Genomic DNA, 71,598 nt, shown 5'->3' with positions numbered 1-71,598 from the left:
GGTCTGCTAAAGCCTTGCTGTTACCTGTTATATGCATACACGGTCAAGAGGAAATCAGAATCTCCTTTTCAATGATAACATCGACCGTATCGCAAGAGAACAGACAGCAACAGACACAATGGCTGACATTGTAGATGACCAAGACCAACCCAACAACATTGGTGCTGGTGACTTCCCACACAATCACAACCAGCGTCATGGAATTGTTCCTCCACCAGTCCAGAACAACAACTTTGAGATCAAGAGCGGTCTCATTGCAATGGTTCAGGGGAACAAGTTTCACGGCTTGCCAATGGAGGATCCGCTTGATCATCTTGACGAGTTTGAAAGGCTCTGTGGCCTTACTAAAATCAATGGAGTAAGTGAAGATGGTTTCAAGCTTCGCTTGTTTCCATTCTCACTTGGAGACAAAGCCCATCTGTGGGAAAAGACGCTACCCCAGGTTTCAATCACGACCTGGGATGACTGCAAAAAAGCCTTCTTGGCTAAATTCTTCTCCAACTCCAGAACAGTAAGACTCCAGAATGAGATATCCGGATTCACTCAGAAGAATGCTGAAACCTTCTGTGAAGCATGGGAGCGCTTCAAAGGTTATCAGACCAAATGCCCTCATCACGGCTTTGGAAAAGCTTCTCTTCTCAGCATACTCTACAGAGGAGTCCTTCCCAAGATAAGGATGCTGCTTGATACCACTTCCAATGGGAACTTCCTCAACAAAGACGTTGGTGAAGGATGGGAGCTCGTTGAAAACTTAGCTCAGTCGGATGGCAACTACAACGAAGATTATGACAGAAGCATCTGCACCAGTCCTGACACTGATGATAAGCACCGCAAAGAGATGAAAGCTCTCAATGAGAAACTAGACAAGCTCCTGCAAGTACAACAGATGCATGTTCACTTCGTCTCTGAAGATGACCTACTCCAAGTCCAAGAGGGGGAGAATGATCAGTCTGCTGAAATCAGTTACATTCAGAACCAAGGTGGCTACAACAAGGGTTACAACAACTACAGACCAAACCCGAATCTGTCATACAGAAGCACCAACGTTGCCAACCCTCAAGACCAAGTTTATCCTTCTCAGCAGCAGCAGCAACAACAACCCAAACCGTTTGTTCCATACAACCATTGTCAAGGGTTCGTTCCAAAGCAGCAGTTCCAGGGAGGATATCAACAACAGCAACCACCACCTGGTTTCCCATCACAGCAACATCAAACAGCTTCGCCTCCGGATACTGATATGAAGAACTTGGTCCAACAGATACTTCAAGGGCAAGCCACATGAGCGATGGAAATTGCAAAGAAGTTGGCTGAATTAAACAACAAAGTCAACCGCAATTTCAATGACCTTAACAGCAAGTTTGAATCATTGAGTACTAGACTACGCTATCTGGAAGGCAATCCTATTTCAAACATCCATTTCCAACAACCCAGGCCAACTTCCAAGGAAAGCAATCCAGAACCCAAAGGAGTATGCCACTGCTCATGCTATCACTATCTACCATGATCGAGAGCTGCCAACTCGACATGCCCTTAACTCAATCACTGAGGGCAGTGTGGTTCAAGAGGGGGAGGATTTCTTTCAAGATGACGTTATGGCTGACCAAACACTAGAGGAGCCCATACTCGACAAGCAGTCTACTCGCCCACCAGCTTCACCAGTCGCTCCCACTGTTGAAAAACCAGCTGCTGCAAAGACCAAGGATACAGTTTTGGTGCCACCACCTTACAAACCCCCGTTTCCATTCCCTGGTCAATTCAAGAAAGTGCTTATTAAGAAGTATCAAGCCCTCCTGGAAAAACAACTGAAAGACCTCGAAGTAACGATGCCTCTAGTGGACTGTCTTGCACTAATACCAGATTCCCACAAGTATGTGAAGGATATGATCACGAAGAGAATCAGAGAAGTTCAAGGAAAGGTGGTGTTGAGTCATGAGTGCAGTGCAATCATCCAAACGAAGATTATTCCCAAGAAATAGGGAGATCCTGGTTCGTTTACCTTACCTTGCTCTCTAGGTCCTTTAGCCTTCAGTAACTGCCTCTGTGATCTAGGTGCTTCTATAAGTCTCATGCCTCTCTCTGTGGCCAAGAGACTAGGTTTCAGCAAGTATAAATCTTGCAATATCTCCTTGATTCTGGCTGATAGGTATGTTAGACTACCTCATGGGTTATTAGAAGATTTGCCTATTAAGATTGGAAATTTTGAAGTCCCCCCAGACTTCATAGTGCTAGAAATGGATGAAGAACCAAAAGATCCTTTAATCTTAGGAAGGCCTTCTTAGCTACAGCGGGAGCAGTCATAGATGTTAAGAAAGGGAAGATTGATCTTAATCTTGGAAAAGATTTCAAGATGAAGTTTGACATCAATGATACTATGAAGAAACCAACAATAGAAGGACATACCTTCTTGGTTGAGGAAATGGATAGGCTAGCTGATGAACTGCTAGAAGAGCTTGCTGATGAAGATCACCTTCAAACTGCTTTAAACAAGAGTGGTGAAGCTGGGTATCTCCCTAGTGAGACCTTGAGCTCTGAGAACTTATTAGACTCACTCAAGGCAACAACTGGGTCAAATTTTATTAAGGGTTTGATTGCGTCAGAAATAAATGGTATGGCAGCAAATGAGGCAAGCTCGACCCATACTCGACCTGCTGACTTGACCATCTACTCGAGTAATCCTTTAAATCGCCCACAGAGCTCATGCTCGACAAAACTGCTTGATCAGAAGCTAGAGTCTCACAATTTTGCATCAAACGATTGGTTAAAACTCATGGAGAGGTCTAAATCGCAGGACAAAGCCATAAGGGAGTTAACAGACACTGTGAGAAATCTAAAGGATCAAATCAAAGAGCTCCATGGGAAAGCCAACCAAGGACCACTCAATATCAAGGACGTACCAAATGATGAAGCCATTGCTCAGGTTAGCAAAGAAAAAAATGAATTCACACTAGAATGGTCTATAAAAGAAGACTATCCGGCTGATCAGAAAGAAACTTACTTTGAAGAAACGGCCATTGAGTACTCAGATGCAGAATTGTCAAGAGAGCATGCTGAGTTTGATGATCTATCTACTGAGGAAGTAGATGAGACCTCATTTCATCTCCAAAAACCTCCCTAAGCCTAATAAGTGTGAGGAGTCAAGCTAGAGACTTAAAACAAGCTCACTTGGGAGGGAGTCCTGTGGAAGTCGAAACTAACACAATCGAGATTTGTCTAGGGTTTTAATTTAGGGATACGATAAATGTGAATTCTCAAAGAACAACAGAAACAATTGTAACCAAAGATGGTGTTCTTGATCTTATTGATGAAAAGAGTAGTTTTGATCGTACAAGAGTTTGATCGTAAAAGAAAAAGATGTTTGTGCTGTGAGAGCTTTGCGTAGTGTAAATCCTAGAGCGATATTGCTTGCTTTCTACGAGAGCCTTGAGTCTCTTTTTATAGGGGTGATAAACCGCCTCTCCAGCGATATTCTCGGAAGATTTCCATTTATCTTGAAGTCGGTGTAGAATATCGCGGATCAGGATAATTTCCTTATTCTTCGGAGTTTTTGGAAGATTTCCTGATTTAAGTTGATCCTTCGTGATTCTTCTTTATCATTTCCGGGTTTATCGGAAATGATCCTTCTTGTTCGGAAATGATGCCTTGCTTGGAAATGGTACTTTGAAAGCGAATACTAAGTCTTTGCCTCGGGACACTCTATGAATTTCTGCTCGGTGAACGAAGTCCTTTTTGCCTCGGGTGACTTGGTTCTTTGCCTCGGGTGATTTTGCCAAATCGGCTCGGGACAAAGGGAGAATTCAGCTCGGGTGAGGATATTCTGGTTCTCGTTTCCGAGCTGAAGCAGGATGACCCGAACCGGTTTAATCATGTCCTAACCCGAGCCGATTCGGTGATTGATCCCAAGCCGATTTGATCGTCGTTTACCGAGCCAGTTCAGCGAGTGATCCCGAGCTGGCCTAGTCATAGTTCCCCGAGCCGTTCTGGTGGTAGATCCCGAGGTGTCATGTTTTGGCTCGATCTTAACGCGGGTGGAATCCGACCCCAACAGTTAGCCCCCCAGCTTGTTAGTTTGGAGAACCAAGCGTGACAAGCTTTATGATAATTGGGCCGAGCCGTTTACTTCGGACAGTTCGGTCCCTTTAAAGTTTTTAGCGATTCGAATTCCTCTGTCGTTTCATCTTCTCTTGGCGTGTGACGGTTGGGATTCCTTCTCGAGAAGTGGAAAGGTCCTTTCGCTGATTCCCGAGATTTGTGCGGATGTGAAGAATCCTATTTAATTCGTGCGTGCCCGACGCGCCTTAGACGCGGACACGACGTGTTTTATTTGGCTCAGGTCCACCACTGCCTGCTCCCGAGGCCTTGTGGGAGGCTCAAAACTACCGCGAAACCGCTGCGGGATTCCTCAAGGTATTGGTTCATTTCCGAGGCATCCTCGGTCTTTTAAAATTTAGAATTCTTGGTACTAACTTAAGTTTTTGCGTCCCAGGCTTTTCATTCGATGAACAGCATGGTTCGAGCCTACGACTCTTCGAACCGGAAATACGAGACTTCTCGAGCCGAGGCGGAGGTCAGGATTGCTGAGGCCGATGCCAGGATAGTCGAGGCGGATGCCAAGAGTGCCGAGGCTGAGGCCAAGATTGCCGAGGCGGCGACCAAGATTGCCGAGGCAGATGAGGCCAGGCGGAAAGCCGAAGCGTTGGCCAAGGCAGAGAAGGTCGAGCGATTGAAGACGGCCGAGGATGGTCTTCGCCTTCGTCGAAAGTTGGAGGCTGAAGTCGAACGCTTGAACCGACTATTCACCGAGGAGAAGTCTCTTCGGGAGAAGGAAGTAGGTCGGGAGAGGAAAGCGGCTAAGAAGGAGTTCGCCAAGAAGATTGAGGCGATAGAGGCGAAGATGGACCTGTACGGGAAGGCGTCCGAGCGCTACATGTTCCTGGTCCAGGCTAGGGCAAATGCCGAATTGATTGCCGATCTTGAAGGCGGCAAAAACGCCGAAGATGAGAAGGAGGAAGTGCTCCAGTGGAAAGCGGAGTACGGAGATGCCGAGGAAGAGTTCGTGCAGATTGGAACCAAGCTGCGAGAGGATCTGAGGCTTCCTCCGGCTTCTCCAGATTCTGTTGAAGATAATTTCGGAAACAGATCAATCGAGGGAGTTACCGCGGGGATTGGTATTACGGATCAGGCGGGTACATTTCTACAGCCCGTGGCAGCGCATGTCGAGGAGCGAGACGAATAAGTCCGAGGTGTTTCTTCCTTTTGTTTCATGTTTCGAGTTTCTTTTGTAAAGACTTATGCCTGGATGGCTTTATCCACAGAATATATGTTCTTTCTCAAGTACTTGAATAGTCTTATTTATCTTGAAATATTTCTGAACTAAATTCGATACCAGTGCTAAGTAACTGGGTTTAATAATCGTTCATCGATAAATTAATCATTTCCGAGTCGTTTTAACTTCCGAACCGAATTATACACCAATGTCAATGTTATTGGGTTTTGGTAAAAAAGAGTTTCGGTTCAGTAGAAGTTAACTTTCGGAATAGCGAACCAGTGTTAAGATAACTGGGTTTTTGTAAGTGTGACGTGAAAAAGTTAAATTCTCCCGAACCGTTTCAACTTCCGAACTGAAAGTGAAATGGATCGTTTACCAGTGTTAAGGTAACTGGGTTTTGGTCATATGGGACTACTCTTTATCGGTTGCGACTCGAGCTGATATAGTCGATGTCAGTGCTTAGAAGCGAACTGGGGTACCAGTGTTGAAGTTAACTGGGTTTTCTGAAGACAATTTATTTGGCAAGATATCTCCGACCGAATTGTCTTGAATGCTTATATAGCGCGCTGTAACCGAAGCGGTGAAATGAGCTCTCTGTTCGTTGACGTGGCCATCGTCCGAACGAACTGTTGGCTTTGTGGGTCGATAAGGAGACCGTAAAGGTTCCCGAGATGAATTTGGGATAGGTGTCGAGGTGGATAAAAATGAAAATCCGAAGGGTAAAAACTTAGAAAATTTGAAAATTTAGTGGGAGTATATGTATACGGACCCACTCCCCCCTTTTTTAACTAGGGGGGGTAGCTGAACTCGTCCGAGGACGAGCTGCCTACGTACCCTTTTCAGGGATCAAGCCACCCCGTAGTTCGAGTACATGCGTACCTTAGGTTTTTAGCGGTAATATTTCCTTAGACGCATTGCGTTCCAGGATCTAGGTACCGCTTTGCCGTTCATGTTGATGAGTTCGTAGACGCCGGGACGGATTACCTTTGCGATCGTGTAAGGTCCCTTCCAATTCGCTCCGAGCTTACCTGCGTTCTGCTCGGCGGTATTCTGGAAAACTTTGCGCAGTACGAGATCTCCTTCGTGGAAACGGCGATGCTTAACGTGAGAATTGTAGTACCGAGCCGTTGCATTCTGATAGTTCTGCATACGGATTAAAGCCGAATCTCTTCTTTGGTCAATTAAGTCCAGCTCGTCCAGCATCATCTGAGTGTTGGAATTTTCCTGCTCGGGGAGAAAACGTCTTCTTAGTCCTGGGATCTCGGCTTCGGTGGGAATCACACATTCCGCGCCGTACACAAGGGCGAAAGGCGTTTCTCCCGTGGCCCGCTGCGGCGTGGTTCTGTGCGACCATAGTACTCCTTCCAATTCGTCGGCCCAGCGGCCTTTCTTCGCGTCGAGGCGCTTTTTTATTCTGTCGAGAATCGTCTTGTTTGCCGCTTCGGCTTGACCATTTCCCTGAGGGTACCGAGGCGTAGACTTGCTGAGGCAAATTCCCCATTTCTCGCAGAATCCTTCGAACCGAGCCGAAATAAACTGTGATCCGTTGTCTGTAACGATCTCGTAAGGTATCCCGTGGCGGCATATGATGTTTTCCCAGACGAAGCTCTCGACCTGCGCGTCTTTGATGCTGGCGTAGGAGTCCGCCTCGATCCATTTGGAGAAGTAGTCTGTCAGTACAAGGACGAGTTTCTTCTGCTTGGAGTTGTGTAGAGGTCCAATGATGTCCATGGACCATCGCATGAACGGATAAGGCGAAGTGATGGAAGAGAGGAGCTCGGCGGGTTGATGAATGGTTGGTGCGTGCCTCTGGCATTTGTCACACCGTTGAGAAAACTTCTCGCAGTCTTTGACCATTGTCGGCCAAAAATATCCGTGGCGTTTGATCTTTATAGCTAGGGCTTTCCCGCCAGAATGGTTTCCGCAAGATCCGCCGTGTACTTCTTCCATGACTCTCCGAGCTTCATTTCCTTCGACACAGATGAGGAGGGGACCGGAAAATCGCCATTTAAAGAGTTCTCCGTCGATCAGAGTATACCGAGCCGCTTTTGCCTTAAGCTTCCGAGCTGCCCATTTTTCAGTAGGAACTTCTCCATCGGCAATGTAGCTTCGGATGGCTCCGATCCATTTGGCGTCGCTTCCGTATTCGGGCTCGGTTGCGTCCGTAGTTTGCAGGTTTAGCAGTTCGATGTCCATTTCTTCCGGTTCTTCTGTCTCCCGAGCTGTTAGAACTTGGTCCTTGCTATTATCTTCAATGCTCGGCTTTTCGATGAACTCAACCGGTATGATTCTCTTCTGATTTGGGTCGGAGGTTGAAGCTAGAGCTGCTAAGGCATCGGCCGATGTGTTCTCACGTCGTGGGCTTCTGGTTAACTCGAACTCCTCGAACTGTTTCGCCAAGTCTTGCGTGAGAGCAAGATACGCTTCCATTCGTTCGTCGCGAGCCGCGTATTCTCCATTAAATTGATTAGCCACGAGCTGGGAGTCACAAAAGGCTCGCAGCTTGTTGATCTTAAGTCCCCGAGCCAGCTTAAGTCCTGCTATCAGCGCTTCATACTCAGCCACGTTGTTAGTCGCGTCGAAATTTAGCCGAAAGGATTGTTCGAGGATTTCACCCTCTCGTGATGCTAGGCAGATTCCGACGCCAGAACCTTGTTTTGAGGATGAGCCGTCGACGTGGAGGATCCAAACAGCGTTGGGTGACTCTTCTCGGGCGTTCTCTGTTGGCAGCTCGATGATAAAATCGGCCAGGACTTGAGATTTCGCGCATGTTTTGTTCCTGTATTCGATGTCATACTCGCTGAGTTCTACTGCCCACTTGGCCAGGCGTCCCGATTGGCTCGGACTGTACAGGATGGTTCGGAGTGATACGGGCGCCATGACGACAATTGAGTGAGACTGGAAATATGGCCGTAGCTTCCGAGCTGACATTACTACGGCGAGGGCGAGCTTTTCAGTTTGCGGGTAGCGTGTTTCCGCGTCGGTGAAAGTTTGCGAGACATAAAATATCGGCTTCTGCTCCCCTCTGTCTTCCCTGACTATGACCCCACTTATCGCCATATCAGAGACTGCGATGTACAGGAATAATGGCTCGCCCGGGACTGGTTTCGCCAACACCGGTGGATTAGCCAAATACTTCTTCAGTTCCTGGAAAGCTTCTTCGCAGCGATCGGTCCATTCGAATTTCTTGTTCCCGCGCAGAGTATCGTAGAAAGCCAGGCATTTGTCAGTGGACCGCGAGATGAATCGGTTCAAGGCTGCGACTCTCCCGGTGAGACGTTGGACTTCGCGTTTGTTCTGTGGTGAGGGCATTTTCAGTAGAGCATCGATTTGCTTCGGGGTTGCCTCGATGCCTCGGTGAGTTACGAGATATCCCAAGAATTCTCCCGACTTTACCGCGAAACGACATTTTGCCGGGTTGAACTTCATGTTGTGCTTGTTGAGCTGGCGAAAACAGTCGCGTAGATGGGCTATGTGATCGCTTTCTTCAAGGGATTTCACTAACATGTCGTCGATATAAACTTCCATCGTCTTCCCGAGCTGCTCGGAGAACATCCTGTTGACGAGAGCCGTTGATACGTTGCGCCAGCATTCTTGAGTCCGAAGGGCATGACTTTGTAACAGTAGATACCTCGGTCTGTGATGAATGCAGTCTTCTCGCGATCGTCGGGGTGCATGAGAATCTGATTGTATCCTGCGAAAGCATCCATGAATGATAGCAACTTATTTCCCGCGGTTGCTTCCACTAAGCGATCGATATGTGGGAGTGGAAAACTGTCTTTAGGGCAAGCTTTGTTCAGATCGGTGAAATCGACGCAGACTCTCCACTTGCCGTTCTTCTTTTTAACCACGACAGGATTTGCTAACCAGTCCGGATATCTTGCTTCGGAGATCGAGCCGATCTTCAGGAGCTTTTCTACTTCGGCGTTCACGGCATCTGCGCGATCCTGACCCAATTTTCTTCGCTTCTGCTTGATGGGCTTGAAAGATGGGTCAACATTCAGCTCGTGGCAGATTACGTCGATGCTTACCCCAGGTAGATCTTCAGCCGACCAGGCGAAGGTGTTGATGTTCTCTTTGAGGAATGAGATGAGCTCGGTCTTGATTTCCTCGGTTAAGTCGCTGCCAATTTCCACGCATCGTTCAGGCCGTTCGTCGTCGAGGCTAATGGAGATTACAGGATCCGAGGTAGGCTTCTTCTCCTCGCGCGCCTCCTCGATCTGTAATTGCTATAACTGTTTAGATATAGCCTTCTCTTCACTCCGGCCAAGTTTTGATTTCTTGTGATCGGTTTCAGCCTTCGCTTCAGTGACAGGGTTTCGGAGTTTTTGTGCTGCCATGAAACACATCCGAGAATTTTTCTGACTGCCCCAGATCGTTTTCACGCCATTGGGGGTCGGGAATTTGACACACAGATGATATGTTGATGCGACAGCTCGCATTAGATTTAACCACGGAGTTCCCATTATGACGTTGTAGATGGTAGGTTGATCGGTGACTGAGAAGTTGACTATCTTTGTTACCCCGCCGGCTCGGACTGGTAGTTGGATGGTTCCAAGCGTCATCAAAGTTTCCCCTGAAAATCCGAGGACAGGCCTCGGGGTCGGAATCACCTGTGACATGTCGATGTTCATTTGTCGGAGCGTTTCGCGAAAGATTACGTCGATGGTGCTGCCGGTGTCAATTAATACTCGGTAGATATCATGGTCTCCTATCGCTAATGTGACGACGATTGGATCGTTATGAGGCATGTCGAGCCCGTTTGTCTCGCTTTCTTCAAATGTGATCACGTCGTTAGGTCGATCGAAGCGTCTTGTCCAGTTGCTAGGCGTCTCGGCTCGGCGTTGATAAACTTTGATTGCCGCTACGGTGTCAGGACAGTATGGCGATCCACCCATTATGGTAAGAACCTTCTACCGCGTACCATCTCGGTCTTCATCTTCCGACCCCCGGGTTCTTTTCTAAGACTCCTGGTTCCTTGGTTCGGTATCTCTTCCCGGGTTGGTCTGCTCGGGCTCTGGCTCTGGCTCGAGATCCTTAAGAGTGACGTTCGTCCCGAGCTCTCCAGCTAGGAATTTGGTTGCTAACTTGGCTCCGAGGCTTCGGCATCTCGAGGTATGGTGGCAGGAAATTTTGTGGTGTTCGCAATATTCTTGATCATTGCTCGGTGGCTGATCCCTTGTCCAGGTGAAGGACTCTCTTCCTCGCCCACGGCCTCGGCCTCTACCGTGGCCACGGCCTCGGGGCGTGTCAATCTGGTAGTTATGGTATCCTGAGAAATTGCGCCCTTCGTGATGCGTATACGTACCGCTCTCACGCGTCTTCTTCTGGACCGGAGGTGTCGCTTGGGCTTTCTCGGTTTTCTCGGCTCGGGGCGCCTGTTTCGTTGGCTCATGCCTCTTTGCTAGCAGCGCCATCTCTTCTTTGTGGGCGACGAAATCCGAGGCTCGATGCAGCGCGTCGCGAATTGTTGTCGGTTTAGACAGGTTCAACTCTTTCCTGAATTCTGACTTGTACCAGAGAGCTTTCTTCAAAGCCGAAAGAGCGGCTACATCTGTAATTCCTTCGACCTTGGCTAGCGTCGATTTGAAGGTTGTGAGGAAATCTCTCAACGGTTCGGTGGGCTGTTGAGATAGGGACCACAGATCGGCGTCGGAGGTTCCAGGGTCGATGAGGACGGAGTATTGTTTGAGGAATAGTGTCGACAGCTCGTCGAAACTGTCAATCGAGTTTCGTTCCAATCTAGAAAACCACTCTAATGCGGGTCCTTTGAGGTGTTCCACGAACAGCAAGCATAGACCTGCATCCTTCTCCTCGGGCTTGAAACTGGCTCGGGCTACGGATTTAATGTGACACTTCGGGTCGGTTGATCCGTTGTAGGAGTCGATTTTGAACTTCCCCAGATTGGACATCGTCGTTTCGGAAATTCTTTTGGTGAAGGGCGTATTCCGAGATTCTTCTAAAATTCGGTCGATGTTTGGTGCAGAGGATGAAACGCTATGTATCTGGGTTTTGACGAGCTTCATATCTGCTTCCGCCTTGGCTAGGGAGGCTCGGATCTTGCTGAGCTCGTCCTCCCTTTCGGATTCTTTGGCCCATCTTATGTTCTCCTCAGTTTCTTCATCGTCAGTGAGATCTGTTCGCTCGGCGGAGTTAGCTCCGGCTCGGGTACGCTCATCTTGCAGATCATCTGGCTCGTCCGTCAAGTCCACTGCGTCTGGCTCGGTGGGATCATCTTGGTTCTCGCGTCTGGCAGGGTCGGCTCGGGTTGCGACTCTGGTGTTGTCGGTTGGCGTCGCGAACGTGAGTCTTGTTGGGTTGATGCCAGGCAAGTCCCTCCGAGCTCGTGGCGTGGTTTTTTGTTGCCCACGTGTTGCGATTTCGTTGACTCGCTGCGCCAAGGTTTTGTTAGCTTTCTCTTGGTCGTCAGCTTTCTTCTGGAATTTAACCATCAGATCTTTCAGTTCGGCTAGAGTCGCTATGATCGTCGGATTGGCTTGAGGATTCCGAGGGTTCGGAGGGTTAGGGTTCCCTCCTCCGGCTGGTGGTGTCTGACGACCGTCTTCGTTCATCATCCTTTTCGGTAATCGAGTTCTGCGTCTTAGGGTAAGAGAATTCTAAAGTATCCCCACAGACGGCGCCAAACTGTGGAAGTCGAAACTAACACAATCGAGATTTGTCTAGGGTTTTAATTTAGGGATACGATAAATGTTAATTCTCAAAGAACAACAGAAACAATTGTAACCAAAGATGGTGTTCTTGATCTTATTGATGAAAAGAGTAGTTTTGATCGTACAAGAGTTTGATCGTAAAAGAAAAAGATGTTTGTGCTGTGAGAGCTTTGCGTAGTGTAAATCCTAGAGCGATATTGCTTGCTTTCTGCGAGAGCCTTGAGTCTCTTTTTATAGGGGTGATAAACCGCCTCTCCAGCGATATTCTCGGAAGATTTCCATTTATCTTGAAGTCGGTGTAGAATATCGCGGATCAGGATAATTTCCTTATTCTTTGGAGTTTTTGGAAGATTTCCTTATTTAAGTTGATCCTTCGTGATTCTTCTTTATCATTTCTGGGTTTATCGGAAATGATCCTTCTTGTTCGGAAATGATGCCTTGCTTGGAAATGGTACTTTGAAAGCGAATACTAAGTCTTTGCCTCGGGACACTCTATGAATTTCTGCTCGGTGAACGAAGTCCTTTTTGCCTCGGGTGACTTGGTTCTTTGCCTCGGGTGATTTTGCCAAATCGGCTCGGGACGAAGGGAGAATTCAGCTCGGGTGAGGATATTCTGGGTCTCGTTTCCGAGCTGAAGCAGGATGACCCGAACCGGTTTAATCATGTCCTAACCCGAGCCGATTCGGTGATTGATCTCGAGCCGATTTGATCGTCGTTTACCGAGCCAGTTCAGCGAGTGATCCCGAGCTGGCCTAGTCATAGTTCCCCGAGCCGTTCTGGTGGTAGATCCCGAGGTGTCATGTTTTGGCTCGATCTTAACGCGGGTGGAATCCGACCCCAACAAGTCCCATGACTATCTTTGTATATAAATTTTACTTTCTTGTTATTTTTGATTTGTTTTGGTTGTGTCTTTGGTTGTCAGGAAATGAATAGCATCTGGAGTAATAAGCAAGTGTGCAATCGAATGTTGAAATAAATTTTTTCCAATTTTAACTAAACCACTCGATCACAACATAGGAGTGGAGAGCTCGGGCATGTGATCTAGCTGTTTTGGATCACATCCTTTTCAACAATATTTTCAAACCACTCGATCGCAACACGGACTTGGTGGGATCGAGTGGTCATTTATTTGGCTAACCCATTTCATTCGACAACATGTCTTCACTTACTTCACCGATGCTCCACAACCTGCTGGGGTTGCAATCAAGCACGATTATGAGGAGATGGCAGAACCACACCTAGGACATGTCATGCCCATGGATTATACTCAAGAGGAGATGAATGACTACATCCCTAGGCAATTCTACTGAGGTAACACACCAAAACATAATTGTAAATACCGTTTTTGTTTTTGTTTCTTGTGTTTATCTTGAATTCTTTCACAAATTTTTATTACACAAGGGACTGTGTAATTTAAGTTTGGAGGAGGGTTCAAGACGTATTTGACTTGTTTTTTGTGAATATCATTTAAGTCTGCATCTCATCTAAGACATAGAAAAAAACAAAATTTTTTTGAAAATTTCTGAAAATATATTCCACAAAAACAGAGTGTTCATGTAGTTGCATTGCATTTAGGATCGAGTCTAGAGTGTTTCATTTAGGATTATTGCATATGCATAGGGGATAATGAGGAAATAACCTTGTAAGCATGTTGATTTACTGAATAAACTCAATGCCCTCGTTACTAGTTGTCTGATGCATTTGAATGACTTTGAAGTAAAATCACACCATGTTCTATAGAAACCACTCGATCGCATGTCATGACACCTTTCCCTGTCAATTTGAACTTGAATCTGACTTATAATTATCATGTTTGCATCTGTTTTGAACTCGTGGATAGAATACATATTTGGATTTTCTTTCACTTATTCACCACTCTTGTTAATCCAAGTAGTTGCTTCTGTTATTGGAGTAGTTTCCCCACCCTTAACCAACCCTTCTTTCAAGCCATGTTATTTGTGAGAGCCTGTGAGGCCTATTTCAGGATTGAGCTTGGTAGAACGTGTAAGGTTTGAGCCGACAAGAGTAGTATCTCATGTAGTTCCAATCCGCGTTTTCGGACTTGGTAGGACTAGGTGGGAACTTATTTGGGGATTGAGATTGAGTGTGAAAAGAAAAAAAAAAAGAAAAAAAAAAGGGTTAGAGTCTATAAGAGAAGGAAGCTGGAAATCGTATTCAAGTCTAGTGAATGTTTGGGAAACATAGAATTGTTAAGATATGCTCTATAAAAAATGATGGCAACAAAAACAAAAAAGATTATAAGGGCCATAAGAGTTTCAAAAAAATCCAATTCACTAGACTAGACTCATAGAGTATAAGAAAGTTTCTCCTTAAGAACAAGAGCCAAAGAAAAGAAAAGACAGATTGATCCAAGAAAAAATCGAAATATGCCTTTAGTGCAAAAGGGTAGACTTAGGATCATCAATGGGTTTAGAAATAGGACTATCTACTTGTTATTCACGGTTATTGTCATTGGGTAGATGGGGTGCTATTCTTGTATGCATAGGTTGGCACTTACCTTTAGCATTCTTCTAAAGCTCAGTCTATTCTTATTGAGAGTCCCCTGTTATTAAAATCTGAACCACCTTAAAGGGACCATCTTTGTCTCATAACCTGTCCTTAGCCAAACGAGTTCACTAACGATGCATAGCTTGATTCATGTTTTTGAACTTAATGAATGTTAAAGGGATTGGTTGATTTTGACGCATTATGCAATCGAGTGTGGGTTTGGATCATAACAGAGCATGGCTAAAGTTTTTAAGTAGAAGTCGTTCACCTCGCATCTTAGAACTATTAACTTGGACATTGAGCTTAATTACTTCATCACATGTTTTGGTTCTGAGTCCCCAACTTCAAACCTCTCCTCTTGCTTATGTTTTCTTGTTTGCTTGAGGGCAAGCAAAGACTAAGTTTGGGGGAGTTGATATGTCTACAATTTGCATGATTTAAGCATTCATTCTTCATCACTTTGTCATTGTTTCAATCACATTTCATCTCATCAGTAGTCGTTTTAGTATGTTTTGCATACTTAGGACGGTTTTGCATTAGAATTGCATGTGCATTGCATATTGGGTTGTTTTCAGGTACTTTGGATGCTTTTGGAGTTCAAACAGAGGAGAAACAGAACAGAAATTCAGAACGCTCAATCACTCCTTCAGCCAAAGCACTCGATCGCAACCTCGGAGCCCTGACAGAGCAAAGCACTCGATCGCAACCCCAGAAACTGTCATGAAGGGCAAAACCACTCGATCACAACCCGGAGCAATTTCAGAAGAAACCACTCGATCGCAAGATCGAGCAGAAGCTGTCATGAAGGACATATCACTCGATCACAACCCCGGAGTAGCCATCAGCTTAGTTCCACTCGATCACCACCTTGTCATCAGAAGCCCATCTACTCATTCTTCACTCAACCAGACAAGCTGAGCATACGAAAGAGAAGAGAAGCTGAAGAAACCACTCGATCACCACCTCACGTCATCTACTCGATCGCACCACTCGATCGCAGGGTCACTGGACCATTCCATCTCATCTTCACTACAGACCACTCGATCGCAAGACGGAGTTCCCGAAGCCCAGTTTGATCAGTTTCACTCGATCACAGGGAGGCCCATTTTAGCCCATCAGATGCTCGATCGCAGGGTCTCGATGTGAAGACCACTATCTCGAACTTTCCTTATTTAACTTTTCTCGCTTATATAAGCAGCCTCTAAGGGTTTTCCCGAGGGCATCCAGTCTTTATTTTCAGTTTTTACCTAGACTTGTTTTCATAGCCGCAGTGTGTTCTTCCTACGACTTTGTATTCGCTTTCAAGTATTTTATAATTCAGTTTTCGTTTTAGTCTTTATCATTTTCTGTTATCATGTTTTCAATCGTTTCATTGCTATGTTTTTTTATTATGTCTGAGTAGTGAATTGTATTTCTGAGGATGGGATAGAGTAGTCGTGGTTGCCTTAGTCGCTTTAGATGGTTGAGTTTAGATTGTTTGAATCCCTTCTGGATTAGTTGCGATTATTGCTTGTTCCTTTCTGATCAACTGGAAAATGAATCCAGACATTCCCGCACCCAAAAGGTGTTTGATGGAATGTCTGATCCACTAATTCCAGAGATACTCGTCTCTATCCCAAGGTATTGGCCGTTTAGAGCGGGTATTGACTTTAACAAGTTGATTCGATATTGCCTGCTTAGTTAGAGATCGCTAATGGTGATTAGGTCTGTGTCTAACTCTGCTTGAGAATTTCTATCACGGTGGTGAATTGATTTGCTTTTGAACTTGTTGTCAAGGGATAGCTTCTGTGAAGTTTTTTCAACCATCTAAATAGATTAAGGAGACCACGCTATTCGATTACCCTGTCCTTAGGAATCTCTCATCCATTTGATTGCTTGTTATCTTACCTGCTTTGTTATTCTACTGTCTGCTATTGCTAGTTTGCATTCCAGTTTCATTTCATTTCTGTTATTTCGCATTAGGACTGTTAGAAAACCACAACTCTCTGCTTGGCTTGACTTAATAAATTATGATCATATCTCATCTGTTTGCATCACACTAGATTGGATTGACAACCTAAAATACTACAACGACACAATAGTGTTTTAGGATTAATTGATCTTAAAATCCTATTATGACAAAGTTTTATAAATTGAATATGAAATTATGATAACAAATCTATTTGGCTTAATATCAAGTTTTGATTTTATAAATTAAAAATAGTTATTTGACAAAAAAAAATCGAAATAGTTATCTCACAAAAGACTTGAAATCAGTGTGTCTGTGTGATAATAAAATATCTTTTAAACCAAGTGCCAAGATTGTTGGGAGGTGAGGAGATGGAGCAAGTGTCAAGAAATCCTCCATGGGTACAATGTTGCATGTTCTCATTCTGCAAACACAAAATGGATCAATGTGGAACCAGAAAATTCCGGAGTTTTGATACATGGATCAATGCTTCATGAGACAAAAAATAATGCTAATTTGAAGTGAGAGATTAGGAAAGTAACTGAAGTAATGGGTTACTATTTCCAGTTTTGATCTTAGGTATATGTAATGATTTAGCCAGATTTAGCCAGTTTTAGTAGTAGAAAATCTGTATTTTCTGCAATGTGCTGTTCAAAATTGAGTTTCTTCTGTACACTTTAGCGACCGTATTTGAGAATGTATTTGGTTTTAATAAATTAAAATCAGAGGAAAAAAATACATTTTCGATTTAAATAGTGATTAGAAGTACGAGATAGCTTTGGAACCCCTACATTTGCTATTTACATGATTGAGATCTAGAAACTCATCTTATTCAGTGTAATAGTGTAATAGTGTAATCACTACGTTTAACAAAATCGAAAAACATTGATAGAGAGTTGATCCTTAGATCTTTTTGATTTGATACCCACTATAATGTGAGAATTTAGGTTTGAGAAAATTAATATTTATGTATAAGTTAATACACATAAGATTCCAATAATAATAAATTGCTTGATGTGAGAATTTATTAATTTATGTATAAATTAATATTTATAATCTGAGATATTAGGATTGAGAGAATTAATATTTGCGTTGCAACATTTAGGAATGGTCATTGAAAGCATGACAACCAGTGTTCTAAAAAGCGGTCTAAGCAGTTATGATGCATAAATTTTTTTCAGTATATTAATATCTAGTGGCAATTATAAAATAATTCTTTTTGTTGCACGTTCTAATAATCTTTTTACGAAATTAGTAACTAGTTGTATAATTTCTTTGGTTATAGAAATATTATATATATATATATATATATATATATATATATATTGTCTAAAATAATCCTTTTTTAGAATTAGTAATCTATTAAATGATTTTCTTATAATATGTTTACACATGAGTCATTACAAAATCTATAATCAATATTGTATGATTTCTTTACACTGTTTTTGCACATGGCAAAAGCTCACCGTCTCCGACGACTGCCTGATCAAGCTCATTGTCTTCGGTGACTACCTTATCAAGCTCACCGCCACCGCCTCCGCGCGACTAACTCATCGCCTATGACGACTAACTCCTGTCGGTTCAGGAGATTGATGGCATTCTCTTTCCTCAAGAGAAGGACGATGGCTTACCAAGGGACGGCCATGGTATAAAGATAAAGATAACAATTGCGATCAAAATTAGCGGTGTGGCGATTATTCTTGAATTAGTAATTTGGATTTTACATAAGAAATTGAAGTCCCGTGGTTGTTGGAATGACCTAGTTTCTTCTTCGGTTACAATTTAGGTTTAGTTCTCTGATCTCTGTATAACTTAATAATGATTCGTGGTTTATTTATTTCATCTTTGTCGTTTCTATATGTAAGGTTCTGGCCACTTTCTGAAAACTTAATAAAAAACAAATAAGTATCTTCTTCAACCTTTTTATTCTATCGATCATCATCATGGATCCTTCACATTTTGGGCTTTGATTTGCCCTTATCTCGTGCTCTCGGTGAGTATCAAAGCCATCAGACCAAAATCTCTCACACACAAACATGATTCCTCTTAAGTATTAAGGTCGTGAGATTTTGTTTGGGAAGTTGGTGATTGATGTTTCTTACAAAAAATATATTAATTTAAATAATGTTCCATTATCAAAGTGTTTGATATAAAAATTAAAATTTTTAGAAACAAATAAATTTATATGTCAATTAAGTAATGAGAATCTAATTAATTATATAAAATATATAGATTTAATATGTAATTCTTATCTAATAATATATATAAAATAAAGTTTTTGCTTATGTTTTGCATATTTTTACTTGATTTTTATGTCATTGTAGGTTTTTTTGTTTTTGTTTATTTTTTTAATAATTATAATAGCTGTAGTTAATTTAGCAATCTTTTTAATTAATTTTGATGTTTTTGAAAACATATAATGAGATAGTGAAACTTTTCTTATAAATATATGATTTAATTATCTCTTTCAACCAAAAAAAAACATTCAATTCACTCTTTATCAAAAAAAAATTAAATTCTCATTTTGGATTAGTGTAGGATTAGTAATAATTCAAACCTATCTTGCCTGGTAGATTGATCTTTCCTTAAGGATTATGTTTTGGTTTTATCATTCATGTTTATTTGTATTTATGGAACTGGAAGTGTCTTAGAGTAGAGATTATGGTCTGCTATGTCTTTGACATTGTTTATCATTCTTTGTTTCCTCTGAAGAACATTTCCAAGGTTTATAAAGGTAGGTGCAGAGCCGTACCTGACCACATTACCATGAAACATTGAAATGGGACCCCCATTTTTGAGGGATTCCACATAACTTTATATATATATATGTATACGAATTATTGTATATAGATCCTAAAATATTGTGTGTTGCCAAAAAAATTATAATTATTATATATATTTGAATGATAAAAAAAGGAAATTTAGCCAAATCTACTACTTTTAGAGATGTGGCATTCCAAATCTACCACAATCGGCAAAAAATTTCTGAATCTACCATATTTCATTGACAAATGCGAATTTGTGGACGAAATTGCCCTTGATGGTGACAGATTTCTGTGTCAGATAAAGGGACAAATTGGCGCTGACTGGAGAAGAGGGAGCATGCTACAATAAATGCTGCACATTTACAATTGCTTATAATTGTATTTAAATAATATATTAATATATTAATTGCTCTCTTAATATATTAGATAAAATTAATTTAAAATCGGGAACAAGTTCAGAGAATGAATAATAGAATTAGATCGGAGACAAGTTCAGATCGAATGGATAATAGAATTAGATCGGGGACAAATTCATATCGAATGGGTAATAGAATTAGATCGAAGACAAGTTCAGATCGAATGGGTAATAGAATTAGATCGGAAATTGAGCGTGATGATTTTTATCATATAATTCTCTTGATTGTCCATATGGAATGAGTAATAGAATTAGATCGGGGAAAAGTTCATATGGAATGAGTAATAGAATTAGATCGGGGACAAGTTCATATCGAATGAGTAATGGAATTAGATCAAGGACAAGTTCATATCGAATGAATAATAGAAGTAGATCAGGGACAAGTTCAAATTGAATGAGTAATAAAATTTTATCGGGGACAATTTCATATGGAATGAATAATATAATTAGATTGGAGACAAGTTCATATCGAATGAGTACCATAATTATATCGAGGACAACTTCAGATCAAATGAGTAATAGAATTAGATCGGAGACAAGTTCATATGAGAAAAAACCCAGATCTAGACGTGTAGTCGATTTAACGTCTTGGACCTTGTAAGTTTTTTGACTAACGGAAATTCAAGTTAATTAAAAACAAAAACCATGCTTTCATATACATCAAGAAGGATAATATATTTTGATTTTGCACCTATTAACACCATTTTTTTTTTTTATAAAATCCTAAATTTATGAAACCCAAACAAATGCTAAATGAAATTATCCTCATACGTCATAGACTCATAGTAGACCATTAGTTAATTTCTGCTTTTAATTTATTTTTGTTAAAGTCAGGTTTTATACAAATAAAAACATGAAAATTTTCATAATGATGTTTCCCCAAAAATAATAAAATGTCAACTAAAAACTATATTTTTTGGATTTTTATAAGCTAGCGTAAACTTATGGGATCATGTGTTACCAAAACTACATAAATAATGTGGTCATTTCAGAGATTATAAAATAAAATTTTGATATGATAAATCATTCATTTGACACATCTAGTTTATGTGGTTAAGAATTCGGAAAATGTGATTTGACAATTTATAAAAAATTTGAACTTGTTTTCCAATATTTTAGTAATTACCATGAATTTCATTAACATTAATTTTGTATTGTCTTTCAGTTTTGCACAAAAAAAGGAATATTCTAAATCAGTTTGGCACTTATTTTTTTTGGCTAAATCAATTTAGTATTTATCTTGCATATTAAAATATTGATATTGATCATTTGTCATTCATCAACTATAACATATGAAAATAAATGATGAATTATTTTTTAGAAGTTATGTAACCCAAGAATGAAAAGTAAACACGTCCATAAATCCAATTCAAGTAACGAATAAACCTTGTTTTCTTTTTTACATTCCCAAAAAACACGTAAGTGGTCTCATGTTCATTTTACTAAATAGCAATTCTAATTAATCTGAATCCGATAAATCCGATTGACCGAAAACTTTTTAATGGTTAAGTGAAAAATGTTAAAATAGCAGATTCTAATCTGAATTTGATGGACGAGAAACAATACCACAAGAATTATTTATTTTCAATAAAAATTTGAAATATATATTTTTAAATGTGAAAAAACTTTACCAAAACATTCAAGATGTTTTTTGCTCTTTTAGTTTGATTGGCTACCGCTCTACCTCTTAAAGTAATTTACCACGTAATCGTAAAATATTTACAAAATAATAAATTTTGATTATTTGAAGTAAGAGTGCGTGCCATAAACGTTTTTTAACAATTGAGGAGAGACCTCTCTTTGAGTAAAGGTTAGGCGATTCAACACCTTCTTAGGATCCATCAATTCCACCCAAAAATTTCCAACACCTGCTTAAACAAAAAGTCATCTGTAGGATGATGATATATACAATGAAATGGACCGATAACAAAACTGTTAAACTAATTCAGAGAAATTTGTATTTCGCTTACTATTAAACCTCATTATGTGATATTGGGTAGAAATACGAACTGTAGTGAAGCTTCTCTCGCTGCAAAAAGTTTAGGTTTCTATACTCGCCTTTTTGAATAAACACTAAAATAGCACCAACGATTGATCTTTAGTTGTATGCATGTCTCTCTCCTCTTCACAATTTCTTACATAAAGGGCAAAAAAAGAGAGAAATTGAGACACCATTAGTTGAACTTTTAAATTAGTTTTACATAGTTTATAAATTATGTGAGACTTGAAATATGATGGTTAGTGTAAACTCTAAAATGTATCCTACTACTTTACACACTTTGCATACAGTATAGTGTACCCTACTTAAACAAAAAAAAAGTGTACCCTACTATTTATAGGAATTTATAAATTAATTTTGGCCCTACTATATAATAAAAGTTGATTTATTACATTCACAACATGCCATTTATGAATAAATATTTATTGTATTAATATCATAAGAGTGACATTTTTTTATAAATTTTTTATTGTTATTAGTCTTAGTCTAAAGACATGTAATTTAATGTGGAATTTTAGTAACCACACGTTACAAAATTGTTACTTTTTGAGGCTAATTTTTGTTTATAGTTTTCTTACATTCATATACAGTTTTGTTTATGATTTCTATTGGTCTAGATTCTGGCCAATAATAAACAGGTTCAGATTTTCTTACTATCTATTATGGGCAATTTATTTCGATCGGAACTTTGTAATGTAGCAATTTTCTTTGTAATGAATGATGTAACATGTAATGTGGTTTTGCAAAGAATCAATAACAAATTTGGTAAATCCATAAAACTTTTTAAAATCTCTCTACTTTTAAAATCAATCAATTCTACACAGATTCATCTCCCAACAATCCCCCATATTTGATTGTCTCTATGACACATTGAATTATTGAAAGATGTATAAGAAGTGAGTAATTGTTTTTTTGTAACCCAAACTTAATTTGATGCATTTATTTCCTATAAACAAATATATGACTGAATCATCTTGTAACATGTAACGTGGTTTTGACTAATTGAATAGTCCACTAAAAGATAAACAGCCGAGTATTTGTTTTTTTCTAATTCGTGGATTAAAACCATTATTTATTTGCATGCTTCCTTTTCTGGGTTTTTTTTATTCATGCATGTGAGTATATTATTTTAATTTATTTAGTGATTTATATTTGTTAATTTGGTAAGTTTTTCACTGAAATTATATTCTTAATTTTTCCGACGTAATGTTTCCAAAGATTTAATAAGTGAAATTGTTTGAAGTGTAAATTAATTAAAAATATAAAGATGTTATGATATTAAAAATTTTATAAATATTAAACATTATTAGAAGACAATCCAGAGTAATGTAATTATTAAAATAATTTAGTAAAAGCATGTGTATATATTATACTATAAAATGAAAGGAAATAGAAACATCTTACATACTTTTAAATTAGTTTATTATATAATAATTTGATGTTCTCTTTCACTTTATATGAGAAGAAAAAAGTAATCGGAAAATCTTATATAATTAAATACAATAAAAATGAATAATGGTGTATTTAAGTATAAAAGAGAAATTAAATACATTTTTTGTCATTGATTTATACATTAATTAAATAATTAATTGGATTTATTAGAATTTAAAGAGAATGACACATATAAAATTCTGGATGTCACGTGTCGACTTCTTAGAGCTTGAGTTTTATGGTAACCTTATTTTATTATATAACATTTGGTACTATAAAAGTTGTTTTTAGTCAAATTAACCATTTTGATATTTTAGTCAAATCATTTTAAATTTATTCATACTAATTAACAACTATGAAAGACAATTTACAGTAAAATATAAAAATAAAGTCCGAAAATTGAGATTTTTCAAGATAAAAAATCATATAAATAAAGTTCTTGGTAAAGATCTAGAAATTTATCAAAAACATATTTTCTCAATAGAATTGATAGTGGAATATAATGGATATCATAAAGAGCATCATGACTTTTTTTCTTGTAGTAATGTTTTCAATTTCGTTTTATAACAACAATGTTTTGGCATTTCCGGGTAAGTTGTTAATGTTCAATTATCTTTGATCATCTTAAGTTGTGGTAGTAACTATTTATATGTATGTATGTTTGTACACATCTCTTTTTATGATAAAATGTATTATATATTAACTTGGGTTGTTTATGAGCAGCGGGCGACCAATCGATATATGCTCGTTGCATTGGTCCATGTCCGAGGTATGCCGTATCTCATTGGTGTGAATATCAATGTTTAGATAGGAAGTACATGGCAGGAGGAGAATGTGCTTTTATTGAAGGAGAAGGACCAGCACCACGATGTTGTTGCATTAACTTATGAGAATTGATCCTCCTAGTAATTGGCAATTTGAGCATTATCTTTCTCTCTTCACTACATTTTAAAAGATGCATTTTCTATCATTTTTTGCTTTTCAAATTCTTGATAACAAATGCAATAAAATTAAGTTCATTTTTTTTATATTATTTGTCTGTGTTAACAATCTGGGTTCACCAAAGTCTTCTTTGAGGGTGACTGCAAGATATTGATCGACAATGTCAATGGTGGTCTAACCGATACATCGATTGCAGGCTTTTATCGAGACGTCCAAGTTTTGGGCATCTAAATTCAAAGAGATTTTTTTTTTTCATGTAAACCGTGGTTGTAACCAAGTTGCTCATAATCTTGCCCAATTTGGGTGTAGTTCTGCTAACAATGATCACCCTCCTTGGTTGGTGAACATTTTGTATGATGATATTTCAAGTTAATACAATTTGCTTTGACGAAAAAAAAAATCAATCTAATTACTAATTCGCCAACATTTTAAACATTATTTACGTAATTATACTAAATTCCATAACTAAAACTAAAACGTAAAGCTATATAAGATTTATATTATAAAATACATATTCTTACCCTAACAGTCGTACAAAAAATTGATTTTTATATGTTCCTTGTTTCAATTTCACATTGATACAAAGATTTATTCTTTACAACAAATATAAAAATCAGACTTCGGTTGCTAAAAGAAATTTTGGTCAAAAAAAAGAAACGTGGATGTTTATCATTGCATACGGGGTTGATAATATTATCACTTGTGACTTCTCTTCTGAAAATATGGAAAAAAAAAAAAACAAACAAACGCAACGTTTTGCTTAATTGAGTCGGTTGGTTATTGGGATCAATCCAGATCGGTACAGTAATAAACCGAACCAGTCCGATGTTTGTTTTCTTCGTCGTCGTTCCATCAACAGATCCAGAGAAAATGTTTCTCAAGTCCCTTTTTGAAAGCAACTAACCTCTTATATCCTTTATTTGTCTACATATCCCCTTCTCTATTAATGAAATGTGTGTTGCCCATTATACCCTTCCTTCATTTTCAGAATAATTAATTAATTACTAAAATTTAAAAAAAAACGAAAATTGGAAAAAAAAAAAAAAAAAACGAGCTCTCGCTCTCGTCGTGCTCCTCTTCCGCCATTGTTGCCACAGATTCGATTTGCAGTCGCCATTGTTGCCGTATCCTCTCCTCCGGCGAGCTGGGTCGAGATAGAAAGGACATGTATGTTTCTCGAGCTCCTTTGAGCTTGAAATTGAATCAAAACCATTTACAATTAAGGAGATTGAATCCAATTGGATTTAGCTAATTGTTTGGTATGCACATTGGAAGTTTATGCATAGTTTCTGGGTCGAATATGTCTGTAAATGGGTAAGAAATGGATTGCAGCAACTGAATCATAGTGAATTGTAGTTTAGAACCCGAAACCATTCGATTTGAGTTCTTGACGCGAAAGTACAACTGGTAGAACTTGGTAGAACTGAACCTGAATCTATTGAAAAATATATATGTAGTATTACTAGTTACACTTAGTATTACCCAGATGTATGTAGTATGACTAGTTACACTAGTATTACCAATATACATGTAGTATTACTAGTTACACTAGTATTACCCAGATATATGTTGTATTACTAGTTACACTAGTATTATCCAAATATATGTAGTATTACTAGTTTTACTAGTATTACCCAGAATTGTAGTACAACTAGTATAACTCGCAGAGTTTTTGTATTGTTTTGGCAGGATACAATGAGGGAGAACGTGATCATATATTTTAAATGCGAAAGTCGCATGTATAGCTTGATGATGAAGACATCAGGGGAGAAGATAACTCTCTCCATGTTAGAAGGTAGGATATGCACGAAGCTAGTGTTAGATAAAAGTAAGGTTAAATTGCAAATGAGGTACAATGCAGTGGTGTTGGGACCAGAGGAAGAGATTTACATTTGTGATGATGAGGATGTTGGTGTCTATTTAGTTTTAGGTGAAAATAACCGTAGTCCGTAGATATGTTTTGTATGTGGAGGTCATCACTCCACCAGAATTGTCCGAGCAACTGTGGAGAGTAGAGATTATGTTTTGTTTTGTTTGTGGTTGTTATTTGGCAATCATAATATTTGATTTTATCTGCACTTTATGATTTGTAAAACAATTTCGACTTAGACAACTATGTAACACTAGTTTTTTATGATGTAATACTATGTTTTTTTTCTATGGCAAATGGGTAAAACTAGTATAAAAAATAGTACTAATAACGAGATTTGGTAATACTAGTAAAACTGGTATAACTTATGAAGGAATTTGAATTTCAAATTTATTTTTTCCAACATTAAATATTACACTGACTATTAAGTAATAATGAACTCTTATAAATGATATAAATAAATTAAGCGAGAAAAAAAAATTATATCATATCGGATTGTTTTAATAGACGAGATTTGGTAATACTAGTAAAACTGGTATAACTTATGAAGGAATTTGAATTTCAAATTTATTTTTTCCAACATTAAATATTACACTGACTATTAAGTAATAATGAACTCTTATAAATGATATAAATAAATTAAGCGAGAAAAAAAAATTATATCATATCGGATTGTTTTAATAGACTCCATACAACATAATCCTTATACTTTTAAGTTCACTTTTTGTACAACCAATAACTAGGGTACAACTATATTTAAAAAAAGCTGCGCACTGGTGGAAAAAAACGGCGCACACGTGGATAAGATGGGGCCCACGTGTCCTAAAATTGAAATTCTCCCATTTTTTTGGGTCCAAATCTGAGGAGCTCCTTACTCCTCACTTATCAATCTATTTACTCTCCAAAAATCTCACATACTCTCCTACTCTTAATGAAATACAAAAACTCCATTTTACCCTTCTAAAATCAAATTTAATAATAAATAACAAAAATAATTTGACCAATAAGAAGCTATTATTTTGAACAATGAAAATTGACTGTTCCGACCAATCATAACATTCCATATCAGTCCGTATTTGTGTATTTGTGTCTGTATTTAATGTTTGATACTCTATATTTGTATAACTTGGTAAAACTTGGTTTCTTAATGGTACAACTACGACCAATTTAACAAATCTTTATATGTAATTTAATAAATTAGTTAGATAAATTATAAAATCTTCATATGCACTTTAGAAATTTAACCAATGTTTAATAAATCTTCTTAAATAACATTAGTTAAACAAAATTTATAGGATAGTTTCCATTAAACTCATTTTTGTACAAATTGTTTAATAAATTAGTTAGACCATTTATAAAATCTTCATATGCACTTTAGAAATTTAACCAATAATTTAACAAATCTTCTTAAATAACATTAGTTTAACAAAATTTATAAGATAGTTTCCATTAAACTTATTTTTGTATAAGAAAGACCTTATACTTTTAAGATGACTTTGTTATTGTTATCCCCATTGCATTGCAAAACACACAAAAATAACGTTTTGACAGATATTTTTGCATGAAAACATAAGAAATGTACCTCAAATAACTAAAATCATGGGTATAACTAAAAAAATTTAGTTTCAATCCAAGTATAACTAATTATTCAAAACATCTCAAAAAGTACAACTGTGTATATGCGAGTACAACTTGAAAACTAGGAATAACTATGTTCATTTTTGCAGTGCCACCTGGCAGATGTACTTGCTTTGCGGCGCCCACTTGCAATTTATGACGGCGTAGTTTGACCGAGAGCAGTTTGACCCACGTTTTTTACGGTTTTAAAATTTTGAAAATTTTCAATTTTTTTATTCTCTACTATAGAAAGAGAAAAAGGATGAGAGAGAACAAAATCTGGGTAGAACAACTACGTACCAAGTTGTACCTAGTTATACAAAAATTTCAAATAACTATATTAACCAAGTTGTACTAAGTTTAACAAACTGACGTAGTTATGCCAAATTTCTAAGTTACAAAAACAATATAGTTATACCAAGTTCTATTAGTTGTCTTAAGTGTGAGTTCGGATAATTGATGATCCGATTAGACTGGAGAGCCCCTGAGAATTTGATCCCATTTTTTTAGGTTTTCCCCCAAATTTGACGGCGCACATGTGTAAATTTGACTCGCACATGTGTAAATTTGACGGTGCACATAGTTTTACCTAGTAATACCAGTAGTATAAATAAAATAAAAAACAAAACCAACATAGTTTTACCTAGTATTACCAATTATACAAATCTAAACAACAACTATAAGACAAAGATATAATAAAGAAGGTATATTCTTCTTCACCTCCAGCTACCATGATACTATCAATTTCATGTGGGATGTAAACAATGAACACAGATTAGAAACATTACAACCCAAAATAGTTCATATCATACAATGCTCTCAGAAAATATGACTCCATGGACGTAGCATCTTCTCCAATCTGTGTGTGCCCAATAACAATGCTAGATAAGAAGTAGAAGACCATGTGGAATAAATTAAAAAGTCGAAATTTTCTCCCAAATGGCTCTACGGACGTAGCATCTTCTCCAGTCATTTCGAACATTCGATTTTGAGTAAGCTTCTAACATGGAGAGAGTTATCTTCTCCCATGATGTCTTCATCATCAAGCTATACATGCGACCTTGGCATTTGAAATATATGAACACGTTCTCCCTCATTGTATCCTGCCAAAACAGTACAAAAACTCTGTCAGTAATACTGGTTTTACTAGTTCTACTACATTTGTAGTAATACTAGTGTAACTAGTCATACTACATATATCTGGGTAATACTAGTTTAACTAGTCATACTACATGAATCTGGGTAATACTAGTGTAACTAGTCATACTACATATATTTGGGTCATACTAGTGTAACTAGTCATACTATATATATATATATATATATATATATATATGTTTCAATAGTTTCAGATTCATTTCTACCCAGTTTGACCAGTTCTACTATCGCGAGAAGAACTCAACTTGAATGGTTTCGGGTTCAAAACTATAATTCACTATGATTTAGTTGCTAAAATCCATTTGCTATCCATTTAAAAACCTAATCGACCCCTAGAAAGTATGCATAAACTTACAATATCCATACCAAACACAAGAAGCCAAATCTAATTGGGTTGGACTTCTTTCCGAGTTGGTTCTTCCTTGCCTATCGCACATAAACCACCATTATCATCCTTGGCAAGTGGATCCTAAGGACCAGCTGGTGGGTCTGAAAGACCAGCTAGTGGGTCAGCAGACTCATGCAATTGAACACAATTATACAATAGTATTACTCAGTATTACTAAATGTTTGTTATACCGTAGTATTATGAGTTTTACCTAGGCATCACAATAGTATTCTCTAGTTCTACTAATGTTACCCAGATGTCAAAATATTATTTCTCAATTCTACCAGTATTACTCAGAAATCACAAATGTATTATTCAACCATTATTACTTAAAATCCAAAATTCACATTTCGAACCCAACTACTTACCATCTCCACGCGATTTTCGTTTGATATCTCTTCAGATCTCTCTTCAATGGAATCACGCAAGGTTCGGCTACTCTCTCCTTCATCTTCATTCTCTTCGTCTTCACTCTCTTCATCTTCTTTCTCTTCTACTTCATTCCCTTCTTCTTCATCGTCTTCATTCCCTTCTTCTTCATTATTCTCAGCAACTGGAGATAACTATTTATCTCTATCTTTTTCTATTTCTACCTCCTCGTCAACATTGTTCGAATCTGGAGGGTTCCGCAAACTTTATCCATCTTTCTCCTCAACATTAGGGTTTCCCGAACCCTCTTCTCCTCTCTTCCTCTTTTTTGACCACCTTGTCTTAACCATTATCAAGAGAAATCAACAATTTTTCACAGTCAAAATCTTGAATTCTACATAGTTTTACCAATTAAAGATGGAGAAATCGTAACTTCTCTTTTGAATTTCAGAGAATTGAAGCTGATAAACGTTCATGAGGAAAAGTCGAAGAGAACGATTTCAAAGTAGAGAAAGAGAAATCAATTTCAGGTTAGATCCGAATAGTTATGGGTGGGGAAAAGAAACTGGGTTAAATCTAGGTTTTCTCTATTATTTTTGTGTTTTAGCTGGGGTAACAATGTAATAAAAAAATTGAAAAAGAAATTCTGTTTTTTACGGGGAGATATGAGGTTTTGTTTTGACAAAAAGGGACTTTGCAGACGTTTTCTCCAGATCCACATTGCTCGTAAGTCGTAGTAAGTAGAAGCAAAATCAGAAGAGATGGTGACGAAAACAGAGGAGACGCAATTGAACCAGCTCGAGATTCAAGTCGACAATGGCGGAGGTGGAGCTTGGGAGTATCTTTGTCTCGTTCGTAATCTCAAAATTCGCCGGTCGGAGAAAGTGTTAAAACACGCTTCCTCGATTTTGAATGATCCGAGAAAAAGATCTGCTCTTGGTCCAGATGGTTAGTTCGAAATTCGAATCTCAGATTCATCTTTGGTTTAATTGTTCGTTGATCCGACCGGTGACATTGAACATGTGTTCTTAAGGAAGTTATGTAATTGATCAATGTCTGAATTAAGTTAGGATAATCACTGGTCTCTAGTACTCTAATTCACCTTAATCATTTGTTAATGGGAGCTTAGTAGTTAAATGTTATAGACTTGTTGCTTTATTGTGGATCTATAAAGCAATTCAATAATGATAATTTCTGTGCTATAGTCTGTATTAATCTTTTGTCAAAATTGAATGATTAGCAATCTTTTTGTCTATTTTTTTCTCTATGGAATGGGTCTTGACGTTTGCTAATTGAAAACATGATTTAGTGACTTTTGCTAATTGAAAACATTATTTAGCTATAGATTTGTGTTAATCTGCAATTGTAAATTTTACTCTTGTTATGTTTATGAATGTATCTTTTTTGTGTGTAGAATGGACCCTAAATGAGCAAGTGGCAATTGCAGCTATGGACTGTCAATGTCTCGGTGTTGCACAGGTGTGTATATTTTCTTTCCGCTGATACCGTGTGAAGCAACTTTTATAGTGGATCATTTTAATGTCATGTAAATTTCTATTCGATAGCATGGATGGTATTGTGATAGGAATTAATTGTTTCCGAAAAATGAAAGATTGACTAGTACACATTCCTATTTTTCCATCGAGTTCTTCTTATCACACGCGCTTCCTTCAGCTTGTGAGAAATTGATGATGTTGATATCTCACGATGACTTCACCTATGAATTTTTGTAGAATTGCATTAAGGCTTTGCAGCAGAAATTTCCTGGGAGCAAAAGGGTTGGTAAGTAAATCCAGCAATGCTAAATTGTAAAATATCATTGGTAACTTATATTGGTAACTAAGTCGCTGAAGTATTCTAGTTAAGTCAGGTGTGTTAATTTAGCTAACTCACATGTTTTTTATGCTGACTAATATTGAACTGTTTGGCCATTGTTGGTCTAGTCGTAAGTTTTCTGGTTGTTTTGAAATGGAGATTCTTTCGATTGTAGTTTAAGTTGATTTCAGTCTAAACCTCATATGGTAATTTCAGGGAGGCTTGAGGCTTTACTTCTTGAAGCAAAGGGATTATGGGGAGAGGCTGAGGAAGCATATTCGAGTCTTTTGGAGGATAATCCACTCGACCAAGTAAGTCTTCCGCGATGAAACCACCCAACATTTGCTTCTAAGTTTACAGTTTTGAAAGTACAACGTAAATGTCTTATACAGGCGATACACAAACGAAGAGTGGCTATATCCAAGGCACTAGGCAAACCTTCCATAGCCATTGAGCTTCTTAACAAATATCTTGAATTGTGAGTGCTATACTTATCCCACTTCGCATATAAAAGAGAGCTACCGGATTAGATCACTTCATCGTTTTTTCTTTGTGTGTAGATTCATGGCTGATCATGATGCATGGAGAGAACTTGCAGAGCTTTATCTTTCTTTGCAAATGTAAACCTTTTCCTATCCTCTTTCTTCCCTCAGATTATGTTGCAGAGTTTTAAGGTGTGTGTCTCGGTTACAGGTATAAGCAAGCAGCTTTCTGCTACGAAGAGCTCATACTATCTCAGCCTACTGTTCCATTGTACCACCTCGCATATGCTGACGTATGTGTAACTTCCTCAAACAGACCGCATTTGATCAAATCTGAATTTAGTAGTTGTTTTTCTTTACGCTCTTTCGTTTGTGTACAATTTCAAAATCAGGTTCTCTATACAATCGGCGGAGTAGAAAACATTATCTCAGCAAGAAAATACTATGCAGCAACCATAGATTTAACAGGCGGCAAAAACACTAGAGCTCTTCTCGGAATCTGCTTGGTAAGTAGTCTCCTCTACTATGGCAATTTTCATAGATCTTCTCTATTTGCAACTGATAGATAACCGCCAAAATCTGTTTTTCCTCCTTCAGTGTGCATCTGCCATTGCACAGCTCTCAGAAGGCAAGAACAAAGAGGACAAAGACGCGACGGCAGCTCCAGAGCTTCATTCTCTGTCTGCAGCTGCAGTAGAGAAAGAGTACAAGCAAAAAGCTCCGGACAAACTCCAGCTCATCTCTTCCGCCTTAAGAAGCTTGAAAATTTGATCGCAAGCAAACAAACGATGTTCTGGCCCACAAGACGCAAACGCTGTTTCTTCATTGTCACATAATGAGCCAGTAGCAGACTTAGCAGTAACAGATAGTCGAAAAAGTCGAACTCTAATTTTCAAATAACTTCCTTAAAACTGAAGAGAAATTTGCTTATTGTTACATACCAAAATCGAATGATTTATTTGTTATTTCACTACTGCATTCACAAACTGAAACAGACTTAATGACGATAACTGCCGAAATGGTTTCTCTAGCTCTTATCACTCCTTACCCTTTACGGTTTCCATGCTTGCGGCGTTCAGCTTCTTGTGTATCCCTTCGAATGCGATCAACGTACATTGGAAGACGGGTAATCTTTTTGATCTCCTCCAGCAAAACGTCCTTCGTGATGTCATCCTTTATGCACTTTATCACGCTATGACCGGTTCCAATACCATTCGGTTTAGATTTATCAACTCTGATCCGCAAACTAACCCATACTTTCTTCTCCTTATCCCATGAACACTCTACAATCTTTCCACAGTAACTGGCCGGGTTATTGTCCCAACCATCACCTCTAAATTCAACGGAATAGCCTTCCATAAGCTTCATCTTCCCACGTTCTTGCAAGAAGAGCATTTGACGCCCATACTTGTCCATGTCAAACAGAAAATCAAGTGTTTCCACAAACTTCCATTTCAATAGACCGTGGTCCGTTCCGAAAACATAAGGATCGTCCCACCCTTGAAATATTAGACCGTCTGTTTCATGCGAAAGCGATGGAATCTTCTCCACAGCAGAGAGTAAACAAAAAGGCTTGATCCGTACCCCAAAAGGCTCCATCTCGTATCTATACCAATGATTCATAACCTTCTTCTCATCGTTACGCGGTCTGATCACCTCTCTCTCAAGAATATTCCATCTTTCACTAAAAGGCCGCTCTGCCACTGATTGCCCGTTAATCGCTACCAAATCATACACGAGGTACCTCCTCGCCTGACACCGCCTTCCTCCCACCTCAAATGTGTCTATAACCATCTCTCCATCAAGCAATGTGTAATGATGCACTTTATAATCACTCGGGTCGTACTTACAAGGGAACCGCATTTGTACCCTTCTAAATCTAAACTCTCTATTAACCAGATAACACCCATCTCTAGTCAAGAGCATCATATACCGCGTTCCATCTGCCTTCCATGTCGCGTAATAGTACCGCTGCCTCAAGAGTTGCAATGCCTCCCTGCCTAAAGATACAGGGTGCGAGCCAGGGAACTGCATAGAAATATTCAGCATATCATTAATTAATTGCTGGTAAGAAACCTCTTGACCATAGGGTATGTCATCCCCCAAAATATCATCATTCGACAACTTCTTCACATTCTCCTCCTGATTGTTTCCTTGCACTACAGGGTAAGACAGAGCATCATCATCATCGTCGACTTTAACTTCTTCAGACCTCTTCCATTCAGGAGTTGGTGGACATATAACACTCTCAGGTTTAACTTCATGATAAAAACTGTATAGAGCATCAATGTAATCGGGTTTATAGATCCCAGGCGGGCGAGCATCGGAAAACATTTTCAAGGCTTCTGTAACACTCATCATCGGTCTAGACCGCATAAGGTAATGAACAATCATAAACCCTGTACGATTATGTCCGTGAGTACAATGCACAAGAACATACTTCTGTGAGAAGTTATTCTCGAACTGATTAACCTCGTAAACAAATGTGTTTACCGACACATTATCCGGCACAGCATCACGACCACTGCAACGAATCTTAACATACTTGATACCGTTATGTCTTAACTCGGTGTTAGGATGATAGTAACGAGTTGTATTGGTAAGATCAATCACAAGACCAAGCCTCGTCCTTCCACTAGTGAACCACTCTTTGAAATTGTATCTTTTGCCAGAAGGAACACAATCATTGTACGATTCACTGAGAGGAACTTTTGAAGGAATGATGAATCCAATATCTTGACCAAAGCGAGGACAATCTAACCAACCTTGAGGGATGGTTACGTTCTGATCACGGAAACTTGTTTGTCTCAATCTTTTGCTCTGTTCTTCATAAGTTTCGATTCGGTCTTCGAGATGTCTCTTCGTAGCAATCATTTTCTAACAAAAAGGGCAAAAGAACAACACCGGATCTCTATTTTGTCTGATTTTTCTAAGCAAGAAAAACCCTAGACATGACGAGCCATCGGATTCTCAAACCACGAAGAAGAGCAAAAGAATCACACGATCAAATGAGAAGATTCGTCTAGAAGACTGAAATTGCGATCTGAGGGTTCAAAACCCTAAATCGTCAACGAGAAAATATTGTAGTGGGAATAGAAATTGAGAGGCGACAAGGTCGTATTTATAGTGGTGACACATTAGAAAATTTATTATATATTTATATTCATTTATTTATTTAGGGTTTTCTGCTGCTGAAAAGGAAAAAAGAAATGGTTTTTCTACCAAAAAAAAAAAAAAAAACCTCCAAGTTTACGAAATCTTTTTAAGAACCCGAAAAAAAAAAACTATGCGTTTGACAAATTTTATGGCTTTTTCCAAGTCTTGTTTAAAAATTGACACAATAGCATTTGTTATTTGCTAATTTAAAGAATTTAGGACTTCTTGGTTTGAACATGGAGTCGTTCTCAAATATGACACGATAGCATTTGTCTTGTGTGACTAAAGGAAGGAACAGACCAAAGTATGGCGACGAATCGGAATGTGAAAGCTATGAAACATCTGACTTACTAAATCAGTTCATGTACAAATCCCTCCAAATGCCTCTCTATAAACAATCTTTTTACCACTAGACTACATGTTGATCTAAAACTTCTTATTTTAAATGATGTTGCCAACAATCTAATTAAACCAAAAAAACACACTAAAGAATACAGAATAAATAAGGCATTAGCAATGGTCAAAACAAAAACATGATTAGATTTAATCAAACCCTATTTTTTAGACTATTCACAAAAACATATGCGTTAGGAACGGTCAACACAATATTAGCCCAGTCAATGTTTCCCCAAACTTCATCACTACCATCGCGTCTTTCAAGCGCAATCACGGCACACCAAATATCTTTCTCTTGACAAGTACCATGAAGCACAAACTTGTCCCATAAGATTAAGAGTTTCCCACCATAGTTAGCTATTTCAATCATACCTGCACAACCAAGATTCTTGATCAACATATCTAAACCTCTGACCACTCTCCATTCTCTATGACTTGTGTCATACCACCAGCAGCTCCGTTTATCACAACAATACCATACATTATCTATCAGCGATTGCACGTGTGATTTTATTGTAACATCCCATTTACCTTCTTTTGGATCATAAACAGAGTCTTTCTTCTCATTGCTTCTAACGTAAAGCTTTCCTTGGAACACTTCTATTTTTCTAATTGAAGAAAAGCGGAGCTCAGCGCCAGGGTCAGGTAAAGGTTCCCAAGTTTGAGTCATTATGTCGAAAACCTCACCCCAATTCGCGGATTCATCAGCCCTGCAACCTCCCATTACATATATTTTCCCATTGTGGACGCGTGCAATGGCTTTCGCTCGAGCTACAGTCATGTTGGGGGCTTTACGCCAAAACAAGTTCTTCTTATTACGGACCCACATCATGGAGGATGGATCATTATATTGTTTGAGTCCGTACACTTCTGAACCAACTGAAATGGTGTAAAATGGTACCGTAGAACAATAGGAAGAAGGTATTGGTACCAACCGAGTATCTCCGATAGATCTCTCCTTCTTCTCGAGTTGGTTGGTTAGGGTTTGACCAGGTTTTATCCAGAGGACAAACAAGGATGAACAAGGTTTATCGGAAAACTGTAAGCAGACATGAAATAAGGTTTTATGGGTTTTAAGGTGCAATCTCGCCACAGTGAGCTCATTAGAAATGAGGAGAGTGCGGAAGGTCTTGCAGACTAGGGAGAGTTTCGGATAGTATGATCTCGATATGCGGGCTAAACAGTTCAAGACGATTTCATCAGGGAGCAACGACAAAAACGTCAGCGTCTCTTCCTTTCTAGAGAACGTTGTGTAAAGTAAGGCCACTGAGTTCTTGAAATAAGCCCGTTTCAAAAATGGCACCAACACAACGAAGAGCCAAACAAAAATCCACAACGAGCTAATCATGATCAAGGATATAACAAACTGTTGGATTATCAAAGGACTTTGATAAATAAACAGAGAGACTTGACGAGAGAGGCAGAAACAGAGTTGGGAAAACTGAAACTTTATTAATTGAGAATCTGAATTTTTGTTACAAACAAAGACAACGTGTTCTTATAGTATTCAAAAGACACGACCAAACAACACTAATAACAAGGGTTGTGACTCTTCACTTCTAACTCTTAACATAACTACCCTTAAGACAAGACACACCTCTTAATGTATAAACTTAACAAACAAACATAATTAAATAAAGCAAGCGACCAAACTCAATTAACCTCTAACACAAACGTCCACAGGGATTCAAAGGTAGATCTAATGTTCCATATATATATGGAAAAGATATAACTTTAGGTGAAATTTAGGATCAATTTTTGCAATAGATTAGTTTGGATTTTGGAATTAGATTATGAAACAAAAATATAAAGAGAATTTTTGGAATTGATAGATTAAATTGGGACTGTTATTTATTAGGATGTATTATTAATATTATATAGATTTTTAGGTGTTGTTAGATTTAATTAATTAAATATGTGTTGTAATATTTTGTGATATGAAATATTTTTGGAGTTTATATAGTTAATTATATTTTAATAAATGCAATGTGATATGTTATATTTTATGGATTAAATATATTTTAATTATTTAGATTTTTATCATGAAATGTCATATTTTTGGATTTTTTGTTAAATATCTGATTAGTACTAACTTTTAACATTATTGATTTGTTAGAATGATTTCTTATGTTATGTTTTATGAACCCTTTTCTGTCGTAATGAACTTCTGACAAATTTTATAAATTTCCATAGGAATCCACATGTTTTCTTGTTGTAGAGTAGAGAGAGTAGTGACTTACCATAAGCTTAATAGACATATTTATCACCTATACACCTTTATTCAATAAACCATAAACCATCTCACTGTCTCTAATAAGAATACATTTATATTTGTCAACCAATAAAAATAAGTTATATATATAGATGATTTTTTTTTGTTATAATTACTACCTAAAAATTAAGAGCATGTGCAATGCAGAGAGTCTCTCAAATATATTATTCTAATACATATGATTTAATTTAATTATCTATTTTAATTTTAAATAATAAAAAACTTAAAAACAATTATATACTGACAAGTGTAAAAATAGTCTTTCACAGAGTTCTCAAATGTTTTCAGATGAGAATCGATTCTCGTTTTTCGCCCCCACTTTTAATTATTTTTAATTTTTTATTGGTGAGAATCTATGTGAGAACTCCTCATTCAACATGCTCTAATCTAAGAAACTTTCCTAATCTAATATTGGTGATTAAGAAACTTTCCTAATCGGATGGCCTATCGGATGCATCTATTAGTGGAATCTATGAAGACATCAAGTTCTGGGCGGCGAAGTTTAAGGATCCTCTCTTTGTTCATGTAAACCGATCTTGTAATCAAGTAGCTCATTGTCTAGCCCAATTTGGGTCCAATAATTCTAGTTTTTATTCTGAAAGTTTTAATCCTCCTTTTTGGATGATAAACAAGTTGTATACGGATCTTTCAAATTAATATAAGTTATTTTAACGAAAAAAAAAAAAAAAAGAGAAACTTTCCTAATCTGTATCCAAAATGTGAATGATGTCACAAAATCTGTATCCATAGAAATTAAAGTTCCTGTGACTTTGACAATTCAAAATCTGTTTAAGTTCTTTATCTCTGAGATATATATATACATTTCCAGTAATATTATTCTACACGTAGGAATCACATTTTCTCCAGGTTACATCAGATTGATGTATATTGGTACGAAATCTATTTAAGAACCAAATATAAAAAAAAGAGCTATGCTTTAGAAAAAATTTATGATCATGTTTCCAAGTAATGCCAGTTTAAAAACTGCACTGTAGCATTTTATTTGGCAGTGCTTAAAAAACTTAGGACTTTTGGGTTTGTCTGAACATTGAACATGGATCGTCTCTTGACTCTCTTTCCAATATAATCTTTTAACTCCATCTAAACCGAAACTTCTACGGTCTTGTGTGAAAGCTATGAAACATCTGATTTGCTGATTTACTTCACGTAAAAATCTTTTTACCACTAGACTACATGTCCGTCTAAAACAATATTTTGTAGTTGGTTGTATTTCTCGTTGATGATGCCACTAATATTAACTTTTAAGTATAAAAGTCACAATACACAAACGAATAAAGAAAAAGAAAAAAAAAGAGCCTTTGACAAACAAAAACATGATTAGATTTAATCACCACCTGTTTAGTAGACTATACAAGAAAACGTATGAGCACGGAACCGTAAGCACAATACTAGCCCACTCAATTTTTCCCCAAACTTCATCAATACCATCACGTTTTTCAAGCGCAATCACCGCACACCAAATATCTTTTTCTTGAGAAGGACCAATCTTGTCCCATAAGATTAAGAGTTTACCACCATAGTTAGCTATTTCAATCATTTCACAACCTAAATTCCTGTTCAATATAACTAAACCTTTGACCACTCTCCATTCTTTACTATTTTTGTCATACCACCAGCAGCTTTGTTTATCACAATAACACCATACATTACCTATCATACATTGCAGGTGTGATTTTTTTGCAACATCCCATTTACCTTCTTTTGGATCATAAACAGAGTCTTTTTCCTCGTTGCTTCTAATGTAAAGCTTTCCTTCGATCACCTCTATTCCTCTAATTGAAGAAAAGCGGAGCTCCGGGCCAGGGTCAGGTAAAGCTTCCCAAATTTGAGTCTTTGGGTCAAAAACCTCACCCCAATTCGCGGATTCATTAGCCGCGCAACCTCCCATCACATATATTTTCCCATAGAAGACGACTGCACGGGCTTTAGCTCGAGCTACAATCATGTTGGGAGAATTACGGCAAAACAAAAACTCCTTATTACGCACCAACATGTTGGAGGACGGATCATTGCGTTGGCTGAGTCCGTACAATTCGGAACCAACAGTAATGACATAAAGTGGTACTTTATTATAATATGACGAAGGTATTTGTACCAACCGAGTATCTCCGGTAGACCTCTCCTTCTTCTCGAGTTGGTTCATTAGGATTTGACCAGGTTTTATCCAAAGGGTGAACATGGAGGGACTAGGTCTATCAGGAAGCTTTAAGCAGACATGAAAAAAAGTTTCAGTGGTTTTAAGGTGAAATCGCTCCACGTTGAGCTTATGGGACATGAGAAGGGAGCGAAAGGTCTTGGAGACTAGGGAGAGTTTCGGGTAGTGTGATCTCGATATGCGGGCTAAACAGTTCAAGATGATTTCATCAGGAAGCGACAAAAACGTCAGCTTCTTCTCCTTTCTAGAGAAGGTTTTGTAAAGTAAGGCAACCAAGTTCTTGAACCAAGCCCGTTTTGAGAATGGCACCAACACAACGAAGAGCCAAACAAAAATCCATGAACAGTTAATCATGATCAAGGATGTAACAAGCGTCCACAAAGATTCAAAAAAGAAAAGAATCAAAAGAAACCAAAACTATAAGATTCGTCAAGGAGACTGAAATTGCGATTGAATCAATGTTCAAAACCCTAAAGACGCGAGTCGTAATTATAATGGTAACACTAATATGATCTGGATTTGAAGTTGATGGACATTTATTGGGCTTCATTGTAAATTTATCAAAAGAAATTTTCATATTTAGCATTGAAAAAAGATTTGGTCTCAGCTTTTGGCAAAGTAAGATTTCATTTTCACGTGGTGGCAGTTAAGCCAAATTGTGACGAAAATACCCCTAACGACGAAAACCAAACGACACAGTTAATTTTGGTTTAGTTGCTTTCCTTTGTTTTACATCACACGGTTTAGTTAGTTTTGAATATAGAAAAAAAAAAAATTTCGTTGCAGAAACTATCGAAGAAAACGAAGAAGAAGAAGGAGAGAGAGACGGAGAGATTCGAGAGAGAAGTAGAAATCAGTTCGGAATTCATTCATCCGTCTTCGTTTTCGACATCTCCGTTCGAATTGTCGGCTACTTGATTTGAGGCATTGCATTGAACTCGATAAACCGGCGAAGAGAAAGTTCCAGTTTTTCCGGCGAAGGCGACCTGAGAAACCTCCGGCGAGATAGAAACCTTCGAGATGGCTGGGAATAAACAAAACGACGAAGTACCAAGGAAGCAGCATACGCGGGAAGGCCCGGAGAAGGAGAAGCGGGTACTCAGAGTATCCCCGAGGAGGAAACTCTCTCCGACAAAGCCGCCGGAGGAATTGAGTAAGTTCATATATTATTTCGTTTGTAGTTTCTTTGGGTGTATCGGAATCTTAAAGCTTGATTGATAAAAGGGATAGAATTTGCCGGATTTTGCTATATCTGTAGTTTGAAAATTTGAGAAGATGAATTGGAAATCTCAATTTCCGCCAAAATTCAGATTTTGAGTATATAATGTTGATAATTACTGTGTACGTACACGAATTCATACATCCTTACTTAATTGTATATCACTTGTAATTGCAGGCAGTACAAGCGTGGCTCTGACTGAAGATCTTATAGTTGAAGAGTTACCACCTAGACTCTTTACCCTAGACCGGTACCCTGTCAAGACGAAGATGAACGCGTACTCCAAACCGGAGTACCTTTCTGACATAGCGCAAGTTCTTAAGGGAAAAAAGGAGATGAAGTTTCTTCTCGAGTCTCCATTTGGGGACCTTTTTAGGATACCTGCTAACAAGTCTTCCTTCTCAGGTAAGCTTGTTCTTGGACTAATATGTCATCAGTTAGTGACGAGTAAAGTGAATGAGATGTGGATGGTCTTCGGCGGTCATCCAATAAAATTCGGATTAAAAGAATTTAGTCTGGTAACTGGTCTAGAATGTGGGACATATCCCAACAAGAAAGACGTGACGGATGTGCTAAAGGTTAAAGCTGGGAGTCAAAGTGTCTGGAAAACTCTGTTTGAGGAGAAGTTTGGGGAGAAGCCGAATCCAACAGTGCATGATTTGGTGGTCTGGCTGAAGGAGGAGGAAACCATGGATGGGTGGAAGCAGCTGGCCTTATCTCTTATAATCTTGGTAGATGGTGTGATAGGGTGCCATAATAACCCCATAAGGCCTTCTAAGTTCACTGTTGAGATGACGAAGAACGTGCAATTCTTCTGCAAATACCCTTGGGGAAGGGTGTCTTTTACCCGTAATTTGGAGAGGATAGCAAAATTCCAAACCCCTTCAGATGCTCAAAAACTGATAAGGTGTGTAAAGGATGGGTCTTATGCACTACATGGATTCCCATTAGCACTCCAGCTGTTTGCGTTCGAAACAATCCCATCCCTTGCTAAGCTAGTACCTGATGATGAAGCTAACAGGACATTTACTCAGAGGTCTATCCATCATCTTGCCTCACTGCGGGCAATCAGGACATCCAGCATCTTGGAGCGTGAGGCTGCTAAAGAGGTATGTACAATTTTTTATGTACGTACATTATTTAAAAAGTAAGTGTACATTCTCTAAGTGGTTAACAAACTTATTGGTGTAGGTTGAGGTAACCTATCTTGTGAAACCAGAGGACAATATTTGTCCTCCATCCCTATCATGGGATGATGAAGTTGAGGATCCAAGAGTTGCTTACATTGAGCAACTGTTGTTAGCTGGTCATGAGTGGAAGGAGGAAGAATGGGTTGGAGGTAATGCTGCATTTCCAAAGCAGGAGCGCCCACCACAACTTGGAGAGATACGTGAGTGTAAATGTTGTTTTTATACTTTCTGATTATTGTCCCTTGAAGACCAAACAATGATTAAACTGGTCTATCGTAGGTGTGAAGAAGAGGAAAAGAAATGTACCAGCCCCGAATGCACCTGCTTTGAAAAAACAGAAATCTGTTGTGGAAGAAGAAAATGAGGACACTGCTGAGGATTGTTCTGAAGATCCCCAGTTTGAGAAGTTTGTAGTTGAACTTAGGAGGTGTTTCAAGAGGCAGGAAGCACAAAATAAACAAATGCAAGAAGACTTGAAGAAATTTGTCCGTAAGGAGATACGTGCTGCCTTAGATCCAAAGGGCAAAAAGACAGAACCAACCAAAACTTCCCATGCTTCACAGGGCCCAAATAAATCGGTGGTTAAGGCACCGATGAGTGTGAAGAAGGCATCTAAAAAGATGTCTACAAAGAAAGTCTTCAAGTCTGGAACAAGAAAGTCTTCAAGGCTGAAGAATATAATGACGTCAGTTGCGGAGATTACTCAGCTTTCTGATGGTAACTCTTACTCTGAGGAAGATGACCAGGTATGGCATGTACGTACATTTATATATAGTATTTTAAATGTACGTACATGAAGATTAATAACTGTAACTTGTCTGCTATGGTACAGGATGAAGCCAACAATGAAGGTGGTTTTACTGCAAATGATGGAGGAGATTTTTTGAACAGAGACGAAGATATGGTTGACACTGAAGTAGCTAACATTTCAGTTGGTGGACCTACACCTTCCCATCAGGTATGTCGTGTAGAAATATTTTTATCAATTATTTCCAGTTGTGTACGTACACATAGGCTTTAGAAGTGCATGGTATACTATGTTTCAGGATGAAGGAGCACGTGATGGTGGTGAGTCTGTCCTTGTTGGTACACAGTCAGGGACCGAGGAAAAAGCTAGTGCTGACACAGAGATGGAAGAAATTCCATCTCCTGTACCTTCAACCTCTGTACAGGTATGTCTTGTGCTAATAGTCACATATTGTGTTCCATAAGTGTACACGTATCAATTATTTTCAGTTCTCCACGTACATATAGCTTAAGAAGTGTATGGTATACTATGTTTTAGGATAAAGGACCAATTGATGGTGGTGAGCTTGTCGTAGTTGGTACACAGCCAGGGACCGATGAAAAACCAACTGCTGACACAGAGATGGTAGAAAATCCATCAGGTTTACCTGCAACATCTGGACAGGTATATGGTCTGCTAATAGTCAAATGTAGTTTTCCATATGTGTACTCACATAAAGCTTAAGACGTGTATGGTATATTTTTTTCAGGGAGAAGAACATGGTGCCGGTCTTGAGAGTGAAGCAAATGTTGGGGACCAACCAGAAATTTGTGAGGATAATGATAGAGATACATCTTCTCAGGCTGAACACACCGAGGAACCCGGTGTAAGTGTACGTACATTTGTCATTCTTATTTCCCGTGTACGTATAAGTAATGATTGTTTCAGACATCACAAAATAGAGGATATAGCCGATGAAGTTGATAACTACTGCCACAGGTTGATGCGGGAGATGTACCATTTGCAGTAGTTAAGAATGTAAGCTAACTATATTTTTAAATAAAATAGTGTAGGCTTGTTTAAATTTATAATCTTCTATTATGCAGGTGTTACAGGAGTTGGCAACGAAAGCCTCCATGGATGTGGATGCAGCTAATGTAAAGGAGGTAAAAATCTCGTGTTTGGTTTAAAATTATACACAGTTATTAACATACGTACATAGGATTGTATGCGTACATTTAAATAATTCTGCACGTTAATTTGAAAAGGGAGTGTTGGAGCAGCAGGGGATTGTCGACGGGGTGGAAGAACAAGAGGATTCAAACCCAGGGTTAGATGAAGCAGACACGACAGTTGGTACACTAGAAAATATTGTGAGTATCTTCCCAGTAAATATTATCATTACATTTTGAAATTGTTTAATCATGGTGTTTACAATAATACTTCTTTACAGGATGAACCAAACAACGATGCTTCACTCGAAGCAATAGCAGTTAAAATTCCTACGCCGGTTGTACCCAAAAAAGTGAAGAAGCAAATAATTTTTGAGATGGATGAAGCCCTTCCGGAAGGTTTTAAGGAAACAACAGTCCTCCTGGAGGATGTTCCTGGACGAGCTGAAGATTCAGAGGTGGTTATAGCGGCTGAAAATGTCCCTTACAACCCCTTGGAGAAGGTTGACGCTTCCAAATTAAAGCTCTTAACCAATGTCCTCCGCGGTCCGAATGTGTAAGTATCGTGCATTATCAAAATTATCCCTTAATTGATACATTGGTTTTCTATAATAACCAGTCATACTATAATATTGGATATACAGGAAGCACACTCTTTTCGGGTATCGCAAAGTGGACAACGAGTTTTTCTCCATGCTTATAGCACAAGGACAGTGGGTGGATAATATGGTAAGTTGAAATAGTACATTTATGTACATTTTTTAAATATGCCTGAAGTGTACGTACACTGACTGTCTATGCTATTATCATTTCAGGTCTTAGAAATGCTCGTAATCTTGATGTGTCACAAGAACGGTCAACAAATGATAGCAAACCGATGCGTTGTTTTGGACTCCTTCCTGCTTTATGAGCTTACTAAGCGTGCTGTCAGCTTCAGGAATTGTATAAATAAGCTTGGGTTCAAATGGGGCGACCGGCTATACGACATGGCCAATGGAATACACATACACCGTGAACCTAGTCTTAGGTGGTTCAAGGATGTCGACGTGGTATATGCTCCGATGAACTGGAAAGGTGATCATTGGGTTGGGTTGGCAATCCACCTCAGAGCCCGGCATATAGTTGTCTATGACGCTCTCATAGAACACACGCGGGAGTCTGTTGCATGGTCAAAGATGTAGCCTGTCTGTGAGATGATGCCGTACCTAGTGAGAGCGATGTGCGCGGATGTATTGCCTGAGAAGTACTCAGTTGAACCTTTTGCCTATGAGAGAAATGTTATGGTCGCTCAAAACCCAAGTACAGGAGATTGCGGGCCTTACGCGAAGTTCTTGGAGTTGCTGGCGTTTGGTAACCCAATGTCAGACTTGGTGAATATTCAAGAAGCAGATATGGCCACCTACCGTCAGGTGTACGCAACAGAAATCTTTGAGCACGGCAAGCGCGAGTGTGGTTATCGGCGTTTATTGTAATCATCCCTGGATGTTGAATTATTATTATTTCCTAGTACTTATTTCCTTATTTTCAACAACCAAATTAGAACAACGTAATTAATTATGGAGATCCTAAAAATATTTATGTAATCGTTATAACTATCTTCTTTAGACAATCTGCACATCGTACACTTATTCAAAAACCAACATGTGTACGTACATCTTATATAACGTACGTCATTTACACAAAAGTCGATTTTTCTCATAATAAGATATCTATTTCTTTACTTACATTGATTTGACAACCCTCCCTCACTGCATCATCACTTACGTAAGATTGCATTAACTACAACCATAACTTAACCAACTAACTTCATTGTTCTTTATTTAAGAGTAGGAATTGCATTGTTTTGAAACACCAAATTCCAAGAAATGTCTACACCAAATCTACCTGAAGATTTGCTAGCCAAGATAGCCAAAAAAATGGCTGACAAATGTTGGTGGTACCTCGGACCTCTGTTAAGATCAGGGCGTGGTGGAAGAAACATTGTCTACAGGCCGGATGTCTTGAAAGATGCTAATATTTATAGCATGTGCAGTGATCCCGATGACTTCCATGCGGCAGGCCATGATCCGAATGACATCAACGCTGAAGGTCGATATAGACCCTTTTTCATAAGGTTTCTAGAGGCTGGTAACCCGATTGCTATTTACCATGAAGGACTGCGTCTAGTTACCCATGAGTCTGACATTAAGGGCGCCATTATACTTTTACAGCGGAATGTACTAAGGCACGCTGATGCAACCCTGGCCTGCGCTATTCTGTGCATATGCGACGGGAATGCTCACATGGGTGGTGTGTACCTACGCCTGTTCGCAAACAACCATTACGCTTTGGAATCAGAAGAAACACGTGACATGTGTGAGGAACTCCTAGAAGAAATAAAAAATTATGGAATTAAGTTAAACAACACATACGGCGCAACCTTTTCGTACCCTAAGGAACGTGGTATTCAAACGCCTCCTTACGCGATGTTGTGTTACATCAGATTTGGACCCTTCAAGAATGTGTGCAACGTATGTTACCTCTGGTGGTGTGCGAGAAGAATTAGTCAAATTCTCTAGGCATTTCTTACGTAATATTATTTGAATTTCTGAGTTTTTATGTTATACTATGTGGCCTTTGCAATTATACTTTGCTTATCAGTAATGCATGTCTTTTTATCTACATCCTTGCTTGTTTCTCATATACTACTCAATCTTATGAATGGTTACAAATAATTATAATATTTTATAGTAAATTGAGAAACAAGTTTCTTAATGTTAGATAATGGTGCCTTGTCAACACAGGCTTACGAATTATCATTAAATACATACTGACCTGATTTAGCCATTGATAATGACCTCTATCTTTAAAAAAAAAAAAAAAAGGAAATTAATGTACATATATACGTACACATCCCTGTAATTAATGTACACTGTCTTTTGTCAGATAAAACAAAATTGCAAAAGAAAGAGATTTGGTTTTTAATGCGTTTCCCCCAGATTTAGCCATATACATGAACTCAATCTTTTCCCCCTAATACGGCGACAGACATCAACTCAAACTTTTGGTCAGAGAACGTAATAAGGGTAGACATACGTACACGGGTATACGTTACTGTGTACAAGTATTTTAGTTGGTTTGAAACTAGAAATATGAGAAGCGACTTTCGAGATGGTAGTAAATGATGATGCAATGCTTATTGATTTGACCTGTAATAACCTATATCTAGAAGTTTTGAAGTGGTTATTTAATGCATACTATCAAGCTCTCTATTCATAGAAATGACCTCTATCTTTTCGCATAAATCTCCTTAATATACGTACACGGTTTGCAATTAATGTACACTGGCATTTGTCAGATAAGAAGAACTTTAAAATAATAACACTTTTTTAATGCGTTCCCCCCAACTGTAGCCATATACATGAACTCAATATTTTGCCCCTATATAAACGATATCACACACACTAATTTATTTGCTCACATTCTTCTAAAACCTCCTGCATTCATCAACTGCAAGATTATTTCTAAATCTCCTTTGTTAACAACATGGCTTTCCCCGCAACCCCTCCAACCGAGATGTACCTTTCAATACAATTGCCAAACCCGATTTTCGTCCTCATCAACTACTTGCCCGTATCCCAGACTCCCATCGAGACCCTCCGCCACTTGGTCGAAGCAAGTGACGTAAACGCAATAGTGATGGACGACTTCATCACATGGCCTCACTTCGTGCAGCCGGAGTCTCCCTTCAGGGCCTACTTCAGCCTCTTCCTGGAAGGGGTGCGATCCCGGCTATATACCTCGAAGGTGTCCGCTAGGCAAGCAGCTTCCTAACGGTGGCCCAGGACATTACACTACTCAACTCCGTCGCTCCATCCAACCCTCTCGCCTGCTTCGCGACCGGTTTATTCCTAACTTGTACTGGCAACCATGTCGACTTTCTTCCAGTCAGCGATATGTTCTGGGCGATGACACCCACATTAGCGGCAACTCACGTAGTGGGGGAGCTGGTGATGTATCACATAAGCCAGCTTCACACCGAAGGTCCTCGGCTCTGGCAACGTTCATGGAGGTATGTGCACACACCGGCATGTGTTGGCCTTTGCACGTACAGTTCCGGCTGCAGAGGGTGTTTCTTTTACTGGTACGCAAGGGAGATGTGTGTCTTCTTTTAGATATGACTTTGATAATGACGGATGAGGCATACAATTTTCCGGCTCATGTGTATGCTTCGGCTCTACTTTTTTGTTTATTGCTTCCGCATCTAATATAAGTTGTTTGTCTTTCTTGATTGTATGTCCTTCTTCGGGCACTTAATTATGAATGAATGAAGTTTTTGTTGTATGAGGACAACAATTATGATATATGTATGTTTTCGTGTACGTACACGGATTTCGTACAATTTGCTGATTGAAGAACCAAAAAGCTAGTAAAACGTACACTGGCAAATTAATTGTAATTGTAGACGCTGTACGTATAAAATGTACGTACAATTACCCAATAGTTTAGTATACAAAGTCAAGTAATTAGAAAACGACAACAAGTTTATGTAGTTTTACAATACTTAATATAAATCTGGTCTTTAATAATAAGAAGACTGGGGAAAACAAATCCCCCTAACTAAAAAACGACCTGCTTGATCTCTTCCACTTCCGGTGTGTCCGGATCGGCAAAGACCTTTGACACAGGACCATGACTCACAACCTTTGGATTAGCTCTGTCGGTTAAACGCCAGAAGACGAGTGCGAATTCAACATTGCGCTGACCTAGACTCCGAAAGAAGGTTTAGAATTCCAACGCCTGTTCATTGTGTGCTTCGCATTCCAAAACTTTGTTGCTACATTAGATTAAAAGAAGAATCAAGTCAGCGTTTAGATTAAAAAGTGTAAGTGAATCAAATGTCAAAAGAACATTTACTATCTATCTTTGATCTTGAAAGGAAGCTTGAGACCGTAGAAGTCTCCGGTCAAGTGGCCAACCTCCAACAACGCTCCAATGACATCTACATCAAGGGCCAAAAAAATAGAAATAAACTTCTAATTTCAAAAATGTGTCCATAAAACGTAACTTAAAAAACATGTCACCGACTAAAACTTTCTTATCAACTGTTTTCTCCAAAATGTAGTCGAATTGAGTGAAATCGTAAAACGATATTGGGTCCCTTCGTAAGGCGTTAGTAACGACGGTCCGATCCATAAACCATATGCCGTAGTCATGAGATGTTGCTCTCACTGGGTCAGCGACGTTACGGACCAAGAAAGTGCGAAAGTGTTCCAACGGTTGAGATACAAATGTGTGTAACCGTTTGTAACCGTTTATTGCATGAAGATTATACGTACACAGACACAACAAAAACGTACACTAACAAAAACGTACACTCAGAAAACGTACATAGTTATACGATGGCAAACATTAAACATACGTACACCGTCACAACACTTTGGTACACACTGTCCACACATAAACGTACACTGTCTTCGCGGAGACATAAAGCTTATGAGGAGAACTAAATAGGATTTTTGCAAGTCTTCTTGTTATGACCTGCTTGTCTACATCGTGTGCACTGATTCGAAATAAGTCTTTTCTGTCTCTTTTTCTGAAGTGACAACAACAATAAGTTAATAATCTACGCATCTTATACTCAAAACATAATGTTGTGGGATATTTGAAAAATCTGTATACGTTTGAATGATAGCACTTACCCGGTTTTCACCTCTAGATGGAATCCTATTGGTTGTTGGTCTTCCTGGTGGTCGTCTACTGTATCGAGGAATTAGTATCAAATCCGATATATGTTGTGGGATGACAACATCCTTCGGATCCGCGATAGGTAGAATCGGTTCTTGAAAAGAATCAGAAAACGTTTGAAGGCCATACCACCATCCGACAACAACCTTCATATCTATTCCAAACTCGATTGCAGCTGCTAGACCGTGTTCACATGGGATTCTCAACTTTGTGTACCTAAGACACGTACACGTACACTAGTCCAGAACGACATGAAAATGCTCACCTGACTTGCTTGTAACTTGATAACTCCACGGTCCAGACATCTTAACCGCGAATTTCCCTGACGCAGGCAAATCTTGGAGAAAACGCTCATCAACCTCAGGTGTCACTAAAGACTTACACCTAGCCACTTTTTGCCTCCTCGCTGCGAACCATCGCATTAGGACCTCTCGAATGAACTCTATCATGTACACAATCGGATATGATTTAGCTCTTGTTAAGACATTATTCATAGACTCCGAGTTGTTGCTAGACATGATATTGTAGCGTTCTCCTTTACAGTGAGCTCTTGTCCAATGCTCAAATCCAATTTCCTCTAAGTAATTTGCATATGCAGCACTCTTATCCCTTAACTGTTCAAAGTATTTTTCAAAATCTCTCACTCTGTAAGCTTTAGCAGCGCTGAAGAATAATCCAGATACACCATACTTACCATTATAGGTGGAGATATTTCGCTCAAGGTGTACTGCACATGCACCATGATGAGCTTTCGGATAAACCACACTGATGCCTTTATATATTGAAGAATGTCTGTCTGATACAATCATTAAATCTTCACTGTCTGGAACAATGTCAGCTAATTTATCAAAGAACCACACCCATGAAGCGTCAGTCTCACCATCCACAACACCAAACGCTATTGGAAATATTTGGAAGTTCCCGTCTTGGGCACATGCAATGAGGAGACATCCCTTGTAACGTCCTACTAGCTGCGTTCCATCTACGACAATTACCTTCTTCATATACTTCAGACCTTTTATAGAAGTCCCGAGAGATACAAAAACATACTTAAAGCGCTGCGTACCATCAGCTTCAGGTGTAGAGTGTAGGTGAGTTATCGTACCCGGATTAGCTAATTTAAGAAGATACAAATAGGTAGGCAAAAACTTGTAACTTTTTATATCATCCCCCCTTACATTTTCCACTGCAACCTCTTTAGCTCTCCAAGCGGTAGAATATGAAATCCGAACATTGAGATCATTTAGGAGCAATTGTGGTAAATCGACAGCTCTCGGACCCCCTTGCGTAGAACTGTATCTGCTCTTCACTACCTCTCCGAGAAGCTTATAACTAGCATGTTTATTATAATTCTTACGAGTGTCGATGTCACACGTATGGGTGGTATCATACGATGTGATTTTGAAACATTCTGAATTCTTGACAACTTGAGCTGTCAAATGCCATGGACAAGTATCATCAACGCAGACCATCTCCAATCTTGTAGGACATGACCTACGTTGCTTGTAGCAAAAGCATTGTTTGATTGCGAGATAAGACATTGTTTGTTGTATGACTTTTCTGTTCTTAAAAACACTCCCGACATACAAAGTCTCACCTGTCGTACTCAGTTCGACTTGTGTCTCATCATCTCGTAAATTAGCTAAATCATCGAATACCGGAGCAGCATCATTATCGAGAATCTCCAACTCGCCACCATGTAATGTAGAAAAGTCATTATACACTTTGTAAGCCTCAGCTGCGGTAACTAACCGATTATCATTCAGTGTCCCACTTGCGGAAGCTCCAATACCACGGTCGATAGTGACTTCGTATATACCATTAATATTGGTATCCGTGTTACTTTCGCAGCCTGTATCTTGTACACACTCTGTAGTGTACGTACATTAGTACAAACCATGTTGACACGTACGTCTTGGAGTCACGGTTGGTGTACGGTCACCCGAATGAGAAATGTTATCTCCGCCAGATGCAGTAACTAGCCGATTATCATTCAGTGTCCCACTTGGGGAAGCTCCAATACCACGGTCGATAACATCATCCCCAGAGACTTCGTCTATACCATTAATATTGGTATCGGTGTTACCTTCGCAGCCTGTATCTTGTACACATTATGTTGTGTACGTACATTGGTACAAACCATGTTGACACGTACGTATTGGAGTCACCGTTGGTGTACGGTCAACCGAGTTATCTCCCCCACGTACACGATGACTTGTGTACATACACTCTGCCAATAGACGACTGAATTCCCCTGGATGTTGAACCGTTTGTTGAGTGAGAATGACGTCCTCCTCAACATTGCCTATTCCATATTCTTCAATAATTACATCGTTCCACTTGTTGTAATCGTAATCTTCGCCACTGCCTTCACTACCGTCTATAGTAGGATCGAGGGTACTTCCTCCCATAGATCCATCATCACCCTGATCATCATCATACCCAGCACCATCTTCGTTGTCCTCCTCCTCTTCTTCATCCTCATCTGTTTTATCGTCTTCAACGTCGTCTTGCTCATCTACGGCCTCATTATTTCCATCTACATTTGAAGCCGCTACGATGGGATTTGGTGTCGTTGCACTCCGACACACACGGTAACTCTCACCATTAGTCCTAGGGATAGTATTCCCGAGTGCCTTGACGGTTGTAATGAAAGAGACAAACAAGGTGACACTAGGATCCCCACCACAAATCAAAAAGAAGGTATCCAGGCTCATTTGATTGTCAATGTAGACAGGTGGGCGTTTACTTTCTATCATCACTGACATCTTTCCCGGCATCCAGTAACTAATTATTGGATTGCATTCGGTGGACTTCAAACTGAAAACCTCGCATAATATACGTACAAATTCCGTGTACGTCATGTTTTGCCTAACACGTACACAACGACCAAACCAGTCTTCCCATGGTTCAAATTTCCATTCTTCTTCTTTGCATTTCCACTCACCCACCATAGTAAATACGGGAATATCCATTACCCACCTGCATCATAAATTCAGCAGAACCCCATTAAATGCAAATGAAAGCATGATTATATCTTCAAGAAACAAAATGAATTCCCAACTACACACTTATAAACATAAATCTATCCTCATTTAGCAATTTCAAATAAAAAAATTGGAAATCAAAATATTCTGGGTTTTTATATAAAAACAATATTGATCTTAGAACACAATCAAGACCCTAGTGTGTTAAAACAAAAAACTTCTTAACCAATTTCATTACTTACACGATCAATGCTTGTCTTGGCTCCAAATTTTGTAAATCAAAAAGATCAAACCGATGCAGAATCACATTCGTTCAGAATAATTTGTTTGTTTGATGGATCATGTTTGTCTCTTATAACTATTCACACATATAAACTAATATTAGAAAAAATAATGATGACTTTTGCATTAATTGTGACATGAGTCATGTCTAAACTTTTTGGGCATTAAATACTGATGTCTCATTGTTTTTTAATGTTATTAATCCCCATTTGTCACTGTACTCCCGCAGAAATCAATTAAGAACGAAATATATTGCTTAACCGGAACAGTGTACGTAACTGAACCGCTTAACTGAACCGTACAGTGAACAGTACATCGTTACGCTGGTAGGGGTAAAATGGTCAGATTTTGGCTAAATTGTCAAAACTTGAAAGCCAATTCTCACTTTGCCAAAACATGAAAATAAAACTTGGTCTTATGCCCTGCCATGCAATTTACCCATTTATCAATTAGGCCCATTTATCACACTCTGTCTTTGGTTGTAATGTAGTAGCTTATACGAGACTTCTCTGAATGTCTTTGGTTCGAAATCAACATACTATATCTTGATAATGAAACTACTAAAATTTTGTTTAAAGTACCCTTTATGATTTTACTATCAACAGATTTGCCAAATCTCACACATGTTTGATGCTTGTAAGCAAGTGGAGTATCCTCCAACAGCTATATATAGCATTTGTCATTGTCACCTTATATAATATAGATCGAACAACTAAAACACATTTCTAAACATCTTAAGATGATGTAATCACAACGGTAATAGAGAATTTGAATTCTGATTAGATCCACTATTTTAAGCATTGAATAGTTTAAACTCAAGAAACTAAGCATTTAGAACTAGAAATGATCAATTAAAAGTGAAGTTTATTCATCTTCTCCTTTCTCTCACACTTTTCATCATTTATTTCTCATTGAGATAAGCCCTAACCACACTTGGGACACGGACCACCGTATGTCTTAGGTTTGACTCGGTTCAGTTCAGGTTGGTGAAGTTCGGTTATGTTCATGTTTGGTTTTTCTAACCAAAACATATATTTGTTTGATTTTATGATAATTCAGGTTTTGGTTAGTTCTGTGAAAGTGCATCTTAATTTTACTACATTGTTCCAATTTTGATAAAACTCATAGATTTCGCTAAATTTTAATTTAACTACAATGAAAATTGGTTAGTTGCAAAATGTAAAAGGATTTTAAACACAATGAACCGGAAATTTTAAAGAAAAAGTTTTGCAACTAACCAATTTTCATGACCAAGAATAACGAATCTTGACGCCCATAAGTGAACCTATAGATTTCACAAATGACCAAAACAAAATAAGGTGAAGTTAATAGACAAAAAATTTAAAGAATAACTTCGCTTATGCGCGTGACCAATACTAACGAATAAAACAAACGTACAACTTTAACAAAAATTGGGAATCTAAGGTTGTGACTGGTATACAATGTAGAAGAATTTTTTCTTCTTATGGATCCACATATTTTTTTGTTATCAAAGCAAATTTTTTTGGTTTGGAATAAACTTTTCTCCTACTAAAATGAGAAAGGAAAAATTTGTTGGAGTCGGATCCCGCACTCCGAATTCGGTTTGTAGGAAACGGGCCAAGGGAGCAGATTGGGCCGTCGATTAAGCCTATTTAAGAACTAGTGGGCCCATTAAGCTTGAGCCCGGCTTGTTATGTAACGGAAGAATTTTTTGAAGTGAATGAGAGGCGGATCTCGTGGACTTTAGGAACAAGGGAAGATTCGAAACGGATGTTGTAACGGGGGCGTGATTCGCGGCATGATCAAAGGTTTCAATTCGCGATCACGCGATTATAAATAGGGATAGAAAAACATTGTAAAGGGGACCGAAAAAAAAAGATCTGAGAAATAAAACACACTTTGCACTTTTGATTATACTCTTTCGATTTGTATTCGACTAAACAAGGTTAGAGACCCCACTGATATTAAAAAATTAGTATTGCGGATTCCGACATCCACAGAATTCTTCTCAATTCTTCTAATTTTTTTTTTCTTCTCAATTGACACCAGTCAGACCCTAAATGTTATTTTGACTAAAGGGACCCTAAATGTGGACCGCAAGTGAAACAAAAAATACTTGTATTTGGGTGAGGACCCAATGAAAAGCTCATCAATGTATACCCACCACGTCAGCTCTAAGAAGATCAACAAGTAACATGAAAAGAGTGAAACTCATAGATGAAGAAGAGATTCAATTCAAAGAAGACGCTAGAGGCGGTTACGACTAGTAACATAATTACTTATCAAAGGTTTTACTATAAATAGTCATCTCTGTTTGTTCAGGAGAATTATGTTGATGGTGGTAGAAGTTTATCCTGTGTGAAAATGTGGATGATGATCTAACAATGATGTGTTAGCCATCTCCTTTGGTTTGTACATTGATTTTTATCACAAAAACAGAAAAGCAAACATGTGGTGATCAGTGATCTCAAAAAAGAATGTTGCATGCAGTAATAGGAAAAAAAAAGACAAGAGGCTCTTTCTCACTTTGAGTCTTCTCATGAACGAACTTCTCATGACCAATAAAGACGGTAAGCATGTTGGAGAGATTCTCAATTAAAATTTTTCACATAGTGTATAAAGCTATCTGCTCTCTACACAAAGTTTTTGTGACTTGACCAGGCCGGTCCAATAATTTATGTGGCCTAAAACATAATTTTTAAAATATAGCTTTGAAAATAAAAGAGAAAAGAAAAATTAATAACACAATGAAAAATAACAAAATATCAATCATGGAGACTCAACTGGGAGAGAGTTAATATATCTTAAGGGGGTTTAGCCACTAGACTATTGAAACTTTTCAAAATGTACATGAGCCAGGCCTGGACTTGACAATCACAATCTTTTGAAAGTTAACTAATATATCTTAAATGAGTTTAGCCACTATACTATTGAAACTTTTCAAAATGACATAATATAAATGCTTTACGCCAAATATTATATATCATGAACTTACTGGGCCTGAACTTGCTAATCAAAATCTTTTGAAAGTTGTAATTAATAGAATCTCTCATATCTTATAGACTTTTTCCAGTAATCACATTTTCTCAATGTTACATCATATTTTTCTTTTCTCAAGGTTACATCTTATACATGTAATTATAAATTAGTACGAAATCTTTTTAAAATAACAAATATAGAAAAGAGCTTTTCTTAAGACAAAGCTATAAATGAATTAAAAAAAAAAAAAAAGGGTATGTTTGACAATTTTATGATCATTTCTATGTAACTTCAGATCTCAAAACTCACACAATAGCATTTATCTTTGGTAGTGTTTAAAGAACTTATGGGTTTATCTGAACATTGTACATAGAGTCTCTCTCCAATATTAACTTTTAACAAAAAAAACTTATGTGGGTTTTGTGTGACTAAAGAAACAGACCAAAGTAAGACAAAAAATTAGAATATGAAAGCTATCAAACATCTGACTTACTGATTCACATCATATACAAATCCCGCGTCTCTAATGTCTCTATAAACAATCTTTTTACCACTAGAATACATGTCGATCTAAAACTTGGTTATTTTGAAGTTGGATGTGATGTTGCCAACAATTTAATTTAACCAAAAATACACTACAGAATACAAACAAAAAATAAGGCATTGGCAAATGGCAATGGTCAAAACAAAAACACAGTTAAATTTAGTAGACTATTCAGGAAACATATGAGCTAGGAACCGTCAGTACAATATTAGCCCACTCAATGTTTCTCGTGATGTTTCCAATATTTTTTTATTTTTTGAATATATGGGAGTTCAAGCCCGAGCGCCAATATTTGTTTTAAGTATAAAAGCAACAATACACTAAAGAATAAAGAAGAAAAAAGCCTTTGAGAATCAAATCAAAAACATGATTAGATTTGATCAACTACCATATACTAGACTATTCACGAAAACGTATGAGCTAGAAACCGTCATCACAATATCAGCCCACTCAATGTTTCCCCAAACTTCATCACTACCATCACGTTTTTCAAGCGCAATCACCGCACACCAAATATCTTTGTCTTGACAAGTACCACGATGAACAAACTTGTCCCATAAGATTAAGAGTTTCTCACCATAGTTAGCTATTTCAATCATTCCACAACCAAGATTCAGGTTCAACATATCTAAACCTCTGACCAGTCTACATTCTTTGCGATTTGTGTCATACCACCAGCAGCTCTGTTTATTATAACAATACACAACATTCTCTATTATTGTACATCTCACATGTGGTTTTTCTAAAACATCCGATTTACCTTCTTTTGGATCATAAACAGAGTCTTTCTCCTCATTGCTTCTAACGTAAAGCTTTTCTTTGAACACCTCTAATTTTCTAATTGAAGAAAAACGGAGCTCAGAGCCAGGGTCAGGTAAAGGTTCCCAAGTTTGAGACTTTATGTCGAAAACCTCACACCAATTCACGGGTTCATCAGCCCTGCAACCTCCCATGACATATATTTTCCCACTGAGGACGCACGCAAGGGCTTTGGCTCGAGCTACAGTCATGTTTGGGGCTTTACGCCAACAAAAAGTCCCCTTCTTACGAACCCACATGATGGAGGACGGATCATTGCAGTGGCTGAGTCCGTACGATTCGGAACCAACAGTAATGACATAAGGTGGTACTTTAGAATAATATGAAGAAGGTATTTGTACCAACCGAGTATCTCCGGTAGACCTCTCGTTCTTCTCAAGTTGGTTGGTTAAGATTTGACCAGGTTTTATCCAGAGGGTGAACATTGAAGGATTAGGTCTATCAGGTAACTGTAAGCAGACATGAAAAAAGGTTTCGTGGGTTTTAAGGTGCACTCGCGCCACGGTGAGCTCTTTAGATATGAGGAGAGTGCGAAATGTCTTGCAGACTAGGGAGAGTTTCGGATAGTACGATCTCGATATGCGGGCTAAACAGTTTAGGACGATTTCATGAGGAAGTGACAAAAACGATGGACTTGCGAATTCAGAAGTCATAGAGGTTAGGAAGTTGGTAGAAAGTCGGTTGTCGTATAAATAGTAAAGGACACAAACACCACGAAGAGCTAATAATGATCAAAAAGATATAACAAAAATTTCAAAGAAAGAAATCAAAGGAGACAGAAACTGCGATCAAAATATTCAAAACCCTAAAGTGGCTGAGTAGTGAACAAGAAGTTAAATACTCATTGATTTTTTTTTTTAACTTTTTGTTGTTTCTAAAAATGGGTCTTAAGCCCGTATAGTTTGGCTACGGTGAAAGTCAAATGGGCCGGGTAAAAAAAGTTTGTGTTTTGTTGGAGATGACGTGGTAATGTGTGGTATGTTTTATTATTATTACAAGAAACTGAAACGAAGCAAACATGTGAGTGATGAAGTCACAAAAGAATGTTGCAGTATGCCAGTAATAGAAAGAAGAAAGACACTCTTCCTCACTTTGAACTTGGAGTCTTCTCATGTGTACTTTCCGACCAGAAAAGACAGAGGCATCAAACGGCATGTAGTTGCAGAGATTCTCAGTTAAACAGCGTGAAGTTTGAATTTTTTACTGTATAAACTATACAGTATAAAGTAGGCCTGGGCAAAAAAACCGTACTCGAGTATCCGAACCGAAACCGACCCAAAAAAACCGGTTCGGGGCGGGTACGGGTATTAGCTATTTATCCTATTGGGTCTTGTAACGGCGTACCCGTGGGTATAGGGTAAAACCCGATCCGAACCCGATACCCGAACGAGTATCCGATTACCCGAAATTATATATACTTATACATATAAAAACTTTATATATATCTAATATTCAAGCTAAATACATTTATATCCAAATATCCGAGAATAATGACCAAAAACTAAATATACTTATATTTAAATATTTAAGACTAAATATATTTATATGCGAGATACTTGTAAATTTTTGGAATATTTGGATAAAATTCCGGTTATTCGGATAAAATGTTGGGTAAAATTAGGATATTAGGGTAAAATTTCGGGTAAAATTTGGATATTAGGATAAAATTTTCGGGTATTTGGGTAAATTTTTGGGTATTTGGGTATAATCGGGTGTAAAATACCCGAACCCGAAGGGTACCCGATTTTTTCAGGTATTTAGCGGTTCTGAAAATCTAAATCCGAACCGACCCGAACCCGATTGGACCCGAACCGAAACCGAACCGATATTTTAGATTTACCCTATTGGGTCCTAAACTCCTCTATCCGAAAGACCCGTACCCGATTGGGTTTTACCCGAACCCGATCCGCATACCCGAATGCCCAGCCCTAGTATAAAGCTGTCTGCTCTCTACAGAAAGTTTCCGTGACTTGACAATTCAAATTTTTTCGAAAGTTGGTTATTAATAGAATCTCTCAGATAGAGACAATTTTAAAGCGTTTTCCAGTAATATTGCCACTAATCGCAATTCACATTTTAAAAAGCTATGGCTTTAGACAAATCTTATGATCAAATGCATTTGTGGGAAAAACTGACACAATAACATTTTTCTTTTGCAATTTTAAAAACTGCAGCGGTCTTGTGTGACTAAACAAGTAGCCAAAGTAAAGTCCGAAGAATCAGAATGTGAAAGCTAAGAAACATCCGACTTACTGATTCGCAATTTAGGAATCATCATGTACAAATCCTGCGATCTCTATAAGGTTCTATAAACAATCTTTATGAGCAATCTGTTATAAGAAAGAAGAAGGTAATCAATAGTTTGCTAAGCATCTAAACATTCACCAGCTACAAGATCAGAGAGCAGTTTAACAAGGTAGAAAGACTGCGAACGAACGAGGCATATATGTATTCGCACTATCCACCTGAAGAAGGAAACAAAGTTCTAGGACATAAATAACAGATGTATACAGAGATCGCATTCGTCAAGACCAAACTGGATCCAGCATTGTGTAAGGAAATATATATTGCAGAAACCAATTATGAATCAACTCATTAATCATGCTATAAAGAAAAAATGTCGATAAGGAATCAACAAACTCTTTTAAGGTTTTTGTTAGCACCCAGAAACTCTCTTTTTTTTGTCTACTCGTTCTTCCACGCGTACAGAATCAACGAAAAACCAAAACTTTGAGACTTGGAGTTTGTTGTTGTCATGTCCTCTGAGAAAGACAAGCTCTTCTCAGTAGATTGACAAGTCCTGAACATGAACACGGCGTTACCCGCTGGAGGCAACCCAAAGAGCCAACTATGAACATCCCATAGAACTTCCACAGCCATTCTATTAACAATTATCGTATCGTTGCCACGAAACTTCCACTTAAGCCGCTTCACCTGCAACAACGTCTTCCCATCCACACGAACAACAAGACAAGGATCAGTGACACTCGTGTCACACTCAATCAATAGATCATGAATTTTCCCATCCGCACAAAGCTGAGCTTTCGTTGCAAACACTCTCTTACCAAAAACATGCTCTTTCTTAGCAATAAACACAGCACCTAAAGACGAAGGCGAAGCATTCGTCTTCTTAAAAGCTTCTTTCTTCATATCACCAAGAAGCAAAACCATTTCTTTGTCTACAACAACACCAACATAGAATCCTCCCAAAGCTTCAGGACCTGATCCAAATTTCGCAGACGAAAGATCCCAAAAAACATCGATATTACACGAATACGCCTCTAAACTCTTAGACCCTTTCCGTTTAGTGAACAACCACGGCTTAATCTCGAATTTACACAAACTTTGGTTACAAGAATCATCAACACCAACGGTTACACTTTGACCCATCAAATTCTTAGTCCATGTCACAGTGATCAAACAATTTCTTCCACGAATTCGACACTGGTAGATACAAGTAACCAAATTCTGAGCATTTTTCCCGGAGTTAGAAGACGATGAATCCGCTACTTGAACACCATTTTCACCAAAGCAAGAAGGAAAATCCTTCATCTTTAATTCCACTCTCTCTCGGGAATTTCAACAAACACTTGGTGGGCGAATCTAAGAATCGTACAGAGACGAAATTTGACTAAGACAATGACGGATACAGTAAGAGAAGAAGAAACCCAGAAAGAAAAAGTGAAACTTTTTACCTGATGAGATTTGTTAAAGAAGGAGAAACTGAATCGGAATCTGAAAAATCTCCATGGATTTAGTTTTGAGAGTGTCGTCGATTTTGGATCCGTTGTCTCCAAGAAAAATCAAGGAAAGAGATTTCAGAGAGAGAGAAGAGAAGAGAGAGCAAATCGGCAAAGTAAAATGTTTTGATAAAAACTCAAAACGGAGACAGAAAGAGACAAAAAGGAGACTCCTTTCACTCTCAGAATTATTACCAAATTTAAACCAGAAAATAAAAACCTAACCATAATTGAGTCGGCATAAATTGACATCCCACAACGTTGCCCAAAAAAAAAACAATAACATATATTAATAATTTTGTTAGTTCACATATCTTTTAAAAAATTCAATGTACAATAGGTGTTTGACGATAATTTGGTATGAAATTTTCCACTTTTATATTATTTTTGTTGGATTATATCTAATACTTTATTTTTAGGATCTATTAACTCTAAATATTTAGTGAATGTGTGGGATATTCAATGTTCGAGAATCAATTATCAAATATTGTTTAAATTTTTTGCTTTTTTTTTGTCAACTATTAATTAAAATTCTAAAGTCAAACTATAAGACTCTGACATGTCCAGAAAAAATGCACGACCTTGAAAGTTTTAAATAAAGTAAACAGTTTAAATGATTCTAATGTTATTGTTAATCTTAAAAAATAAAAATTAATTTTTGTTTTAACAAATTAAATGTTAATTTGTTAAACAAGAAGATAGCCAAACAAGACAATCATGTCATATTGAGGAAGAAGATGATGAACAAAGAAATTAACTCTAAATATTTTTAGGATCTATTAACTCATTTGGTTTTTAATATTCTTCATAAACATTAATCATTTTTCGGTTATGTATGTATGTATGAAAAATAATTATATAATCTCTGTTTCAAATTAATAAAATAAAATTTGACGTTAAAAAATATATTAATTCGTCAAAAACCATCATGATCGAATTGTTTATCTAAACTAAAAACAGAAATATACAATACATGTTTTGATTTACAATCAACAAAATATTATGTTTTCCTTAATAACTATTTTTCGACTTATAAATTCAGTCACATACAAAATTATTCGTTTTTAAACAAGCTAGGAAGTCGGCCATTGTGCTTATTCTTATATTTTTTTTCTAAATCGAGAAATCTCAAACTAATATCCAAACTAATATCCGAAATCCTTAAAATAATCTTCAGGCTTCTACGGATAGCCCCAATGTGAAGTGTTTATTCTTGTTACTAACCCCTTTTCAGAGTTTTCAACTTACTATTTGCATAACTTTTATTTTTCCTTATTCGACCATCTATCTCTTCACAAACTTGGATTATATTTTATTTCTTACAAATTTACTTCTGTTTGGATTACCTGAAATATTGTTAACGTAAGACAATAAATGGTTTGATTGGCAAGTGTTTTACAATCTTTACGAAGCAAATTTTTTTCTAAAGCTTTAAAATGGATCCAATCAAGCTTTAAAAGTTTTGGTTTTCCTTTTTATACTCATTGTCAAAATATATATATATATATATATATATATTTTGCTGTAGAAAACATTTTTTTCTAAAGCACACAATTTTCAGTTTTCCAAAATTTTAAATTTTATAGACAAAATAATACAATAATAAAATCTAGAGTCACCGCAAATAAACCTAGAATCATATGTCTACAGTTAAAAATGTAAATGTACAGCTGTTACCAATCAGCAAGTCGTTTCTACCCCATGGCAACATATGCATTTGCCATGGGTCCAATGCCATATTTACAAAATTTAGTGAAAAAAAGGACCCAATTTTTTTTATAAAAAAATTTTATTAAGAAATTTTTTTTTTTTTTTTTAGTTTTACCAAAAACCCTTCTATAGTTTAAGACTCCAAAGTCTTTGTAATCCGTTGATTATCCATGATAGTTTATTAAACTCATTCCTCATAACTCAATAAATAAACTTAAGCATTGATATGGGTCCATCGAATATTCATAAATGCAAGCACGACTTATATAAAAATATAAATGCTTTATTCTTGTTTTGTTACAGTTTTAATAAAATCATGATTTCCGAACATAGAACTGGTGTTAAAATATTGGCGACTGGCGAGTGCATTGATTTTTTTAGAATTATACATCAACTATAAGAAAAAAGTAAATGGACTATACGAGACAAGCATGAGGTTTTCATTTTCCAAATCTTAAATGCTTTTATCTTTTATGCTACGTACATAAATGATGTCAGTAAGTAAACACTATAAATAGTAATCTATAGTTTATATATCATGATTCATGATGGTCCAAAATTGATATGCTTTTGTTCGACCAAATGTTATGCTTTAACTACAAGAATCCATCATAACTCGAAAACTAAGAAAATTTTCGGGCAATTACCATATTTTACTTGTATAGGAAATTATTATAGAAAAAGAATAAAGAGTGAATTGGCGCAGAAGTAAAATTTGGGTAAAAAATTAGCTGAGAGACATTAGTGATGGAGGTCCAAAACAACGATAAAACATGCGTTAAAAATAGGTTCGGGATTGTTACTTATTACGAAATAACCAGCCGTTCTCCTCAACCTGGGCGTAGAACGGGCTTTTTTGCCTCTACGAACCAACGAAAGAACACTCTGACGACTAATTAATAAACTTTTTCATAGTCTTTTTTTTCTATGGGTGTTTTTCTCCATTGTTTATGTATTCAAACTTTTTCATAGTCTTTTCGGTTATGATTCTTCGTCTTCCCACATGCGATCTACTTAGATCTCTATTCTTATGCGTATATTGATTCATTTTTTACATATTTTTATAGATCTCTACTTTATATTCATATATCTACTTAGTAATTCACATATTTTTATAGATCTCTACTTTCTCTTCATAGATCTACTTGGTTCTCCACATTTTCGTTTAGATCTGTATTCGTACCTTGCATGTTATCATTTTTACTTTGTAGATTTAAAATCTGATAAAGTTTTACATATTTTTATAGATCTCTACTTTCTCTTCATAGATCTACTTGGTCCTCCACATCTTCGTTTAGATATGTATCCATACCTTGCATGAAATCGCCGGCTTACCATTCAAATTGGCGACACCCCTCACTGTCGGCGATTAAACAGTAACAACTACGGCGTCGCCTCACACGACGAAGAACAGAACCGCTGGATTATAGAATGGAGAGGGAGTTGTCTTAGGCTTTTTAGAGAGAAAATGCGGGATAATGAAATGGAAACCAATAGTCAGACGGCAACTTTATTGCCTCGATAACGACTTAATTGGTTACAAAGTCTCATGTAATGTGCTAATTTTTGGATCAAAAGTCAGAAGCGCGTAGGGGCAAAAAAAGACAAATAGTGGACTAATTATTTTCGTTGTTTTAGGCCTGACAGCGTTTTACCGAATATTTTATTTCACCCAAAATCTTTGTCTCTCATCTAATTATCTCAAGAATAAAATACTTATTAAACTTGCAGAAAATGCCAGCTTCACTATCATCATTACAGCCATTATTTCTCTCTCTGAATATAGTATATCTTTTTCTCTCTCTAAGTTTTTTTTTTGGTTATATCTGGAATACGTATTTTTCAATTATCCGCCATGTACTTTTCTCTGTTGATAGATCCAAATCTATTAATTTGAAAAATGAAAGTAAAACACATAATTCTATTGGTCATTATTGATTTATGTCTTTTAAAATGTTTGGAAGTGTAAGAAAGTAATAAGCTAAGAATAATTTTGAGGAAAATAATTTGGTTTTATACGCATGGAAGGAAATGCTATTCACGTGTACTTGTCCACGGTAGTTGTCAATGCGTTACAACCCAAAATTGGGCCCATCTTTCCTGGACTTTCTAGGCCTTTTTCCTTTTTTCTTCTTGAATACCATAGTTTTTTTATTCCTTTTATACATAGAGGTCACATGAAAAAATTAAAAAAAAAAAGATTTGGAAAATGATTAGTGATTACAGTAGGTTTTTTATTCCTTTTATACATATAGGGAGGTAGTAGCTAGCTGATATCTTCACCACAGTTTTGGGACAGAAAGAGTTCAAAGATTTTCTCAGCAAGTTGGGTGTTCTTAATCTACACACTTCTAACCTGAGGGGGGTAATAGAGCCGGATCAAACCCTTGATATCAGGCTTATGATTAGAATCGGATCAGGCCTTTGATTATGGGCTTTATTAGGTTTAATATTTATGTATTTAGGGTTAGTATTCCCTAACTAGTATATATATATATATATATATATATATATGTAGCCGTCTTATATCAATAACACAGATTTTCCAGCATCGTTTTGTATAATTCTGACAACTTTATATTCAGGATTTTATTTAGATTTTGGTGATAAAAGATAAATCTAGCAGCACTAAACATTAAACACATTCTACTAGAATGAAACACCAATAAAAATATCAACACCATCAAGTCTTTAGATATTCATCTCTTAATCCTTTATCAAAAAAAAAATGTCTTATATATAATTCGCAAAGATCTACTCTATATTCAGATTTAATATATTGTGACACTGATTTAATGATATATATTTAAAGCATAATTTAGATCTTGGTAAATTGGTAATTAGATCTCATATAACTTATATAGTTCATGGCTAATGTCAATTATTCAAGATAATTCAAAAACCTAGCAGATCAAAAACAGATCTGTATATATTTAAAGGAAATTTTCAACTTTACCATTAAAAAACAGAGCGGACTAATTATTATTTTTTGTTATTCCATATCGGACCGAGATATGAATTAATTCACTCACTGTCAACTGATATTTTAGATGAAAATCTATGTAGGCATGTAGCTTTACATTTTTGAATGAGCTACTCTTTTTTCAAAATTACTTTCATAACTATATAGGTGACTAAATTTATTTTATATCTAAATTATGGATATAAAGCCAACTACTGTTTTGTAGTTAATGCTAAATCCTCTTAAAATAATCTTGTCATCACAAATTTCAAATGGTTAATTTGAAATTTGTTCCAAAAACTGTTGAAATGGGCACTAATTCGTTGTGTGGGTAGGAAAAGGAACCGTTCAAATAGTAAGGGTGGAAATATGACCTTTTCCCTCTTTTGAATTGCCACCGTGTCATCCGACTCTACTATTTTAAGAGTTGACTAACGCCTGTTTGAGTCAATGTTGAATTCAACTATAAACACAGAGTATGAGTAGTTAATTTGAAATTTGTTACAAAAACCTTTGAAATAAGCACCAACTCGTTGTGTGGGTATGAAACGGAACCGTCCAAATAGTAGGGGTGGAAATAGGCCCTTTTCCCGAGAGGTAGCTAGGTGGCTGGAATTAGAAAACCACGTATAAAAGTAACTAATGGCAAATGCATATGCAAAAACAAATTGATAACATCAATGAATTTTCTAAAAGAGCAAATAAAAGATAGATGTAAGTAATTACCAAACAACGTATAAATCGTTTATATTTTCCGCTTATAAACAAATCCGAAATAGTAGAAGCCCCCTTGATCCATTGGTTAATCAATGGTTAATTAATACTTTTACACCATGAAGTCTGGGGTTCGAGTCCCAGATACTGCGATTTATTAACAAATTTGCAGATTAGTGGAGGCAAATGTGCAGGAGATTCAGTGATGTCCAATTATAGTCGTTTGCCAGGATTCTACGCAGAGAGGGAAGTGTCGTCAGGTTGTAGATCATTGAAAGTGTCCATCAAAAACATAGAGAAGAAAGTGTTGTTTGTCCTAGATCTAATAAGAGTCGAAAAGAATTGTCCGTGGTATATTCGTCTATGTAACAGTTTTCATAATTTGTAATATATAATAAATTTAGACGTTAAAAAAAATATATTTTAGATTATTTTTTTTTTTTTGGAAAAAAAATAATCTAAAATATTAATAAGTTATTAGCGAGTATTATTGATATTTGCAAAATACATAATAATTTAATTTTGAAACGTACTTCTACGTTCATATGTTGAGTTCTTGTGATCACCTATTCACCTTTACATTTGTATATTTTGACATATGCGGTATGCCACATCCTCGTTGCATGTATCATAAACTATCTCAGAGATTAATTATCTATCAAAATGCCTTTGAACCGCCCGACATTAACGTGAACTAAAGGTTCGAATTTTTTTTTTTTTTTCCCAAAAACTTATTTTTATTAGGTTTAAACCAAACTGTTATAACAGTGGAGGAATCCACATGAAAAGCATATTAGTTACAACATTATTACAAAGATTTTCAACGGAGAGTAAACTTGGATCATCTCTGTAACTTCTTTTGCAAGAGTAACTAATATGAGAGATCACTGTAAGCATCCAGCTTATGATCATCTTCAAAAAACCTTGTCCTTTCATCTGATACCTAAACTTCAGCACTTATACTATAGCCAAACCGCAACAACCGCTGTGCAAGTAGACTAAACTAAAGCTGAAACATCACTAAATATACTACACCAACACACAACAACCTTCAAAGTAAGTAGATTAAACTATCAAATACTAAAACTAGCAGCTGCAACTGAGCTTGCATAGGCCAAAAAGTGTGACAGAATGTCCATTTAGTGAAATTATCATGGCTCCAGATGTGTTTACCTTTTCTTATGAGGGAGTTGCCTTTCTGGGATCTTAAGACCTTGGGACTTTTGTTTCTGGTTTCTTTCTGTTTCCTGTGTTGATGAACTTGAACTCTTTCTTTTTGAAGACTCACCAGTCTCCAAATTTGTAAAGCCCACAGAAGGAACTCGTCCATCCGAGTTTAGGCTGCCGGTAGAGGATACTGAGAGATGGCTTCCTCGTGCAGAAAAATGAGTCCCAGGGACAGTAGAAACCTCAGTGTCTGCATCACTTATATCATGAAAAGAAGTAGCATCCGGAAAATCAGCATAAGCCACATGTGGAGTGTACACCAGAGAAGGTTGAGATATTGGACTAGCACTATATATTGTACATGTTCTATAAAATTTAGATAATGTATTCTATACACTCTACATGTTCTAGAAAATTTAGAACGCATTTCTGTTCTACGGTATTTAGAACGCATTTCTGTTCTACGGTATTTAGAATGCTAAATTCTACGAAATTTAGAATACATATTCTATACTTTGCTCTTTCTTCTAGAAAAATTAGAATTTGTTTTCTAACATTTACCCATGTTCTAAAATTGTTAGAAAACACATTCTTATATTTTCTTTATATTTTAACAATTTAATAGAAAACAAATTCTATGTAATTTAGAATGCTTTTTTGAAAAAGGAAAATAAATTATAAAATATGGATCAAATATAAAAAGTTAAGATTACGAAACTACGCAACTTTTTCGTGAAAAATACGTAACATGAGTGAAACGTGTTGCTCTACTTACACAAAATACAAACTACGTAATATAACCAAACTCAATTATAAACTAACAAAAGTACCACATTTGTGGAAAATTGTGGTTTACTATAGACGTAATATTTGAAAGTGACTAACGTAAAAGTGAATTGAAATGTAAAAAAGTTACATAAATCATTGTGTGTTTGTTTTTCACTCAATCTCTATTATATTAGAATCTAGCTGTGGAGGTTCATACTTTGCCATTCGGTGATGAATACATGAGCATATGTTATTTTTCGTAGATCATCTACATGCCTTTGATGTGCATGTATATATTGAAATCGTCGAACATATCGATGGGCAGTCCCAAAAGAGAAAATCAAAGAAGAAGTTGCCGTAAAAAAATAGAAGAAAAAGATGCCGTAAAAAATAATAATTAAAGCGGAAGAAGATTTGAAATTATCTACGGCAAAAAAAAAATAGAAAGTAATTAAATAATATTTTTGTCATATATTTTCTCCAAATCATTTTTAGAAAGTAATCTAATTAATTTTGGAATTTTATAGTTTAGCAAGATTTAACAAAAAAAAATGGGGATATAAATGGGATTTTAATTATATCAAAGCATATATGACCAATTTTAAAGCATATATGACCAATTAGGAATATAGAATGCATAAATGAATAATAATTTAATTATTTATTTTTTATATCCAATTTTCTCAATATTTAAAGAAAGAGACAAAAACCAGAAAAAGACAAAAAGAATTATTAGTAACAAAGAACCGACCTTAGCTTTCTTAATGAGGTGGTAGAAGAGTCAACAAGTCAAACTTGCTAACTCAACTAGAGTGTCTGGAAAACGAAATGAGACCTGAAAACAACAGTAATAGCAAACTCCATTGCACCAAATCAAGAAGATATTTTCTGGGAATGTATCCTCTCTTTCTCAAAAAAAAGTCTTTAACCATTGAGGATATCCTTTAGCAACATAGGATTGTAATCTGGAACTAGTCACCACACTTTTGGCTATCTCTAAAGCTCCTTGATTGCAATTTAAAGGTTCCATTGTAATATACCAGTGAGGTTTGTTTTTGGTAAAACTTAGCAGCTCTGCAATAGTACCTATGATAGCCGGCCAATCTCGAGGTTTGTTAAGAGTATTGATGATGTCTGAAGTTGTCGCACCAAAGAGAACATTAGTAAACCTGAGACTTTGCATACTTTCAAGAGCCCATTGCCAACTTCGGATTTTAGCTTGAAAGAGGGAATGCACCTGAGAAAAAGATCTGCGACTATGGAGAAGAACTTCTCCATTTGAATTTCTCACTACCCATGATGCACCAGCCAAATCTCTTTTTTCATCCAAGAAAAACCGATATTGCATTTAACTTCTCCTACCAATGGAGTAGTCCAAAGAGCAGTAGAAAAATTATTCTTCTCTTCCGTATGTATCACAGATTGTTGAGCTTGAAACCATTATCTTTCATCATCAATGGATTTGGCAACAAGTAAGTTAGCCATTGCTCTAACACCTTCAAAAAGTACTTTATTCCGGTTCTTCCACAAATGCCAGATAATCCAAAATGGCAGATTTCTCAAATCCTGAGGAAGATCTGGAATCGTGGCCAGTCATAGAAGATGATACATATTTGTGAAAACAGAAGAACCAAAGCCTTCACAAGGAGATGGCACATTAGAGAGAGCCCATACTTGTCGTGCTACAGGACATTGAAACAAAATGTGATTCACAGTTTCAAATTCTTCAGCACACATGTAGCATCCATCATTCACATGTATACCTCTTGATCTCAATCTATCCTCCACCGCAATAGCTCCTTTCACAGCTTTCCACAAAAAAACTTGGATTTTGGACGAGATTTTGAGAAGCCAAATGTTATCTAAAATTGGATTTATTGAAGGGAATTCACCAGCTTCAAAGAACAAACGTTTATGAGCTCTCTTACTACTAAGTTCATACCCAGTCTTGACATTATACACTCTATTATTTGTGCCCGCCCAACAATAAAAGTCATCTATCTCTGACCAGGGCTGTTGCTTCATTATAAGGTTGTCATCATTTAAAGGAAACAAATCTCGGAGCAGGGCAACATTCCAAGTTCTTGTAAGTGGATCAATAAGCTCATGGACTTTCAAGTTAATATTCATTAAAGACTGAAGATTAACCGGTCTTCTAGCATTTTCTTCAAAGAGCCATTTATCAATCCAGACATTTGTATCTAGGCCATTCCCAATGACTCTTTTCAAACCAGCTAATATTAATTCTCTTCCAAACAGAATGCTTCTCCAGGCATAAGAGGGTCTAGTACCAAGAGTAGCAGAAAGAAAATTAGTATTTAAGAAATACCTGGTTTTGAAGATAGAATATAACAGACTCTGATGATCAGTCATTAATCTCCATGCTTGCTTAGCTAAAAGGGCTTGATTAAAACAAACTAAGTCCTTAAAGCCAATACCTCCCAGCTTTTTGTCGCAGATTAACTTTTGCCAACCAATCCAATGAATCTTGTTCTTATTCTGCATATTCTTCCACTAGAAATCCATCATAATGCTTGTTAAACTCTTACAGGGACTTTTTGGTAACTTAAAGCATGTCATGGCATACACAGGTAACACCATTGCTACAAATTTGAGAAGAATTTATTTGCCTCCCTGAGATAGTAACTTAGCATACCATCCATTCATTCTTGTCTGCAGCTTATCTTTAATATAACCTAGAAGCTTCTGTTTTGATCCACTCAAACATTCAGGAAGTCCTAAGTATTTTCCTGTTCCACCTTCCAATTTAATTCCAGATCTTGCTTTAATCCAACCTTTAATCTCTTCAGCCACATTCAATCCAAAAGAAATTGCTGACTTATCCAAATTAATCAACTAACCTAAGATTTTTCCATATTTAGATAAGCAGTTCATAATCTCTTCACATTCTTCTTGAGAAACCTTTCAGACTATCAATGTATCATCTGCAAAAAGAAGATGATTAACCGATAATCTTGACTGATTAAATTCAATGCCAGGGATTTTCCTATCTTTTTCAGCCTGATTGAGGAAATGAATTAAAGCTTCGGTGCATAGCACAAACAGAAATGGAGACAGTGGGTCACCTTGTCTAATCCCTCTTTCAGGCAAAACGGATCCAGAACGTTGTCCATTTATCAAAACCAAATAAGAAACAGAGGTAACACAGCCCATAATCCTAGAAATCCAAATACTACTGAACCCTAGAGCTTTGAGGATTTGTTCTAAAAAAGACCATTCCACCTTATCATACGCCTTTGACATA

General features: G+C 37.4%; 8 protein-coding genes, 2 long non-coding RNA genes and 1 pseudogene across 10 annotated transcripts; 4 read left to right on the top strand and 7 right to left on the bottom strand.

Annotated features, from left to right (window-relative positions):
• Nucleotides 1-4,504: 4,504 nt before the first annotated feature.
• LOC110227371 (uncharacterized protein At3g60930, chloroplastic-like) lies at nt 4,505-5,233 on the top strand. Its single transcript, XM_021021457.1, has one exon. The coding sequence runs from the start codon at nt 4,505-4,507 to the stop codon at nt 5,231-5,233; it is 729 nt and encodes a 242-aa protein (XP_020877116.1).
• Nucleotides 5,234-23,505: 18,272 nt separating this feature from the next.
• Nucleotides 23,506-23,951, top strand: LOC9310487 (putative defensin-like protein 101). Its single transcript, XM_002874374.2, has 2 exons — nt 23,506-23,593; nt 23,727-23,951. The coding sequence occupies exons 1-2, from the start codon at nt 23,506-23,508 to the stop codon at nt 23,891-23,893; spliced, it is 255 nt and encodes an 84-aa protein (XP_002874420.1). The 3' UTR covers nt 23,894-23,951.
• Nucleotides 23,952-24,738: 787 nt separating this feature from the next.
• On the top strand, nt 24,739-32,674 carry LOC9308380 (ER membrane protein complex subunit 2). The gene is made up of 10 exons (XM_021023146.1): nt 24,739-24,804; nt 30,061-30,295; nt 30,762-30,826; nt 31,081-31,129; nt 31,379-31,473; nt 31,555-31,640; nt 31,723-31,782; nt 31,856-31,937; nt 32,037-32,150; nt 32,242-32,674. Exons 2-10 carry the CDS (start codon nt 30,109-30,111, stop codon nt 32,413-32,415), a joined length of 912 nt encoding a protein of 303 aa, XP_020878805.1. The 5' UTR covers nt 24,739-24,804; nt 30,061-30,108; the 3' UTR covers nt 32,416-32,674.
• LOC110227736 lies at nt 28,127-29,171 on the bottom strand. Its single transcript, XR_002331428.1, has 2 exons — nt 28,957-29,171; nt 28,127-28,535 (listed from the first exon to the last, which is right to left on the bottom strand). It is a non-coding gene; the product is annotated as an uncharacterized LOC110227736 (long non-coding RNA).
• Nucleotides 32,603-34,796, bottom strand: LOC9308379 (mRNA-capping enzyme). Its single transcript, XM_002872264.2, has one exon. It carries the CDS (start codon nt 34,516-34,518, stop codon nt 32,689-32,691), a length of 1,830 nt encoding a protein of 609 aa, XP_002872310.1. The 5' UTR covers nt 34,519-34,796; the 3' UTR covers nt 32,603-32,688.
• Nucleotides 34,797-34,957: 161 nt separating this feature from the next.
• Nucleotides 34,958-36,861, bottom strand: LOC9308378 (putative F-box/kelch-repeat protein At5g28180). Its single transcript, XM_021023350.1, has one exon. The coding sequence runs from the start codon at nt 36,542-36,544 to the stop codon at nt 35,348-35,350; it is 1,197 nt and encodes a 398-aa protein (XP_020879009.1). The 5' UTR covers nt 36,545-36,861; the 3' UTR covers nt 34,958-35,347.
• Nucleotides 36,862-38,769: 1,908 nt separating this feature from the next.
• On the bottom strand, nt 38,770-40,166 carry LOC9308377 (putative F-box/kelch-repeat protein At5g28180). Its single transcript, XM_021023515.1, has one exon. The coding sequence runs from the start codon at nt 39,996-39,998 to the stop codon at nt 38,817-38,819; it is 1,182 nt and encodes a 393-aa protein (XP_020879174.1). The 5' UTR covers nt 39,999-40,166; the 3' UTR covers nt 38,770-38,816.
• A 2,787-nt stretch (nt 40,167-42,953) lies between these two features.
• On the top strand, nt 42,954-43,361 carry LOC110227254. Its single transcript, XR_002331032.1, has 3 exons — nt 42,954-43,011; nt 43,100-43,225; nt 43,339-43,361. It is a non-coding gene; the product is annotated as an uncharacterized LOC110227254 (long non-coding RNA).
• A 12,792-nt stretch (nt 43,362-56,153) lies between these two features.
• On the bottom strand, nt 56,154-57,999 carry LOC9308376 (putative F-box/kelch-repeat protein At5g28160). Its single transcript, XM_002872261.2, has one exon. It carries the CDS (start codon nt 57,923-57,925, stop codon nt 56,834-56,836), a length of 1,092 nt encoding a protein of 363 aa, XP_002872307.1. The 5' UTR covers nt 57,926-57,999; the 3' UTR covers nt 56,154-56,833.
• A 1,695-nt stretch (nt 58,000-59,694) lies between these two features.
• LOC9310486 lies at nt 59,695-61,221 on the bottom strand. The gene is made up of 2 exons (XM_021021303.1): nt 60,968-61,221; nt 59,695-60,875 (listed from the first exon to the last, which is right to left on the bottom strand). The coding sequence occupies exon 2, from the start codon at nt 60,822-60,824 to the stop codon at nt 59,958-59,960; it is 867 nt and encodes a 288-aa protein (XP_020876962.1). The 5' UTR covers nt 60,825-60,875; nt 60,968-61,221; the 3' UTR covers nt 59,695-59,957.
• Nucleotides 61,222-69,176: 7,955 nt separating this feature from the next.
• Nucleotides 69,177-71,598, bottom strand: part of LOC110227329 — a 5,805-nt pseudogene continuing 3,383 nt past the window's right edge.

The sequence above is a fragment of the Arabidopsis lyrata genome (genome assembly GCF_000004255.2).
Source record: "Arabidopsis lyrata subsp. lyrata unplaced genomic scaffold ARALYscaffold_6, whole genome shotgun sequence".
Classification (NCBI taxonomy): Eukaryota; Viridiplantae; Streptophyta; class Magnoliopsida; order Brassicales; family Brassicaceae; genus Arabidopsis; species Arabidopsis lyrata.
Note: the sequence above shows the minus strand (reverse complement) of the source record. Positions and strands in the feature narration are given on the sequence as shown.

Excerpts from the sequence above, each read along its gene's own strand:
- LOC9308378 (XM_021023350.1), bottom strand. The coding sequence starts at position 36,544 with ATGATTAGCTCGTTGTGGATTTTTGTTTGGCTCTTCGTTGTGTTGGTG.
- LOC9308376 (XM_002872261.2), bottom strand. The coding sequence starts at position 57,925 with ATGACTTCTGAATTCGCAAGTCCATCGTTTTTGTCACTTCCTCATGAA.
- LOC110227371 (XM_021021457.1), top strand. The coding sequence starts at position 4,505 with ATGGTTCGAGCCTACGACTCTTCGAACCGGAAATACGAGACTTCTCGA.
- LOC9308380 (XM_021023146.1), top strand. The coding sequence starts at position 30,109 with ATGGTGACGAAAACAGAGGAGACGCAATTGAACCAGCTCGAGATTCAA. Across the intron at positions 30,296-30,761 it reads ATCTGCTCTTGGTCCAGATG|AATGGACCCTAAATGAGCAA; the intron begins GTTAGTTCGAAA and ends TTTTGTGTGTAG. Across the intron at positions 31,641-31,722 it reads CTTAACAAATATCTTGAATT|ATTCATGGCTGATCATGATG; the intron begins GTGAGTGCTATA and ends CTTTGTGTGTAG.
- LOC9310486 (XM_021021303.1), bottom strand. The coding sequence starts at position 60,824 with ATGAAGGATTTTCCTTCTTGCTTTGGTGAAAATGGTGTTCAAGTAGCG.
- LOC9308377 (XM_021023515.1), bottom strand. The coding sequence starts at position 39,998 with ATGATTAACTGTTCATGGATTTTTGTTTGGCTCTTCGTTGTGTTGGTG.
- LOC9310487 (XM_002874374.2), top strand. The coding sequence starts at position 23,506 with ATGGATATCATAAAGAGCATCATGACTTTTTTTCTTGTAGTAATGTTT. Across the intron at positions 23,594-23,726 it reads CAATGTTTTGGCATTTCCGG|CGGGCGACCAATCGATATAT; the intron begins GTAAGTTGTTAA and ends GTTTATGAGCAG.
- LOC9308379 (XM_002872264.2), bottom strand. The coding sequence starts at position 34,518 with ATGATTGCTACGAAGAGACATCTCGAAGACCGAATCGAAACTTATGAA.